The 71071-nt window shown below is 42.7% G+C and overlaps 4 protein-coding genes and 1 pseudogene across 7 annotated transcripts in view; 2 read left to right on the forward strand and 3 right to left on the reverse strand.

The window, feature by feature from the left end:
• Nucleotides 1-762: 762 nt before the first annotated feature.
• RXFP3 (relaxin family peptide receptor 3) lies at nt 763-2589 on the forward strand. The gene has a single exon (XM_059416480.1). The coding sequence runs from the start codon at nt 1160-1162 to the stop codon at nt 2537-2539; it is 1380 nt and encodes a 459-aa protein (XP_059272463.1). The 5' UTR covers nt 763-1159; the 3' UTR covers nt 2540-2589.
• A 2647-nt stretch (nt 2590-5236) lies between these two features.
• On the reverse strand, nt 5237-34156 carry SLC45A2 (solute carrier family 45 member 2). Of its 2 annotated transcripts, XM_059416970.1 has the most exons (8): nt 33712-34156; nt 31589-31765; nt 18076-18401; nt 12912-13055; nt 12122-12245; nt 6667-6881; nt 6465-6563; nt 5237-6247 (listed from the first exon to the last, which is right to left on the reverse strand). In XM_059416970.1, exons 1-8 carry the CDS (start codon nt 34094-34096, stop codon nt 6026-6028), a joined length of 1692 nt encoding a protein of 563 aa, XP_059272953.1. In that variant the 5' UTR covers nt 34097-34156; the 3' UTR covers nt 5237-6025. The 2 variants fall into 2 exon arrangements, with proteins under 2 accessions (XP_059272953.1, XP_059272954.1); XM_059416971.1 differs by lacking the exon at nt 6465-6563 and having other exon boundaries at nt 33712-34154.
• A 3675-nt stretch (nt 34157-37831) lies between these two features.
• On the reverse strand, nt 37832-57757 carry AMACR (alpha-methylacyl-CoA racemase). 2 transcript variants are annotated; one of them, XM_059416972.1, is made up of 5 exons: nt 57403-57754; nt 56257-56400; nt 54971-55131; nt 52553-52739; nt 37832-41311 (listed from the first exon to the last, which is right to left on the reverse strand). In XM_059416972.1, exons 1-5 carry the CDS (start codon nt 57647-57649, stop codon nt 40902-40904), a joined length of 1149 nt encoding a protein of 382 aa, XP_059272955.1. In that variant the 5' UTR covers nt 57650-57754; the 3' UTR covers nt 37832-40901. The 2 variants fall into 2 exon arrangements, with proteins under 2 accessions (XP_059272955.1, XP_059272956.1); XM_059416973.1 differs by lacking the exons at nt 37832-41311; nt 54971-55131 and having other exon boundaries at nt 52549-52739; nt 57403-57757.
• On the forward strand, nt 48158-49318 carry LOC132028112 (protein SET-like; annotated as a pseudogene).
• Nucleotides 57758-60713: 2956 nt separating the features above from the next.
• The window catches only part of C1QTNF3 (C1q and TNF related 3), a 23019-nt gene continuing 12661 nt past the window's right edge, over nt 60714-71071 (reverse strand). For both annotated transcript variants that reach the window (XM_059416976.1, XM_059416974.1), the window contains exons 4-6: nt 70958-71071; nt 65903-66002; nt 60714-62593 (exon numbers count right to left, since the gene is read on the reverse strand). The exon at nt 70958-71071 is cut by the window's right edge and continues 16 nt beyond it. In XM_059416976.1, coding sequence (XP_059272959.1) covers nt 62434-62593; nt 65903-66002; nt 70958-71071 — 374 coding nt within the window. In that variant the 3' untranslated portion in view covers nt 60714-62433. The remainder of the gene's footprint in view (nt 62594-65902; nt 66003-70957) is intronic.

Here is a 71071-nt window from a genome sequence, read left to right on the forward strand (position 1 = left end):
ATGCTTTGAAAATCCTGACAGCCACAGGCACCAAGTAGAAGGAGAAGTGGAGCTTGTGTTTTTGTGTATCCGGTTAAAGCCCATCATCGATCGGACTTAAGGTTTGGGCTTGAAAAGAGGTTACTCATTGCTTTCAAAAATAGAAATGGGCAACAGCGTGAAGTTTTAGAAACGCCTTTCATCGAATGGGATCATTTCAAAGATAAAGTGGGAGTAAGGAAGAAAGAAAAAAAAATCTAATACCTGTTTACGTTTGGAATAAAAAAGAAAAAGGGATCGCAAATCAAAGCCGACTTTCTCCAGCAACATGGGAAAATAAAGGGTTACAACATCTCCTGAAACTTTGAAGTGGAAAGGGGAAATCAGCTGGTGGGCTCTGCCAGCTACCCACCTCTTCCCCTTCCCCGCGGAGGGCGTGGCGAAGTTCAGCACCTCGGAAAGCGCCCCCTCTTGTCCGCGCGCGGGTTACGCATGCTCCATGGGAGCCCGCAGCCCGGGCTTTGCGGGTGCGAATATAACTCGGGTGGCCGCCGCTGACAACTCACTGGGAGCTGACAACAGTGGAGAGATGAATGCGCGAGGCAGCGAGGTCGACATTGAAAGACCTCCAGGGGGTCAGAGCAAGGTAGTCGGAACTCTCCTATCTCTCTCTTTCCTTTCAAGGGACAGAAACCTCGTCCAAGCTGCAGAGAAACCGACAAAGGTTTGAAAGAGAAGGAGGGAGCCCCCTGTAGCGGTCCTGAGCGGCAGGGTGGGTATGGGTATAAGCTAGTGCCCAAAAAAAGGCAGTGGGGGGAACGTCTGGATCGTACAGCAAGGACCAGAGACTCCCACCTTGGCCAGAGAATCCTTGGATGCCCACCGCTCGCCTCAGGAGCTGCGCTGCTCAGTGCTAGATCTCCCCTCCAGAACAAACGCCGAGCACAACTCCGGCCCCCAAGGCTGTGTACCCCGCGCGGGGAGAGCCTTTGGCACCCAGTTCCCGGGGGCTATCTACAGATGCGGCTTTGAAAGGGCCCACGCACGCCCTGCGCCCTCGCCGGGACGGAACCCCCACAGTTCGACTCGCTTTGGTCTTCACTTCTGCCCTCCGCCCTCCCCGAACATGACCTAGAGGCACCTGCGCTTGGAGGCAGTCGCCGCAGCCAGGACAGTCACCATGAATAAGGAGGCTGGCGGAGACGAGCTCGCAGAACTCTTTGGTCTGATCCCGTACCTTCTGCAGGCGGCCAACACCAGCGGCAACGCGTCGTCGCCGCAGCTCCAGGACTTGTGGTGGGAGCTGGGGCTGGAGTTGCCTGACGGCGCGGCGCCGGGGCATCCCCCGGGCACGGGCGGGGCAGAAAGTGCGGACACCGAGTCCCGGGTGCGGATCCTCATCAGCGCGGTGTACTGGGTGGTTTGCGCGTTGGGGCTGACTGGCAACCTGCTGGTGCTCTACCTGATGAAGAGTAAGCAGGGATGGCGCAAGTCCTCCATCAACCTCTTTGTCACCAACCTGGCGCTGACAGACTTTCAGTTCGTACTCACCCTGCCCTTCTGGGCGGTGGAAAATGCGCTCGACTTTAAATGGCCCTTCGGCAAGGCCATGTGTAAGATCGTATCCATAGTGACGTCCATGAACATGTACGCCAGCGTCTTCTTCCTCACCTCCATGAGTGTGGCGCGCTACCACTCGGTGGCGTCCGCTCTTAAGAGCCACCGGACCCGAGGGCATGGCCTGGGCGAATGCTGCGGCCAAAGCCTGGGGGACAGCTGCTGCTTCTCAGTCAAAGCACTGTGCGTATTGATCTGGGCCTCCGCCGCGCTGGCCTCGATGCCCAACGCAATCTTCTCCACCACCATCAAGGTGATGGGCGAGGAGCTTTGCCTGGTGCGCTTCCCAGACAAGTTGCTGGGAGGAGACAGACAGTTCTGGCTGGGCCTCTACCACTTGCAGAAGGTGCTACTAGGCTTCGTGCTTCCGTTGTGCATCACCAGCCTGTGCTATCTTCTGCTGGTGCGTTTCATCTCCTACCGCCGTGTGGCTGGGACCGAAGGAGGAGCCTCAGCGGCCGAGGGCGGCCTGGCCGCAGCCAGCGCCCGGAGACGGTCGAAGGTCACCAAATCTGTGACCATCGTGGTCCTTTCCTTCTTCCTGTGTTGGTTGCCCAACCAGGCTCTCACCACCTGGAGCATCCTCATCAAGTTCAACGCCGTGCCCTTCAGCCAAGAGTATTTCCTGTGCCAGGTATATGTGTTCCCAGTGAGCGTATGCCTGGCTCACTCCAACAGCTGTCTCAACCCCATCCTCTACTGCCTGGTGCGCCGGGAGTTCCGCAAAGCGCTCAAGAGTCTATTGTGGCGCATCGCGTCCCCCTCTCTGACCAGCATGCGCCCTTTCACGGCCACTACGAAGCCAGAGCCCGAGGAGCAGGGGCTGCAGGCCCTGGCACCTCTCCACCGGACCGCGGAGCCTGACCTGGTCTACTACCCGCCTGGCGTGGTGGTCTACAGCGGGGGGCGCTACGACCCGCTGCCCAGCAGCTCCGCCTACTGACTGGGGGCAGGGGACGCAGTCACTGCCAGCTGGCCTTCCCCGGATGGGGAAAGAGGAAAGCGGATTAGGCGATGCTGGGGGCCCATCGGATGAGAGGTAGGAGGGACCAGGATGGGAGAAGCCTAAAGGAACAGCCTGTGAAATGGCGGGGCAGGGGAGGCCGTCTGCGGTGAGGGAAGGCTTCAAACCAGGTGGAGAGAGGACGCTGGCAAAGGGGCCGAGGTCAGACTCACAGGAACACGCCGCCAGCCTGCGTCCCCTTCTCCCTACATAGACTTCTTCCTCTCCTTAAGCTCTCAACACTGGGCAGGGTGAGAACGCCCAGAAGCGGAGAAAGGAATCAGGAATGTAGAGAAATTGGGGCACAAGGAAGTGGAGCTCAGCCAGAGATGCGTTGACAACTGAGCGCATTTACTCCAGCGACTTTCATGGAGCTCTTGAAGGGGTCTTCAAAGTGCATCCAACCCGGCGAGCCGCCCACAAAACCTTTCCTTTGCGCCTCGAGCGCGAGACCGCCACAGCGCGCCATCTGACTTGCAGCGTGGTTGCGCAGGGGACCTAGTTTGGGAATAAGAAACTTTTTCGGAGTCGCCAGAAAGTACTGACAATCCCGATCCGCCCTCCAGAGAAAGGCACCGCGGGAGGGGTACCTCCCATGGAGCCATTGTATCTTTCATCATCCCGGACAGAGCCGGTGGGTGCGCGAGAACCGGACAGCGACTCTGTGCTTAGGTGTCACGGAGGCAATATACTTGTCTCCAACACGCGCTAGAGATTCGCGGGGGAGTGGCGGCCCTGCGGGAGGAAGCCAGTGCCGAGAGGTGAGAGGGGCTGAATCACGGGGCCGGTCAAGGCCTCAATAGGAAAAGGGGAGCTGACGTGCTCACTTGGTGAACGAGGAGAAAGTGAGTGCGCCAGGCGCTGGCAGCGGGGATGTCCCGGTTCCCGGAGGACGGAGCGGGTCCCCTGGAAACACTGTGTGCTCCAGTTTGCGCGGTGCAGGCGAGCTGTGCCCTGGAGCAACTTGACAAGTTCAGAGTAGACAGGCCTGCGGGTGGGGACTTTTCTGCAGCACTCCCCTCCCCGCCCCCACTCTTCGCAAATCCGGACGCCCATTTGATAGAGGCTCCGGACCAACCAGTGGAGGGATGGCTCCGACAAGGTTTTTGAAGGCTTAGACAGAAAACTAAGGTTATGACTTCCATCTACCACAAAGACAAAAATAAATAAATAAACTAGGAAATGGCCACATTTATTTTATGTTTTTGAGTGCCAGTGTGTGCCAAGCCCTGTACTGGCTGCTGAGATGACATATACAAGCTAGAAACATTAATGATTTTGACATCTAAAAGGAGACACAAGTCATGTCCACAAGGCAACTAAGTCACTGAAAGAAGAGCTGAATGTCCTAACAATGGCTACAAGAAAGTGCGTCCATGGGGATGGAAAGCTTAGCTCTGCTGGGGGTTCAGAGACTTCCTCACCAAAACAGTACTTGAGATGGACCTAGAAATATGGGTACAATTTAGACGGGCAGGAATGGCGATTTAGATGGGAAGCAGGGACATAGAGAGGACATTTGCAGCTGAAGAAAAGCAATGATTAAAGGTTGGAGATTGACCTGTCAGCTGCATGGGGGGAGGGAGCAGGAAATAAAGCAGTTTGGCTTCCTTTTCTTCTACAGAATTTCCTGGGATTTCTGTTCAGAATTAAATGTCCCTGTATTTGTTTTGTTTGTCTGAGAATGGAACATTTTTTGTTCCAGACAGAACATGTCGTTGGTATTCTCAGAACAAATACTTGAGTTCCCAAAGGTGGTTAAAGACTTTTAAAATTTACTTCTATCCTCTCATTCAAACCTCCTTGGAGTTGAGTTAAAAGAGCAGAGTGTTTATCTGAATATTTGAATGAGTGTGCATGCATGTGTAAAAGGGGGATGGGGTGGGTAGATGCCCCAGGGTGGGTACTCTGGCTCCTTTCTTCATGCCAGCAGCCCATCCAATGCTCTAGCTGAAAAGAGCTTCAGTCATAATAAAGATCATACCCTGTGGTAGGCCAGAGATGACAACTCTTAACTTCTTAGGGTCCGGGTAAGAGGGTCCTCTGCTGCAGGTCACCCTCCTAGCTCACCCATTCATTGATTTCAAAATATTCAATCACCAGAACAGTCTTTGGAGAAATGATCAGGAAATAAACATTGAAGTCTGCAAATAATTCCATTTTGAAACCTTAGAGAGGTCAAAGACAGCTGGGTAAAGCAAGAGGGGTAGCTTGGTGCTGTCTCTTTTAATAAATGTAGGGTACCAAGTCACGTGGGGTCCTCTGGGCATTTGCTCATCATCATCCCACATTTACGGGGAAGGGAGCAGGGATTGATTGTCCCTGATCATTCCTCTAACTCAGTCATGACCTTGCAGCTCTAGGATAGTTAATGTGAAGGAGACAGAGGAGGGAAGACTGGAAGACAGACTGGTTTTGAGGGTTGATTATCTCGTGTAATTTATTGAATACTGTATTGAAAGTGAAAAAAACCAACATAGCTCTATGGGGACAGAATGGTTGTCAATGTACCAGATGTTCACCTTTGTGATTGTGAGGCTGACGGGGAGCTATGGCTGCCACTGCCTGGCATCAAGAGAGAGGGTCATACGGCATATCACCTGGGAAAGATCAAAATTCCAAAATTCGAAGTATGGGTTTCTACTGAATGCGCATTGCTGTCCAACTATCATAAAGTAAAAAAAAAAAAAAAAATTTTTTTGTTAAGTCCAGCTATTGTGAAGTCAGGGACTATCTGTCTGTATGAGCGAATTAAATATGAATAAATTAATATCATAAAATAAATCGTCAGCAATATTTTGAGTATTGGTGAATTAATGAAAAATACGACCCTCTGACAAAATATGGACCTCTAATTAGAAAAAACACAACACATGATAGAATAAAGCCAATTGTCGTGTGTAGAACTAGTCTGCTTCTCAAGTTTGGTCAAGGCCAGAAATACCCTGAGATGGAGGCGCTCTCTCCCACACTCAGCTTTTGCCCCAGTGAATGGAGGCCAATCCCAGTCTTTTCTTTTTTTCTTTCTTTCTTTTTTTTTTTTTATCTATTTGACACACAGAGATTACAAGTAGGCAGAGAGGCAGGCAGAGAGGCAGGAGGAAGCAGGCTCCCTGCTGAGCAGAGAGCCCGATGTGGGGCTCGATCCCAGAACCCTGGGATCATGACCGGAGCCGAAGGCAGAGGCTCAACCCACTGAGCCACCCAGGTGCCCCGATCCCAGTCTTTTCTAAGATGAATAATGCCTGAAATCTGGAAACTTGTGCAGAGAGCTGGCAGAAAGTGAGATGTGGGCAGACCACTGACGCTAAAGTCATTACACAGGGCGTCCAACGGGCAGACCCCAAAACTGTAGAGCCAAAGAAAGAGATTGATTTCCTGCCATGGACTTCCCAGTGTCTGAGGGTAGGGACAATGTTTATTGACCTAGTCCACGTATCTAACAAAGAGAGCCACAAAACAGCAGCCGATCAGCGACACTGCAGAGGCCGTGATCACCACAATGACGCTCCCAGCCTTGTTGACCAGGAAGCCCAGGCCACCTCCGACCAGGATCTGAGCCAGCTGCACCATGCAGGTGAGGACAGCGCAATCCAGGCCCTGCCCTCTCCCATCGCTGTCCAGGCTCCATCCTGGGGCCTGCTGTCTCTGCAAGGGAAATGCAGGAACACACTTACTCTACATGAACCGTCCTTCAGGGCAGCCATTGGGATGGGGGGCCCAGAAATATTGCAGCTGCAGGGGACATTGGGGCAACTGTCAGAATCCCCAGGTTCCCCTTGCCTCTTCTCTGTGTGATGGTGGGGTGGTTTCTCAGCATTCCTGAGCCCCCTTTTCCTAATCAGATAACAGAGGGTAATGGTACCTGTTCTGCTGCTCTCCGGGGGCACAGGAATTCCACGTCAGGAGTAGGGTGCGGGCTGGGAAGTTGGTCATCCTTTGGCCAGACCATCATTACATTTGGCTGGGCATTTTAGAGTTGCTGTTTCAAGACCTTTATTCTCTGGCTCAGCCTTCCCCTTTCCTCCCACATCCCCCCGGCCTGCCGGTGAGGTTCAATGACATACCTTCTCATCCTGCTCCTCACGATGGTACTTGGCAATGAGACTGAAGGGCACAGTGTACAGAGTGCTGGACATCACACCAAACAAGGTACACATAGTCAGGGTGGAATAGACGTTCGGGAAAAGTCCAATCAATCCTGTCCCCAGGCCAAATAGAAAATACCCCAGGAAGTAAAGACCCTTTAACCCTAAGTAGGATCCTAAAGGTCTCTGAAGGTCTGTGGGGAGAAGAAAGAAAGAAATTACGGTGAGCAGTTCCTCATATTATTTTGTAATTTCAGACAATCTTTTCTTTTCAAATACACTTTTTTTCTAAGGAGTTTTCCTTTGATACTGAATATGGAACAAAAGAACCTCCTTATCTGCGCTTCAAGACAGCTGGCTTTTGGAATCAGTTTTAAATCCTGTGCACACAGAGGGCTGGAAATTGCCTCCGGAGGTTGATTTTCTTTTTCCACAAGTAAGGACCAGGCAGCCGAATAGCGCCAGGATGCAAAGAGGTGGTGGGAAAGGACACCTTGGCTATAGGACTGTGGGCATGACGGGGGTGCAAGGTGTGGGAGGAGCGGAGCGTGGGTCCTTCTGATTCAGAGTCTGGCCTAACAGGACACAAACAACAATCCAGGCCCATCTTGGCCACATGGCCCAAAGTCAGGTTGGAGGAAACTGAAACCACCAGATTTTAAGAATGATGCAAGTAATCTCTCCCCAACCCCACCGCCCTCCCGCATTTGAATGTCATCTGCATGCCTAAGAAGGAAGCCAAAGAATGTTCTCGGTCTATGGACAGGCAGGTTGTCTGACTTGCCAACACTTCTCCATTGGGGAGGGGTCCTTTACTATACCCGGTGCCACCCTATTGTAGGCTCCCTCCCCATCAGTCCATTCCCTTCACTTGTCAAAACCCTTCACTTGCTCATCCAAAAGAAACATAAAAAGACAAACAAACAAACAAGCGGGACTAGTAAAACCCCTCTTTGTGGTTGTTGTCAGGATCAAGTGAGATCCAAAGCCTGCACCCAGCACACAGAGACCATCCGGTTAATGATTGATGGTGGGCATTGTTATTTCAACAAATACAGGCACGAAAGATGTTTATCTCTTAAGGAGGTTCCCCTCCCAGCAAGTAAATTTGGCTTGCTCCTAAAAGTACTGTAGGAGAGTTCATTCCAAAAATTTGAAATTTTTTTGCTTTAAAATGTTTCATTCTGTGTTCCACCTTGGTAGGAAGATCCCAAAAAAACCCTCCAGCCTCTCTGTTTTAAGTGGCTGTTTCTCATCCATAGGCTCCCTGTCTTTCTCCTGGTCATCCTACTGGAACATATGAACCCAGGGGATGACTGACAAAGACCTGGAGTGTGTCTATTCAAGAATGACAGTCTCCCTATCTAACCAAATAACTGTTGGACTCGCATCACAGAGAGAGGAAACCTAATCTGTATTACACTGGATTCAATTATGAAACTAAACCCTGTTTCAGATCATCCCATGGAAGTCAGAGCTTGACAAGTAGGCACCATTGCTTCCTCTACTAAGGACATGTGAAAATGACAAGTGGGCACCATTGCTTCCTCTACTCAGTTCATATCATCCCCAGGGAGCTGTTGTCAAGGTGGAGAGAAAAAGTCATCTAGAGCTAGGTCAGCTTCTGTTTGCTTAATGATTATATTTATACAAAAAATGTAATCTAGGTGTCTCAGTACCTAAAAGACATCATCAGTGTTCACTGGAGAAATGCTCTCATCCAGTATGTCGGCCAGCCAAGAGGAGGGCAAAGAAGCATAAAGAGCTATTGGGAAATATAAGCAACTTCAGAACAAAGACTAGAAGCCAAGCAAAGAATCTTTTATCCATGAGAAGAAATCAGTCAGTTTAAGGGTAAAGCTGACTTGCCTTCCACTGGGTCTAATACCGAGTTACGGTATGTCCTCACGGTGTGTCTCTCGTTACAACTGGAGATAAATGACAGATTTAAGCATCGGCTATGAGTAGGAGTGTTGGATATGAAAACTTGGCTACATTTCAGTACTTAATACTGCTATTTTCATGGATCTAAGTATGCCCGCTATGCAAAAGGAACTTGAAAATACCATCCCTCATCCTCCACCGCAACAGCCAGATTGCCCTGCTAAACTCCATCTGGATAGAAATTCTAGATCCACATCTGATGTTATATGATGAGTCCAAGATAGCGGGTGTGTTCTGGAACTGAAGGACATGACTGATTTTGCTCAGGGTGGGCTGGAGTGCAGGGGGAGAGAACTTGGAAGATTTAACAGACAAGGTCCACTGGGCCTGAGTCTAAAAGCGCAATTAGCAGTTGTCTAGATGTGGAATTAGAGAGAGCATCTGGAGAAGGAGAAACCAAAAGCAATAGGAAATAACACAGAGCTGAGAAAGTCTGTGTAGTGAGTGAGTCCTCAGGGGCAGTGAATCTGAACGGGGAGCGAGAGGTCAAAGCATGACCGGGACCCAACCTGAGAATCTTGGAACACCAGGTTCAGGACTTCGACTTTGTCTTATGGTCACAGAGAGCCCCTGAAGATCCTCAAGGGCTGGCTGGTATTTATAAATAAAATTTAGTTCTAATTCAAGTGAAAGGGATCCCATAGATTGATACATTAATATAACTTTGGGAAACTATTCAAATAATAATTTATTGTACACAGGACTTTTAACTCAAAAGGGCCTAAAAATAACATGTATTTTAATCTTCAAATGCCACGCAATTCATAGAGGAACTAAGACTAGATTAATGGAATGTCCCTAATAGGGATTCCTTGAGAAAAAAATATTGACACAGGGGTGTCAACCCACTGGGTGGCTCAGTGGGTTAAGCCTCTGCCTTTGGCTTAGGTCATGATCTCAGGGTCCTGGGATGGAGCCCCGCATCGGGATCTCTGCTCAGCAGGGAGCCTGCTTTCCCCTCTCTGTGTCTGCCTGTTTCTGCTTACTTGTGCTCTGTCATATAATTAAATAAAATCTTAAAAAAAAAAAAAAGTATTGACACAAAACTAAAATGCGTATTACTTGTGGAAAAGTGGGCTCCTCTTACAAGAATGAGGGTGTAGTAAATAGTCTCCCCACGTATTGAAAGCACTAAAGGACTGAGAGCAATGAAGAGACCCTTTTAGTCTATTACTCTCTGATTCTATTTTAAGTACTTGAAACCCTCCTCCTGTGATTTTCTTCGTTCATGCCCCCTGGGAGTGGGAGGTAGGGAGTGGCTGTCGGAGGCGGAGGTAGAAGGAAAAGTAAATACTTCTAAACCTAAATCTCATTAACAGGGATGCTTGATAGCAGGAATGTAACATTCCACCAGGAGACTCCCAATTGTGTTCAAACTATCAATCAATAAGCTCAGCCCTACCCAAAACTTGTTTGTATCTGTCTATAAAAACCCTGCACCAACCCAGCTCTGGACCTCTCCGCAACGAGCGGCACAGAGGTCCAGGTTCGAACCTGCAATAAACGACCCTTGCTGATTGGCTTTGACTCACATCTCTGGTGGTCTTTTAAGGTGGGGGTAATATTCAATTGGCATTTCATGGGGAGGGGAAATATAAGTTTTAAGCCACTCTTATTTGGTTATCATAAATTTTAAAATAATAAAGCTTACTCTTTCATGATTACTGGGCTCATGAATTCCTTACATGTTTTTCCCAATTGCACTTTTCCCAATTGTGCTATATTTTGAGGAGAATTTCTGACCCTGAAGCAGGTTTCCTGCTGTGCTGTGGCTAGTTGGAAGTCAGACAAGGGGACACTATAAGCATTCCCTCTCTTGCCCCCACTCAAGAAGCACACTTCAATGGCAGACTGAGTGCCCCTGAGAATGGTAACAGGGATCACCCTCCAATACTTCCCCCTCTCCCACAACGGGCCATAACCCTGCTGTCCCTTGGGCCTGCCCAAAGCTTAGAGCTCGAGTTGGGGGCCAGCTATCTCCCCACAATCTAGGAGGCGCTTCCATTATTAGTAGTAGCCCAATTTCCATCCCAAAGGGGGGGCCTGATTACATTTTATAGGCTAGATTATTTCACTTAATTCAATGCATACAGATCTTGGAGATGTCCATGTACATTGGCAGGCACCAAATGAGACTAAGGTTATAGTACATTAATTTGGGATTGTTTAAAACCAATCACAGGGGGGGCCTGGGTGGCTCAGTGGGTTAAAGCCTCTGCCTTCGGTTCAGGTCATGATCTCAGGGTTCTGGAATTGAGCCCTGCATAGGGCTCTCTGCTCCACGGGGAGCCTGCTTCCTCCTCTCTCTCTCTGCCTGCCTCTCTGCCTACTTGTGATCTTTGTCAAATAATTAAATAAAACTATTTTTAAAAATAATAAACCAATCACAGGGGTGCCTGGGTGGCTCAGTCTGTTGAACGATAGACTCTTGATTTCAGCTCTGGTCATCTGAGGGGTCTTGGAGTTGAGCCCTGCATCAGGCTCTGTGTTCAGCTTGGAGTCTGCTTATCTCTCTTCCTCTGCTCCTTCCCCAGTGCTCTCTCTCTCTCAAATAAATTAGATAAATAAAATCTTTAAAGAAAAAACACAATAAATAAATAAATAAATAAATAAATAAATAAATAAAACCAATCACAGGAATCTCTTTGTGTGCAGTGTCTTTACAAATGAAATGTGGCTAAGTGGGGGTTAATGGACTCGGTCCCCATGGAAAGCTGGTACCTGGGAAAGACAGTTGTCATCCTCCATCCTGCAACAGTGCTCCTGTAACATACCTTCCTCCCCACCTGAGCTAAGTTCATTTTGCATGTTAGTTCTGTCACCTAGCATATTAACCATCCCTCCTATGTTCTGTCATCTACAGATCTAATAAGCTGTATTTGCGTATATGTGAAGCTCCACCAGAGACCTAACTCCAACAGAACACAGACCTGATGCTAATCAGTACTCAGTGCTGGGACTCTAGCCCTTGTGCATCTCACAGTTCACCATCTGGTTTCCAAGGTTTCCTTTTATTTTCCGGGGAACTTTGATCAAGAAACCATGAACTCCAAGGAAAAAATAATCAATGAGGAAAGTAACATAGACTTCAGTATGGAAAGAGAATACATCTTGTGGTCCTTTCTAAGGGAAGAGATTTTCTGATCTCCATATAATTATCAAGAATCTGGTATTTTATTTTATTATTTTATTTTATTTCATAGATTTATGTATTTGAAAGAGAGAGAGCAAGCATGAGTGTGAGGGGCAGAGGGAGAAGGAGAGAAAATCCCAGGCAGACCCCACACTGAAGAAGGAGCCTGACATGGGGTTCGATCTCACGACCCTAAGATTACGACCTATGCCAAACCAAGAGTCAGATGCCTAACTGCCTATGCCACCCAGGGAACCCAAGGATCTGGTATTTTAAAAAGCAGAAAATAAATATAAAATCCAAAATTCTGCTAGACCAGAGGCCTCTAGAAGATACTTTCAGGAGGAAGAGACTTACAAGAATAAAGTGAGGAAAACATGGCATTGATGCACAAGCCCCAACATCCAACCTCAACCCCTCTTTCGTAGATGAGAAACTCTGTGGAGTTGTGTGCACTGTAGGGATCCCCGTGGTACACAATCTGAAAGAGAGATTTGGGAACGTTGAGATACAAATGCACTGTGGTAGGGACTCCCTTTTAAGTGCTCTGCTTCTCCATCCCTTTACAGCTTCCCAGGACACAGAGCTCACTCTCCCATGAGCATATCATCCCTCTCTTCCTCTTACACTTCTACTCAAGGACCTTCAGGAAGTCCTAATGCCATCAAGTCTAAGCAGCATTTCCCCGGATCATTAATACCCTTCCTTCTGCCTAACCCCTGGATCCTGCCTGACTTAGGCAACCCTGCCACCCTTCTTCGGGTAAACCAGCAGGCTTCTGACTCATCACCACATGTGCCATTCCTCTTCCTGCTTAGAATGTTTTCTCCCTCTTCTCTGTCTAGCTCCTATTCACCTTTCGAGGCCTGGATCATACTAAACCTCCTTTGTTGAGCCTGCCACGACAGCTGTAGCTCACACTGATTCTTCCCTGTCTGCTGTATTTGATCAAGTGCTGGTCCCATAGAGATGCCTTGGGTGCAGTAAATTGTCTCCAGCTCCTGTCTGTAAGACAGCTCTTTGAAGGTACTCTTTCTTATACTCTCACTGTGCCCATCCTAGGGGTGAGCCGAGAAGAAACTCGACAGGTGCTGAACAAGGGAGTGATATGCAAGTCAATGAGTCTTTGCACAGACATGTTTATTACCTGGCCCATGAAATCTGTGAAGAAGAGCATGTTAGACAGGAAGGCGGTCCATCCAATGAAGTGGCTGATGCAAAGGCAGCGGTAGTGGGGAGGCATGTTCACCAACGTCCTCAGCAGTGACTTCATGGTCATCACTTTCCTAGACTGGAATAAAACATGGAACCGGTGTAAACTTCAGGGCAGACATGCAGCCAGCTGTGTAAGCCAGAGCACACAGCTGTGTTTCACATTTGTCTGTCGATTATCCCCACAGAATCACACTTTCTGGGCACAGCACCAAGGTTTCCATGGAGAGGTCTTATAGGAGGTGTTCTGTTAAGTCTGTGTGGATACTGAGCACTTTCAGGCCCTGAATAAAGCTTTGGAGACTTAAGGGCAAAGGGACTGCAAATGGAACTTGCTTTGGGCCAAGATGGAACAAATATCTAACATCCTGTCTTTGAATGACAAAGCCACTACATCAGGACAGAGCTCACAGATCTAAGCTTGCCCTTGGATGATTATAATTCTTAGATTTCTTGAGTCTGAAAGTGTGTTAGACTGAATTCTAAGATGGCCCCATGAACTCTGTCCCCTGGTGTTACCCCATAATTATGTTATATTACATGGAAGAGGGATTTTGCAGATATAATTGAGGTTACTAATTTCTTGACTTTGAGTTAATCAAAAGGGAGATTATCTGGGTACTCTAACCAGATCACATGAGTCCTTTAAAAAGCAGAGAATTTTCTGTAGGTGGGAGCAGAAGAGGAAGTTAGAGAATTTCAAAGCACAAGGGTTACTGGCTTTAAAGGTGGAAGAGAATCATTGGAAGGGACCTTAGAGTAAACTCCAGGAGAAGAGAGTGACTCCTGGCCATCAGCCAGCAAAAAAAAGGAGCACCTCAGTCCTACAACCACAAAGAGCTGGGTTCTACTTAAATGAGCTCGGAAGCTGATTCTTCCCCAGTTGAGCCTCCAGATGAGAATGCACTTCCATCAACAACTTGATTTCAGCCTTGTGACACCCTAAGCAGAGAATCTGGTTGAGCCCACCCAGAACTCTGACCTACAGGACTGTGACATAATAAATATGATTTTAAGCTCCTTGAGGTAATTTTCTAGGTAGCAACAGAAAACTAATACAGAGAGCCAAGCAGCTCCCTGCTATTGCTCAGGTCCCTCTTTCCAGTTTATTTTTTTCTGGATCCTGCCATGAGCCAGCACATGCAAATGATCCCTATATGGAGTCAGAGGTGAAGACAATATAGAATACACACACACACACATATACACACACAATGAATACACATATCCACATTCTTTAATTTAGACTTAAATTGTGTTGAAACCAAAGGCTACACTGTTTTTGTTTTTGTATCAGAAACCTTGAGAAAATGAGAAATGTTGAACTATTGACACAACTGTTTTGAAATACAAAGAATAAAAGCGCTTTTGGCGTCTTGTTTTATAACAGAAGAAAGAAATGTTGGGAATATTAAGACACTGAGACTATAAACATCAATCATGGTGGGGAATTAGGTCTTTCTTGTCAGATTTTTATTTGTTCTGAGTCTTGACATAATGAAATTGAGTCCTGGCTAGTTTATTTATAAGGTGGTCTCCTGGGAATTTCTATTTTAACTATAACAACATATTGTTTTATAACTCTTAACTTCATATAACAATGCCTTTCCCTTCAATATTTATTGTGGAAAAATACATTTACTTATTGTAGATTTGTTATGTAAATTGATTTTTTAATTTGTCAATTTTTTAGTATTTAACCTACTTGGCATAGTCTGCCTATAGGTTAAATAAATAAATGATCTTACACAGTCATTCCCACTCATATCCATGGGGAATACCTTCCAAGACCCCCATTGGATGCCTGAAAGAGCCTATAGTATCAAACCCTAGATAGACTATGTTTTTTCATATGTACACATACTAATGATAAGGTTTAATTTATAAATTAGACACTGTTGGAGATTAACAACAATAACTAATAGCAAAATAGAACAATTACAACAATATACTATAATAAAAGTTGTGAGTGTGATCTCTCCCTCCTAAAATACATCATTGTATTGTACCAACTGTTCTTCTTCATCTTCTTCCTGTGATGACATGAGATGATAGAAGGCTTTTATGGAATGAGATGAAATGAGGTGGATGACATACATTAGGCTATTATTATTGACCTTTTTTTAAAGATTTTATTTATTTGACAGAGGGAGAGAGAGAGAGATCAACAGTAAGGCTGAGCAGCAGGCAGAGAGAGGGGGGAAGCAAGCTCCCCGCTGAGCAGAGAGCCTGATGCGGGGCTCGATCCCATGACCCTGAGATCATGACCTGAGCCAAAGGCAGAGGCTTAACCCACTGAGCCACCCAGGCGTCCCCACTATTGACCTTCTGATGATAAATCAAAAGGGTCGTCTGCTTCCAGATGGCGGTTGACCACAGGCAACTGAAATTTGGAAAGTGAAACTTCAGATAACTCGGGACAACCATACCTAGTCAGTATTTAAAAAGCATAGACATTCCTTTGGAATTAGGAAAAATAACTTTTTGCATGTAAAATATAGTAACTGTCAAAATAAATGCTGACTGAAAAAGAAACTCAATGCAGGATTGTTACTTTTTATTTGACCATAGGAAGAAGCTAAGGGTAGAGAACCAAAAACAGGGGTTCCTGGCTGGTGCAGTTGGTAAAGCACACAACTCTTGTTCTCAGGGTTGTAGGTTTAAGCCTCGTGCTGAGTGTAAAGAAATAAAATCTTTAAACAGCAATAGCCTAAGTTTCATGCCTTTCCTTCTTTTCATTCCAAAAATGCAAAATTCTAAAAAGTGAATGTGGCCGGCAAGTATTCATCCTCTTTCCAAATACTAAGTTATGCTTCTGACTTAGATGTAATTTTCATCCTACTTTCATTGTTAATCTAACTTTTCCTTTCATCGAAAAACAAATAAGAGCTTTCAAATTGTGTCTAGTGTTTCTGCAAAAGCTGGGATTGTAAATATTCAAACACTTTGGGTATTTCCACTTAGAAGGAACATTCAGAAGGCATCTTATTCTAGGACTCATCAGTTCCCTTGGAGAAGCCCTCTCCATGGCACAGGACCCTTGGGAGTTGCACTACTGCATGTATCCTGCACCTTTGTTAACTGGAGGTTGAATGGTGGTGGATTTACACGTGAAAAATGCACAGAGCCAGGAGTGGGAAGGAGAACTTCATGAGCGCGCACTCAAAAGGAGACCACTGAAAGGCTGAAGTAAGCAATGATAGCACGGGGGAACTGCAGATGAATTTTATGAAGGATCCAGTTTGAACCCTGAAATAATTCAGGCCTCCTCTTGCCATTGAAAAAAAATTAGTCCCAGTTCTCCAACTGTATCACCACCCTCATTTTGGGAAGTGTTATATTCCACCTTGGAATGTAAGTAATGGTATAAATGGCTTATTATGCCCCCTGTTAGGACTGTAAGTCTTTGAGCATAGGGAGCAGATTAGTCAATTTCATGATCCCTAAATACCTAGTAATGCCCTGTACATACTTGGTACCCAAAGTAGTGTGCTGACTAAATAATGACTATAATGTTTTTATAGTCATATAAAGCTTAAAAAGCACCTTTACATGCTTTATCTTAGTTGAACAACCCAATAATCCTGGAAAATAGGCCAACCCATCAAAAGAAGTTGAACTCACAGAGACTCACTGAGCTCGTATGAAAGTTCTGTTGGAGCACAGATTAAGTCTATTCCCTGTTGGTGTGTGAGGGGCTCAACATTCTGCTTGGCTCATAATAGGCACTTGTAGCTAACATCTTACTATGTGGTAGGAACCAATCTAAGTAAGTTTTGCATGGCTTATGTCATAGAATCAGCACAAAACACTTGTAGGTAAATAGAATGACTTTCTCATTTTACAGAAATGTAAACGCTCAAGGTCATGTGTTCTAGAAGCGGTAGAGGCAGGATTTGAACACCTATGCTCTTAATTTTTTAATTTTAATTTTTTTTTTTAGAGAGTGCCTGCAAGCATGGGGGTAGGGGGCAGAGGGAGAGGGAGAGAGAGACTCTTAAGCAGGCGCCATGCTCAGAGCAGAGCCTGATGCCAATGAGGGGCTTGTTCTTACCCACCTGAGATCATGACCTAAGCCCAAACCAAGAATTGGACACCTAACTGACTGGGCCACCGAGGTGACCCATACTCTCTTAATCTTTGGACTCTTTACAGCAAGTGCCTGGTAGTTGTTGAATGAATAACACAGGCCAGTCAGCTAGAGGAATCAAGATTTAAACCTAGGTCTTCTACAACCTCTTCGCCAGTGAGGGCATCCTTTGTGCTTATATAGCTGATGTAGTGCCATTAAACTTAGCTTGAAGGAGGAAGCAGCTGTCCATCATTGTTGTCCAACAGAACTGTCTACAGTGATAGAAATGTTCTATATCTGCACTGTCCTGGACTGTAGTTCCTAGCCCCAAGGGGTTCTTAAGCATTTGAAATGTGGCTAACACAACTAAGGACCTGACATTTTAATTTATTCCATTTTAATTAATTTAAACTTAAATAGCTGTGTGGGTCAAGAAGCCAATGTATTGGTCAGCATAGTTCTAGCCTCTTCTCTCTGACAATTTCCCCTTAATCTAGTTCCATTTCTCTGTAATTTAGCAGAGTTTTTTTTTTTAATTTTTAAACTAATTAATTCACTGACCAGTTCACCAAAAATGGCCTAAAAGAAATATTTAATCAACTCATGAAATACAAATTCAACATGCCCAACCCAGTTACCAACCCAGGGATGCATTCGTTTGGAGGGACAAATTTATAGTCCCAATCTAAGAAGTCAAGCTATTTCCTGAGGCCTAAAGATGGTTCCAGGCTTCTCTCATGGTCTAACATTTTGGAACTGGCTTCATCATCTTCCCTACTTTGATGCACTGAAAAGAGTCAGAGGAAGATCAGAGGAAAAAGCACACATTCTTAAAGTTTTAATTCAAAGGGATAAGAGCTATAGGGGATTGGAGGATTCAGTTAGACTTCACATCAAACTTTTCACATCAAATAAGCAAACAAAACAAAGAATGGTTAAAAAAGAAGAAGAAGGGGGGGGGAGGAGGAGGAGGAGGAAGGCCAAGGATATTTTTCCTGAGTGAGGAAAAAAAGAATTTGCCTCTTACCTGTCCAGTAGAATTTTTGTGTTTTTCTCCCTGCAATGCCAGTTCTGGGTTTACAGAACCAAATTTGACTTTCTCAATAGACCCATACTGGTACATTTTGTCTGATGACAATGCAAAGTCCTGGGGGGCTTGCTGTGGGGATATGTCCTTTGTGACATCTCTAAGTGGGGCTTCAGGGATACTGCAGAGATGAATAATAAAACACAGAGTGAGCACCAAGGCGGAGAATAAGAACATGACCTGGAATTCTGTGCCCAGTGCTCTTCCTGTCTCCAGATGAGCCCAGTCGATGCCACCCAAAAGGTAACCCAGGGCACCTCCAAAACCTAGAAAGCAAGAAAAATCTGTGTTAGCATAGTTAGCAAACCATCTTCTCTTTCCATGGTTTCTGGCGACACCCACCCTCCCGTGGGAAAGCTCCCTGAGCACAGCAGAGGTACCTGGTTATGATAGAGTTAACACAGCAGGAGGCCAAGACATCTGCAACCACAAAACGTGGGTTTAAGCTTAGTTCTGGCATGTGCTTGCTGTGCCCTTGGCCTTCCTCACTCATAACATGGGGGTAATGATAGAAGAGCCACACTTGGCTGTGATTCACAGGGCTGTTCTGGGACTCGTGGTCCCGCAGGATCTTTATCAGACAATGACTCTCTTTATCTCATCATGGAGATGCCCAGAGTGTCAGAGGTCGTTGGCTGAGCTGCAGCAATCAACCAATAAAGATGTACTAAATTCCCAGCACTACTTGAGGGTCTATCTAAATCAGGACTGATTGGAAAATGGACTAGTGCCAGACACAAGCATTGCCACCATCAGAAACCCTGTGGCCTTTCTAAACTGCACACTCTAAACTGCTTCGGAACTAAAAGTCCTGCCCTTAAAGAGCCCTAGGGAAAACCAACCTCTGACTGCAGTAAAATTATTTGTATTGGCATTTATCTGTTAATATGCTTCCTAGTGTGGTGCAGGTTTGCCAAGATCAAACATCTTTGGACTCTGCCTTCTTTCCTCTATTTGAAAATAAAGGAATTTTTTCTAGTGAATAACAAAAGGTGAAATATGAATTTTAAAAATCTTACTGTCTTCTCACAGGATGGGATTTTGGCTTGAAGTTTTTCCTTTGCTCATTTTACCTGCTTTTGCTAAAGACAGTGTGATTTAAGGAACAGTGAGGAAGGACTTCCCCAAATCAATCCTGCCCTCTAATGGTCTAATATTTGAAATCCTATTAGTAGTGATTCATTCTTTCTGGATTTTGAAACACAAGAGCCCCTGACCTGGGCAAGACAAAGTAGTTAAGTGCTCTTTGGATGGTGGCAGGTGTCAGTGGTTCTAAAAAACGCGAGGTGGGGGGCACTTCTGGGCGTGGGAGGGTGCCAGGGGAAGTAAGGAGAGGGATGCCAGACACACCGCCCACCTGTGTCACAAATTTATGTAGGGCCAATCACCCTGTCAACCTTTCCACGTCAACTGCCCATCATGCCTTCCCAAACACAGAGAGCCACCTGGACAGAAAAGCTTTGTTTTTGTCTTTATTTTTCTTGGGCCACTGAAGTCTCCATCTTATTTCCCAGATAAAGACAGTACCCTCACAAGCCAGGGAATCAAGGAAGAAAAGGGAATTTAAGGGATTCTCTAAGTCTAACCCTAAATACCCAACATAAACCCTGACCCCAGGAACCCAAGTGTCAATGTCAAATACCATGACTCCTAATTTATCTCGAATGGTGGAAGAATGGGCGATTCTGGTCACGCTACATTCTGGTTAGTTGCAATTTACAACAGAAGATATTTACAGGCGACCAACTATTTAACGGTTAACCAGTGGATTTCAAAAATAAAGAATCGTTGTCCTGCCCTGAGTGCCAAGGCATTATAAGACAGAACTATGGGAGACAGTGGCAGACTGGGTGCAATGAGGTCAAAAGTTCATGTCTTCTGCCAACAGGAATACATGGTCCAGCTGTGGATGACGGTCATATCCATAAACAGATAAGACACGTGTGGGGACCTGACCTGGATGGTGGGTCCCAGGCTGTGAGAGGAAGGAGGGGCCACTGAGCCAGCCACACCCGGCTGTGATTTGGAGGGCCTCTCTGGGACTCATGGTGACTCAGAATCATTATCAGACAATGACTCTCTTTCTCTCGTGGTGGAGACGCCCAGGGTATCAGAGGTCCTGGGCGGAGCCAAGCAATCAACCAATTAAGATGTACTAAATTCCCAGCACTACTTGAGGGTCTATCTAAATCAGGATTTCCCAATTTCAGCACCCAGGACCTTGGGGGCTGAAGGATTCTTGGTTGTGAAGAGCTGTTCTGTCCCTACAGGGTGGTCTGCAGCATCTGGTCTCTCCCCACCAGATGCCAGTAACAACTCCTCCACCAGCCTGATAACCAAAAATGCATCCAGACATTGCCTAATGTCCCATGGGGGGCAAAATGACGCCTGGTTGAGAACCTCTGACCTAAAGTAATCCTATGAAAAACTTACACGTTCTTTTTTTGAAACTGTTCATCATTCGTTACCAGATCAACAGTTGTCATATTGTCATTTAGTTCTCCTGTCATTTATGCCTCTTCCCTTGTCAGCTACCATTCCACCGAGCAAGGGAAATGTAGAGTAAAAGACCCCTGCCCATTTAGAAGTATTAGAAGTATTTATATGTGCAATAGAATGGTGGGTCTATTTTATGGATGTAAATATACGGGCATAAATCTAATGATGAATTCTTGTTCAGCATTGCCTAGAAGGATCGAGTCCTACAACTGGAAGGTTTCCTAGTCTATTTTGATGTCTGCTGGCTTAGCGTACTTCAATAAATATTGTTGAGCACTAAATAACTAAATAGATGCCCGAACTTCTGGGCATGCAGATGTAAAGGAAACACAGCTCCCCTTCCATTCCTCCCCAGAAGGCAGTTCAAAATGGAAGAAGCAGGTGAGTAAACAGCTACTTTATTTATTTTTTTAAAGATTTTATTTATTTATTTGACAGAGAGAGATCACAAGTAGACAGAGAGACAGGCAGAGAGAGTGGGGAAAACAGGCTCCCCGCTGAGCAGAAAGAACCCGATTCGGGGCTCAATCTCAGGATCCTGAGATCATTATCTGAGCCAAGGGCAGAGGCTTAACCCACTGAGCCACCCAAAGGCCCCTAAACAGCTACTTTAAAAAAAAAAAAAAAAAAACTGGGGGCCTGGGTGGCTCAGTGGGTTAAGCCTCTGTCTGTTCCCCCCCTTCTTTCTGTCTGCCCCTCTGTCTACTTGTGATCTTTCTCTCTGTCAAATAAATAAATAAAATCTTTAAAGAAAAAAAACTGTAATAAATTATGCTAGAGGGGCACCTGGGTGGCTCAGTTGGTTACATGTCTGCCTTTGGCTCAGGTCATGATCTCAGGATCCTGAGATCGAGCCCCACATTGGGCTCCATGCTCAGTGGAGAGCCTGCTTCTCCCTCTCCCTCTGCGCCTCTCCCTGCTCCTGTTCTCTCTCTCTCTCTCTCTCTCAAATAAAGAAAATCTTAAAAAAAAAAAATAAATAAAAGAAAATGATGCTAAAACTGTGACCTGGGTACTCAGAGTATAGAGGAGTTCTGTAGAGTTTAGTTGTTTCTGGCACCTAGTTAATAGTACCAAGATGATGTTGATTATTAATAATTATTATAGGATTCCACTTGATTAGCAATGAAGTTCATAAGAGTTCAGTATATCAAAGATATTAGAGGTAGAAGGCTGTTCCAAACTCGTCTGGGTGAATTCGATCTGAAAGCCAGTGGTTTCCAGTGGTTAAGTGACAGGGGACAGAACGGAAAGAAGGAATGTGGAATTTTCCCGGATTTCAATCCCTGCCCGCCCCCCTGCCCCCGCACCGTGTGCTTTCTGGGGGTGGTGAAACTCCCTCGCTTGAGTTTTGTGACTGCTAACATGACAACACACGGCAGCACCAGGACCCAAACCGAGGGCCCTCTAGACTTGTTCCAGAAACCCTGACTCCAAAGCCTTCCCCAGAAGTGGGAGAGAGAGGACTATTGCATCAGGGGGACAATCTGCCCAGTGACTAGAATCCAGGGATCTTTCTGGGGGATGAGCTGGGCCTACCACTGACCGAGCAGGGCAAGTGGGAAGTATAGTGGAAGGAAAATGGATCCCAAACCTGGAAAGTGCCTGATTTAACAATGGTAAGTGCCCGATTACCTGTGATCTCTGTCAAATAAATTAAATTAAATTAAAAAAAAATCAGTCTAGAGCAGTGCTTCTTAAACCTTAATCTGCACGTGGATCATATGGACATCTTGTTAAAATGCAGAGTGCCTTGGTCTGTTTGGGTTTATGTAACAAGAATGCCAGAAGCCGGGTGGCTTCTAAACAACAAAGAGTTATTTCTCCCAGTTGTGTTGGCTGTGTGGGTAGTGGCGACTGTGGCGTCAGCAGATGGGGTATCTGGTGAGACGCGCTAATCCCACTCAGGAGGCCTCGTGACCTAACCACCTGCTACAGGCGCCACCTCCTGACCCTATCACATGGCGGCTTAGGGGGCTCACATATACATTTTGAGGGCAAACACTGAATTTATAGCACAGGTTCTGGTTTTAAAGATTCAGGGTATGGTCTTTCCAAGCTCCCCAGGGATGCCAGTGTGGCCAGTCTAAACATCACTCTGCATAGGCAGGTAGGAGAGCAGTTTCTTTCTTCTTCTTTTTTTTTTTTTTTTAGTTTTTATTTATTTATTTGTCAGAGCGAGGGAGAGAGAGAGAAAGAGAGCACAAAGCAGGGGAAGCAGCAGGAAGAAAAAGAAGCAGGCTCCCTGCTGAGCAGAGAGCCCAGTGCGGGGCTTGATCCCAGGACCCTGAGACCATGATCTAAGCTGAAGGCAGAGGCTTAACGACTGAGCCAGCCAGGCACCCCCAGGGAGCAGGTTCTAACCAACTCTGCTCCACCCTTACCTGATGTTCTCAGGGAACGGGATTTTGTCGTCAGAGGATATTTGACCAACAGTGCAAAACTGACCAAGTACAATGATGGACAGTTGTGTAAAATTGAGATTAATTTGCAGACATTATTAGGGTTCTACAATTTGATTATGTTTTTGTAGCCTGATAGAGGAATTACCCCAAAAAACATGACAGGGGAGTTATAGTTTTACTGCCCTGTAGAAAGTTAACCAGATTTATATCTAACCTAACACTTTTTCTTTTGCTAATCACACACACACACACACACACACACACACCCCGCAGGAATGTGGGGAAACCATTCTTTATATCTTCCCTGTCAGTTCCCTCGATAATTTGTTGAGCAAAATTCAGACACCTGCTTCCAGTAATTTAGAGAATTTTGGATCCTCTCTTTTCTTAGGGAGGGAGAAAAAAATAAATCAGGCAAAACTGTTTCATTTGTTCCAAAGCTATTATAGGATGTAGTTAAATGTTACAACAAAATGTATCCTGAAGGAAGAGTGGGCCTTTGGGGTAATTACTCCGTCGGCACCGCATTAAAACTCTGGATAGAAACACCCTCAGATATGACAAAGGCCAGCAGAGGGCTGTAAGGATTCACTGAAAGCTTTCCTTTCTGCTGCCTCTGCTTAAGCTAAGGATTTTATCTTCAAAGACAGTCTCCAAGACAAAGCCAAGTCAGCTGCAACAAAGGCCAATACTGACTCCCACATCAGCATCCAGACAACATTTCTTTCTCTGCCAGCGTTAGTCTCATTCAGGCCTCTGGGATTAATCACCAGGTTATTGGCCAAACCCAAACCGTAAGCTGGAACATCAGCCAATGTCCGATGAGGATCCTTTACAGTGGTCCAGCTGGCTCCTTTGCAGAACCAGGCCTCGCTGTCACACGCACAGACCACAGCCAGCCTCAGAAGAATGAACGGCTTGACGGGCAGATGTTACATTTCCTAATTAACGATACGACTTGAACAAGGCTCATCCTGGAAGAAGTCCAAGCATATGGAAACAGGGTTCTTTCTCTTTAGCTCACAACTATACTAGGTAAAATGGGCAACTGGGGAGTTTCCAGGTCAAGGAATCTAAAAAGTCTGTGTTGATCTCTGCATCTACAATGTACCTGGAATTTCCCCTCTGCTTCAGACGTGTGGCTTAACGATCCAGATCGGACGGCAAAATAGCTCGAGTCAAGAGAGCTAACGGTGTTCTGCCCGCTACTTCACCTCAACAAGAGATCAGACTAAAAATCCCCAAATTCCCATGGAGTTCATGAGAGAGTGATTCTGACTCTATCCTACATGCTAAGAAAATAACAACGGAAGTATTCAATTAGGTATATCGTTCCTAGATTCCCTCAACATATACACCCCCATCCTGGAGAGTTAACAAATAGGTATTAGCTACTGTGTGTGTGTGTGTGTGTGTGTGTGTCCTTGGGCCCAGTTATCAATAGAAATTGATGGAGCATCCACTCTCCCAGAGCTGTGGAAGGCCCTGGGGACACAGCGATGAGTAAGACAGACAACCTGTCCTCTTGGAGCTGAGAGTAAAGGAAAATCAACCAAGAAGACATGTGTACTCTGGTCAAAGACAGGAAACATGAGTAGTTGGACATTTCTTCAGATTTACAAGGCAACTTTTCTCCCAAAACATAGGGAGATAATATATTTAAAGTGTTGGCCATTGTTTTCATCACCCCCACCCTTCCCTGTGGTTTCGTGGTATTTCCTGATGTCTTTGTCCCTCTGGGTTCTTCCTTCACATTCAAGCTGAGCCAAGATTCATCATTGTTATAGGGGAAGGACATGAAAGGAGAAAGCAGAGAAACAAGAATGTGTCTTCTTGCTTTGGAGTTTCAAAAGCCCTTAGGATCCAAAAGCACAGAAGGAAGATTTGGTAGAAAATGTGTCAAATAAATAAATAAAATCTTTTAAAAAAAAATGTGATCCAAGAACAAGGCACATGTACTGGTGAACCCCTTAGGCAGTGGTGGTTCTGCCTCCTGCTCTTAGGGCCTAGCTGGTACTGGGGGAGGGGAGAGGGGGCCAGAACCACACCCAAGCAGCTTGGGGGGAATCCCCAAATAGAAGGGACCAATGCCTCATTTCCTGGACAGACCCCAAGGAGATAATAAGACCTCGAGGAAGAAATGGTTTGGTGTGGTTAAGGATAGATGGTGTGTGTGAGGCTCTGTTCTAAGTGCCTGACATCTATTGACTCACACAATCCTCACAACAGCACTTTGAGGAGGGTACTGCAAGAAGCACAGAGCCATTTGCTGCTCACGGAGTTCCGCTCACCTTGGTGTGGGGAGGGAAGAGCAGAACGGCAGGGAGGAAGCCCAGAAGCCTGCGGTTCTACAGGGGCCTCACAGAGGAGAATAAGACATAACTAACTCATTTGTGACCCTTTCACCTTGAGCGCGGAAACGCAGTGGGACAGTAGGGATCTCAGTAAATGCCCGCTCGAGCAGAAGACCCCAAAACCCAGGAACTCACTACCCCAAACCCTTGCACTTTAAATTCCCAGAACTTAGAAGCCACCTTGGAGAAAGCGATGGGAGAACATACTTTTTTTTATTTTTTAAAGATTTTATTATTTTATTTATTTATTTGAGAGAGAGGGAGAGGGAGAAGGAGAGGGAGAAGCAGACTTCCCACTGAGCAGGGAGCCTGACTTGGGACTCGATCCCAGGACCCTGTGATTATGACCTGAACTGAAGGCAGACACTAAACTGACTGAGCCGTCCAGGCACCCTGGGAGAACATTATAAACCGAGACTAAATTTTCACCATCCTGGGACAATGGGGCTCAACACAGGAGTGATTAAGTTAATTTAACTTGGGGGGGGGGTCTGGGATTCACACCCATTTCAGACATAAAGATTTACCCAATGCTTTGCATTACTGAGCATTAGCTATGCTATAGGCAAAAAAAAAAAAAAAAAAAAAGAAAAGAAAAGAAAAAAGAAAGTGCAGTAAGGCAATGTTGAAATCTTATTGTTCTCCATCAGTAATATCATTAAAGACATAAATTCAGAGAACTGGAATAGGCTATTTGCCAGAGGTCAAATGTACTGAATTTGCAATTTGCGTTCCTGTCAAAAGTTGCTAACATGTGCTAGTATGTCTAATGCAATAATGGTTCCCATAAAAGTATTCACCTTCATCATCCCCCAAAGGCAATTTTCTTGATGTGAACATAGGCATTAACTATTGCTACCCTAGTTCAGATAAGATTCCTGAAACTTCTTATCCCCTGACATGGCACATAAAACCTGACTCTTGTTTCTTTTCTTAGGGATTAGAAATGACTGCAAGGTCAGATAATTAGTTGGCCTGGTTCTGGAGCCATTTGTGATTACCTTGAGTTTTCTTTAACTCTGCAGAATTAACATTTTAGCTCTGGGTTACAACAGCTCAGTTCACTGTAAGGTTAATCGCTGAGCACTTTGCAAAATGCTTTAAGTCTTCTAGTGGTGACTAAGTAGCATGAAGCACCTAGGCTAAGAGAGAAAAGGCTCAGGACTGGAAGTCACATACTGGCTAGGACAGCCCTTGTGTGATTCAGCAGGTCCCCTCAGCACCCCAGCCCCTCCTCCAACAGCTGCTGCAGGGACCAGTTGTAAGCCACTTTGGCCACCTTGGCTCAGGTGCATCTGGACAGCGCCTTGCCTGAGGGAACCCACACTCAGGCGGGGGTCAGCACTCGCACAAGTGAGGTTAACACCCATGGGACCACCCTTGGCCAGTGGACATGGGAGCCAATGGATTCATCCCCCTTCTTGGTCCCTCAAGTAGAAAGTTCTGAGACGAACTTCATTAGGCTCCCCAGTGGGTCCTGGAGAGAATGGAGGATGGTCACCTAGAGCAAAGGCCAACTCTGCAGTGCTTCATGGTTGGTCTGCTCTGCTCCACCCTTCCCTCACCCCCACACTCCGAAATCCTTTCCCGAATAAACTATGCATACAGTCTTTTTCTGGAGCTCAGGTTTTAGGGGAATCTGGACAAAAGTTTGAACCATGCCTTTGGTTGGCTGGCTGTCTGGTTGGCTAGTTGGTTGTAGGTTGGTGGGGTTTTGCCCCTAGTCCAGCCTACTGCTACCCAGCTGTGTGACCTTGGGCTCATCACTTTACCTCTCAGTAACAACAGCTTCCTCAGAGGTACAGTGGGGATGCTAAAATAGAATATTTGTCCCATCAATACTTGTTGAGCACATTCCAGGACTATTCGAAGTCCCGGTGCTAAAGCAACAAATAGGAAAGATAATGTTCCTGCCCTCAGGAAGCTTATATGTTGCTTAGAGAGTCAGAAAATAAGCAACATACAAATAAATAAAATAGTCAGATAATGATTTTAAATACCTCACAGAGGAGGGGCTATGTGACCCCAGAGGGTCACATAGCGAGGACCCGAACCAGGGTGATTTGGTATCTGTGGGAAGAGCTTTCAAGCCGGGGACGAAGCCAAGGAGACATCCTCTAACCCACCTTGGAAATCCTTGGAGAGGTGCGCTGCTTGCACTTGAACAGAATTTGGAGACAAAGCAAGCTGGAGATATGAATTGCTTTGCTCTAAGTCACCCATGTTGCCCACAAAACTGTCATTCCTGTGTCCTTGCCTTGTGCTCTGGCCACATCCTTTCTGAGCTAAGTGACTGAGGAGATGTGAAAGTTCACCAGGGATGGAAACTTCAAAGGGAACCCAGCTGACACAAGAAAACCACTCAGGCGCTCACACTCGAACACGAAACACAGCAGCTTTCCACCCGCGTGCAAGGTTCACTCACAGGATCCCCTGCCTGAACTTCATTTTTAAGACTCTTTCCTTAGCTTTTAATTAACTCTAATCAGATCATTTGTAACCTGAGCATTTGTATGCATACTTTGGGATATTAAGAAAAACAGAAAAGTTGAAAGAGGTTGTACTCCACAAGTTCCTTGGACATGGGGCAAGTTCCTCTCGGAGTTACCACAAATAAAACTTTGATGGGTTTTATAAGCCCAGTGGGAACAGAGGAAATGAACTAAATATAGACATTTGGTGTTTGAGCCTTTTAAACAATCTCTCGCTCTGGGCATTTGGCAGCATATTAATTAACATGTAGGGACGCCTGAGTGGCTTAGTTGGTTAAGCTTCTGCCTTCGGCTGAGGTCATGATCTCGGGATCCTGGGATTGGGCTCTCTGCTCAGCGGGGAGTCTTGTTTCCTCCTTCTTCCTCTGCCCCTCCCCCTGCTTGTCCTCTCTTGCTCTATCAAATAAATTCTTAAAACAAAACAAATCAAAACAAAACATTGTGCAAACATCCCTGTGAGGAAACAAGAGTTCAGAAATACTTTAGTTAAGAAGAGGGGCCGGGATTTGAATCAGGACAACTTTTCCCATCTTGTTTCATGCCAGCCACCCACTGCAGGATGGAGCCAACTGCTAAAGATAGTAAGGTGGCGGGTTCGGCTTAGCAGATACATGCTCAGTTCGAAGCATTCTGACACAATAAGGAATTCTCTACTAATGAACCTGGGTACCACAGATCCATGTGCCCCTAGAGGTGGAGGCAGGACAAGGGTGGATTCACCAAACCCACCACACATGTCAGCGATGGTGGGAGGCTCGAGTTAGTTACCTTTAAAGGTAAGAGACAGAAGCCAGGGAACAAAAATGTCCCCGGGGAACACTGGAGTCTCTTTAAAAAAAAAAAAAAAAAAAAAGAAAGAAAGAAAAGTGAGAAATATGCTGGGAAATATTTTGGCAACAAAGCCTTTGACACTTAAGTGCAAAGCATTTGGAATTGTTAGGCCTGGACTATAATAGAATAAATAGCTCTGAAATAAATAAGAAGAATTTCAATTTACTCAGATGACTGGATTCCTTGGGTGACCAAGGTCTTGTTGATGATGAAAATCAAAACAGGCTTGATGAGGGAGCAGAAGGCTAGCAAAGGACAAAGCACAAGCTGACACCCTGGAACAGCCCCCCCCCCCCCCCCCCCCCCCCAGCCCCACCGTGGGATTTGTGTGCTATTCCTCCAGGAACCTCCCAACTCTCTTCATGTTAATGCCTTACTAGAGGGGAAAAGGACCTGAACTTGATGATGGCAAAGGCCTCAGGTATCCTGTGGGTCCTCTTTAGCATATGAAAGTTCTTTTGGAAACCTCTCTTTTTCCCTAGCCCCAGCTCCCAAGTATATAACCAACCACCCCTCACATCCCAGGTACAGCAGCTCTTTCTGTCCACGGGTTCTGTCCTCCTCTCCTGCCTGACTAAAAACCACCATTTTGTATCAAATACGTCTCGAGAATTCTTTCCTGGTTGTCAACTCTGGACCTCACCCCTCCAAAACACATCTACATTCCGAAACTACAACAGGCTCTGACCCTGAATGTGCCTTTATCATAAATGCTTGAGTTACACAGAATGCTATAGACATCTCTTGTCAAGTTCATGTAAATGAACTGAGGTCTGGCCTATAATATGCAAAGACAGAGCAGTATGATAATGCATTGCTGGTTATTTTTCACTCCATTTTTCAGTGTGGTCTTCCATTCAGAGCAAGGACACTTTGGCGGGGTCACACATGTTTAACTGGATAGAGCTCAACTATTAACACTTTGAGCAGAAGGGGGGACAGAGAGAGAGAGAGAGAGAGAGAGTAACATTTTAAATAATACAGGTGACCCTATCTTCTGTCCCATTCATTGAGCCCATGTTCAGCAGTAAACATTAAAGAGGAGATGTTTTTGCAGATATTTTTATATCTACCCATCACCATGCAGGTCTGTGCCCACAAAACAAGGCACACTGTATTTTATGTGTGATCTAAGAGATATTTATGAATAATATAGACTCTATGCTTATCAATAATCCTGCCCAAGTGATAAGCTTTAGAATCTAAGCTTTAAACAAGGTGAGAATTCACTGTACTATTTTTTTTTAAAGATTTTATTTATTTATTTATTTGACACAGAGAGATCTCAAGTAGGCAGAGAGGCAGGCAGAGAGAGAGAGGAGGAAGCAGGCTCCCTGCTGAGCAGAGAGCCCGATGCGGGACTTGATCCCAGGACCCCGAGATCATGACCTGAGCCGAAGGCAGCGGCTTAACCCACTGAGCCACCCAGGCGCCCCACTGTACTATTTTAGAAGGGGAAGATGTTTTATTTTTTTCCTAATAGGAGGAAAAAAAAGAAAAAGAAAAACTTGCTTTGAACTATCCAAACACCCTCAGGGATCCCCCCTATAACCAGAGACAGTTGGCTGGGATTCAGAGTTCAGTGTTAGTCAGAGACCAAATAAGGTACTAAATGAGCATACCTGATTGATCCAATTTGCCATCAACTTGATGGAAAACTGCAGGAAATATAAGCTGGGGTATGAAACCAAGAGTCTCCTTTTATGCAACTAACATTTCTAAGTACCTGCTGTCAACAAGGCAATGGGTTAGATGCTGTGCAGAAGTAAACTCTCATGTTTTTATAAATAATGTAGTTTACAAAATCTTGTAAAAGAGAAAGATAAATACACACTGAATTAGAATATACGGGAGGTTGTGAACAGTCCTAAAATAAATTTGATCAGGTAACATTGTGAACTGGAGTATCATTTTAAAATACAATTACCTCTGTAATTGTATTTCAAAGACTGGGCTTTGACAGAACATATCAAAACATAAAATAAATATATTGGCTGGGCCATAAAGACATCAAATAAGAGGGACTGATAGAGCACCCCCTCAACTGGATATGAAAACCCTCCCAGGCCAGGATCATGCTGTAATCTAATGTAAACCCCCTCCCCAGGGTCCTAGCATAGTCCCGACTGGTGCTCTATAAATGCATATTGAACATTGCTAACCTTGTTCTAAACAAATGACCCAACAGTAACCAAAGGAGGCTGACAACAGCCCCAAGAACTAAAGAGAGCCCCTCACTGTCCTGCTGGCATGGCCTTTCTCAGACCAGGAGGTTGAGGAAATGCCAACTCTTTATATAACTAAGAAATCTCTAGAACATGTGGGTTTCTTTTCTTCTTCTTCTTTTTTTAAATTTGTTTGGTTTGTTTCTATTTTTATTTTTAAATTGTGGTTCTTAGCACACTTGCCGCAGAATCATCCAGGATAGTCATTTAAAATGCAGACCTTTGAACCCCATCTCAAACCCACTGAATCAAAATAACTGGAGGAGAGGCCAGGAAGCTGCATTTTTAACAAGCCCCCAAGTAATGCTGCTGCTACATTACTGATTAAAAAAGAAAGAAAGAAAGAAAGAAAAAGAAAAAGAAAAAGTAAAGTGCACAAGGGCCCCTTTTCATTGCAGTTGAAAATGTCTCCACAAATTGTTCTTCAGAAAACTCTTCTGTAAACTTCCTTTGCAAAACCTCCAGAGCCCAGTCACAAGCTGATTTGTTCAGAGAAACGTACTGAAAGACAGAGCCCGCGTGATAGGAACATTCCATCAACAGATCCATTCATTCAAAAACTGATGTGTAGAGACACAAAATGGCTTCCGTGGAAGTGCCTCCCTGTCTGGGGAGCTTAAGGAGAGACTTTCTGGAATATTCCCTACCTGTGAAGAGGGCATGGTAGTAGAGGCCCCTCTCCTTATCCTCCTGGGAGCAGACATCAAATAAGTAGGCTTTAATGGGCCCATCAATGAAGTCAGCAGCAAAATCAAAGACAACTACACCTATCATGGTGATGGTTATGGCCCAAATCCGCTTCCTTCTTGGATCAGCAATCAAAGCTAAAAAGGAAATAAATATACATCACCTAAATTCTGCTTTGGAATGATTTGCATTTTTATTTCCACCAAAATGTCCTGTCATTAAATTTTCTCCCTTTGCTTTCATTTTGCTTTGCTTTTCTAAATAAAAATGGCTTTGTTATTTTTTTCAGGTTATAAAATTATACACGTGAATGCCGGAAAAGGTAATCTGAGGGTTTAGAAGGGGTGGGGGTGGGAGGTCGGAGTACCAGGTGGTGGGTATTATAGAGGGCACGGATTGCATGGAGCACTGGGTGTGGTGCAAAAATAATGATACCGTTATGCTGAAAATAAATAAAAAATAAATTTAAAAAAAAAGGTAGATCTATAGAGACAGGAAGTAGATTGAAGAGTTATTTAGGCCTGGTGGGGAGGAGGGAATGGGGAGTGGTGGCTGCTAATGGCTACTAGTTTTCTTTTTGGGGTCATAAGATACAGTGGAATTAGATAGTGGTGATGATTAGACCACCTTGGGATATACTAAAAGGCACCAAGTTGTATGAATTTTATAACATATCTCATTTTTAAAAGTTGTTTAAAAAATTGTACATGCTTATTATAAACCATTCCAATAATGTAGAGAAGCTGGGGGAAATGGTTCATCCCAGCTCCCACCGATGGTCATCCTTCAGATCTCCCTTTATGTACTTACACACATACAGAAAAAGGTATATTCCTATGCCCTAAGGCAGTGCCTCTCAAACCACATCCTTAATCATCACTTGGACAGCTTGGACAGATTATTGGGCTCCGTTTCCCGTGATTCTCCATGATTCTCCCTGAGTCTCTAGTAGAACTGAATTGGGGCTGGGCATCTGCATCTCTACACCCCCCGGGGACGCTGATGCCCTAGGTCTGAGGACCATCTTGGAGGAGCACTGACTAATGGGATCAGGCTGGACACGCTCATCTATAACCAACTCTCCTCATACCTTTGCATTTCAGTTAATGGAGAACAGCTGCGCAGTTTTGAACAGCTGAATGATACTCTCTCTGTGGACATGCCAGAATTCTCTCCCCCGATCTCCTATTGCCTTCAGTGTCACTTAGGAATAATGTGTAATATATGCACACTTTTTAAGATTACAGTATAACAATAAGTAAAAAAATAAGCCTATACTCCACTTTTTACTTCCAAAATCCTCCAGTAGTCCCCTCTAGAAGCAACTATTCTTACCAGGGGTTTTTGTGAATATTTTGCAGAAACAACCTACATTCATGTGCTGATGCCCTCTTTTAAAATATGTATACACGATAGCTGATTATCCACCTCATTACCAGATCCATTCTGCTAGCCTGAGAGTTAATGGTCCTGAAATGTGTGCTATTTTTAAGTTCAACAATTCTTTTTTCAATGCGACTTTTTTATGTACTATCCCCAGTTACTGATTAATTGGTGGCTGATTAATGTCAAGAAAAAGTGTTCACCATCAGGTTTGTTTTTGCCCAGAATTTGCAGTGCAAAAATGTCTTCTGGAGCTGATGAGCTGATGCTCTGCCCCATTGAAAGACTCTCCATAAAGCTATGAACAGAATTAGCTCTTACTTAGACATATAGGTAATTTATTATAAGTATTCATAGAGTCATTTAGCAGATGATTAATTTCACAAAATACTAACTAAAGCACAACCTCAAAGCACACTGCAATTAATAAACATGTAAAAATATTTCATTTGAGAAAAGAGATAAAAAATGATTCCTATTTTTAAATCCTCGCAACAAGTAAACAACAGCAATGCATCCTGATGTCTTTAAAAGTAAGATCTCCCCAAGCCATGGAATTTGGGCGGTTCCAAGGTGGAATTTCCTTGTAACCTAGGAGAGAATCAGTTCTAATCAATTTCTAAGGAAGCGTTCCATAAAGAAATCGGACTTCTCCTCCCCTTGAGTTGCCCCTGCCTGCCCACCGGTGCGGTGCACTAACCTGTCACCACGGCGTCCCCGTTGAGGTACAGAGCCATGCCCAAGAGCATCATGACGCCCAGGGTGAGGATGTAAGGTCTCCGACGGCCCCAGCTGGCCTGGCAGTGGTCGCTGGCTAATCCCACCACGGGCTGCAGCAGGAAGCCCAGGACGGGGCTGAGCAGCCACACCATACTGTACAAACTCTTGGGCAGCCCCACGCTGAGCAGGACTGGGGTCACGTAGGCCGCCTCCACCGCATAGCAGAACTCCCGGCCCAGCATGGCCATGCTGTGCATGATGAGGTTGCTTGTGGGTCTCTTGGGTGGCTCTACGGGGTCAAAGGGTTTATCCTTGGCCAGGGACTCATAGGTCTGAATGCCAAGCTGCCCCATGTTGCCACCCATGGCCACAGGGTGAGGAACCTGCCTACAAGCCCAGCACCTTCTGTGTGGCCCTCTGGTTTCTGGCCCAGACTGGGTTTGACATGGAGCCCGGCCGAGTGGCCGACAAAGATGGTTGAGCTGGGGGAGGGGCTCAAATTCTTTCATGCCTCTAAGATCACAAGTTATGATGAGAGGGAAGGGGGTGGGGTCAGGCAAGCATGAAGGAGATTAGCTGCTGTGAGCCCGCTGGCTCCTTAGAATGCTTGTCTAAAGGAATCTTTCTTTGTGCTCTTCTCTTTCTCCCTCTCTGTCTCTGTCACACACACACACACACACACACACACACACACACACACACATATACATACCTTCTATTACACACAATCACATACACAGCTTTGAGATGATGGAGCTCTATGATGCAGGCGTCAAGTCAAAATAGGAATGCATCACTATCTCCTTCTAGACTTTTTCTAGATACAAATATTCTGTTTCCCTGAACACAAGTTTCTACACATGCACCTCAAGGTTAATTAGACTTAAAACCGTGGGAGCTCGTGTCCTTTCTCCAGTCTCTAGCTGTCTTACAGCACTGTGACCTTTCCCTTCATTGCACTTAACACACTTTATAATTAGTTCTCTGTTTATTCTATTTCTCCTGTGTTCGTCTATGATCCCTTTAAGAGCAGTGATCAGGTTTATTTTGGTCATTATGGTATCCCCAGCATCTCGCATGATCTCTGATACCTGCTAGGTCCTCAGTAAGTATTTGCTAAGCAAATATTGAGTGAACAAAGTGTATACACTACATTTTGTAGTATCAGTCAACTGCCTGCTTGCTCAGGTCCATTCTGAGCTCCTCCTCACATTCTCTATATCATTAGAGACCACATTTCCCAGGCTCCCTTGCTCTCTGGCTTCTAGGTAGATTAGGCCAATGGAAGGCATTGGTGGGAAGACTGGGAGCAGAAGGAAATCATGTTATTTTCCTCCTTCTCTTTCTTCTTCCTGAATTCTCCATGGCAGTGGGTGCATCTCCACAGTGGGTCCAGCTTCCCAAAGGCAACCTTATCTCCTTAGTCCTGGTCACACTACCTTTCCCATCAAACCCTGCAGACATAGGAGTGGCCCTACCTTCCCTGTTGTGGCTCACATCTGGATTGCCTGTCTGTCCCTGGCTTCTCAGCTCTTTCATCATCAGTGTAATTCTCTATACTACATCTTCTGACTGACTGACTGACTGATTGATATTTCACCTGCCCCCTTCTGGCAACCACCAATTTGTTCTCTGTATTTAAGGGTCTGTTTTTTGGTCTTCTTTTTTCTTTGCTTTGTTTCTTAAATTCCATATATGAGTGAAATCATGACAGAGAGACAATCTCTGATTTTTTCACTTAATCTTATACCCTTTAGGTCCATCCACGTGGTTACATATGGTAAGAGTTCATCTTTTTTTTATGAGTAATAGTCCATTGTATATATATATATATACCACATCTTCTTATCCATTCCTTATCAGTGGACAGTTGGATTGCTTCCTTATCTTGGCTATTATAAATGTTGCTACAAGAATCACAGGGATGCCTGTATCATTTCAAATTAGTGATTTTGTTTTCTTTAGGCAAATACCCAGCAGTGGAATTAACTGGATCATAAGGTAATTTTATTTTTCATTTTTTGAGGAAACTCCATACTGTTTTCCCCAGTGGCTACATCAGCTTGCATTCCCAGCAAAAGTGCAAGAAGATTCCTTTTTCTTCACATACTTGCCAATACTTGTTTTTTCTTCTGTTTTTGATTTTGGTCATTCTGACAGCCATAAGGTGATTATCTCATTGTGGTTTTGATTTGTATTTCCCTGAAGATTAGTGATGTTAAGGATTTTTCATGTGTCTGTTGGCCATCTGTATGTCTTCTTTGGAAAAACGTTTATTCAGATCCTCTGCCCATTTTGAATTGAATTATTATTATTATTATTATTATTTGGTGTTTAATTGTATAAATTCTTTACTTATTTTGGGAATTAATCCCTTATCAGATATGTCATTTGCAAATATCTTCTTCCATTCAATTGGTTGTCCTTTTGTTCTGTTGGTGGTTTCCTTTGTCGTTGAAAAGCTTTTTATTTTGTTGTAGTTCCAATAGTTTAATTTTGCTTTTGTTCTCCTTGCCAGAGGATACATATCTAGAAAATGTTTCTACAGCCGATGCCAAAGAAATTACTACCTATGTTTTCTCCTAGGAATTTTATGGTTTTAGCTTTCACACGTAGGTCTTTAATCCATTTTGAGTTTATTTTTGTTTATGGTGTAAGAATAAATTTCTTCTGTTTTAAAGACTCTGAGTGGGTCATATTTTCTCTGCTGGACCATGAGTTCAAGTGAAAAGTCTCTGGGGCAAGAGGAACACAATCTTAAGGGGAGGACCTTAAAATGGTTCAAGAGCAAGACTCAGAGTCAGAATATTAAAATTTAAATTCTGGTTCTGCCTCTTCTTAGCAGTATCTTCTTGGGCAAACCACTTAAACTGGCAGTTCCCAATCTACGTGCCAAGATGCCTCAGGACACCAACTGAACTCAAAGGCGTGCCTCAGAATATTTAAAATCTTGAAGATAGTAAACAGAGTGCAACTCAACATCTGTCAGACACCCCTTGAACTATTAGTGAAATAGTTCACACTTTCAACATAAGATTGCACTCTAATCCTTTCAAAGAAGCCAACAGTATATGAAGACAAATGTGGAACAGAAAATGGGGGTAGTAGTGTCCAGTCTGATTTTGAGGCATGAGAAGCTGTACAAAGTCCAACACATATATGAGCCATAAGTGTGTTAAAAATGAAATAAAATTAAAAATGCTTTTTCTCAATTTATTTTTCTCTCAATTTATCTCAATAATATAATTTTATTATTTATTTTTACAAACAGCAAATTAGCTGTTAGGGCATAAATACTGAAGTTGTTGGGACCTAATTGTTTATAAATTGAATGGTTAGATATTTCTTTTGACCTAGGGGAACCATGAAATAATTATTCAGGCCCAAAGGAAGACGGGGACAAAGAAGGTTTAAGACCATCTGAGCCTTGCGTTCTCATCTGTACAATGAAGAAATCTGCCTCCAGCTACCCCTGTGATTGTTGAACAGAGACTGGGATACTATATATAATGAATGTTTTGGCCTGTCTACCCAACATCCTTTCTCCACTCTTTTCATCCTGATGGGACCTGGATTAGATTTCAGAATCTACCCCTTCCTCATACACCCACGTGCTTCCAGCTAGCTGAGTCCAGGGGAGGTCCAAGAGCAGGCTGGTTTTATCTAAGGACAACCCTACCTTCTCTGATAAAGACTGGAGTAGGACTGACCATCAAAAGAGACACAAGACAAGATTTGCTGATGGTTTCTGAGACCATCTCTTCTTCTGGATGTCCTTGTGTATGGTATGACATCTAGAACTTGTTACCAGGCTGAGGATAAAGTGAACATAAGGAGGTTGGCAAGTTGGCAGAGCCAAAAGAATGTAGGGAAGTAGGGTCTGGGTGACCGGATTCGGGCAACTCTAAAATCCTTCTGGATTCGAGGTATGTGAGCCAAAACATTTCATATTTTGGATATTGTTACTGCCAGCTGAAGGCATCCTGATGTGACATAGGGGAGAGTATTTTGCAGGTTATAAAGTGAAATGTAATTGTAAATGAAGTCAAGAATGTGCTTGGAGGAGTGATGTGAATACAAAGAAGCCTGGATGCAGCCAGTCATCTTGTTCCATGGTATTTATTTATCACCAGACAGTTTGTATCACTTCCTACATTGTAGGATCAAGAGAAAAGTGCAAATCAGTGTATATCAAACTATACATTCAAGAATAAAATTTCTATGTATTCAAGAATATAATCTGCCCTTCATTAGAATTTGCCATCTTCAATTTCCTGCTTCCCCTCCATTCTTCTTATAGCCTCCTACGTTCTTCTCGCCTGCCCCCTTGCCTATTCCCAAGTCTATACTTTGTCAAAAGATCAACAAAAGAGAAAGTGTAGCATTTTCTGCACAAGGTCTTAGACTCTTCAGAAGCAAAGTATGGGTCACTAACAAAAGCTGTTATTGGGTGCCTGGGTGGCTCAGTTGGCTAAGCAGCTACCTTCAGCTCAGGTCATGATTCTGGAGTCCTGCTTCAGGCTCCCTGCTCAGCGGGGAGTCTGCTTCTCTCTCTGATCCTCCCCCCTCTCATACTATCTCTCATTCTCTCTCTCTCTCAAATAAATAAAATCTTTAAAAAAAACGATTATTAACTTTATTTATATACGTGTATTTTTTAAAAGTTTATACTCTACAGAAAACAATTTTTCAAACATTTGATATGAAGTCAATTAACTACAGAAATCAATATTTTGAGCTAACACATCTATTTATTTACAGATTTTTGCCAACTAGCTTTTATTCTTCCCCTCATCAGCCCTTCAGCAGATATTTTTTGAGCACCTATTATGATAGTAACAAAGGGAAAAAGACTTGGTTCATATCCATTAGGACAGTGCCACTCAAAGTGTGGGCTTTGAACCAGCAGTATGATAATCAGCTTGAAGCTTGGCAAAATTGCAGATTCATGGGTCTAGCCCTAGACATAGTGCATGAGAATCTCTAGGGGTGGGCCTAGAAATCCACATTTTAACAGTATCTCCAGATGATTATTCTGTGTGCTAAAGCAACTACTCTAGGAGCTTATGACTCATGAAGAGATATGTAAACTACATTATAAGCAATGACTACCTTTGGATAAATGTATTAAGCGCAACGAAAACATAGAAAGGGCCCCTAAGAATAGAACTAAAAATTACTGAGCACCTAGGATGTTCCAGGCACATAGTGGGCCTTGTCTTAGACACCAGAGTGATTGAGTGATATTTGAACCCAAGACTTTTCTGACTCCAAATTTCACAACCACTGTATGAAACTGCCCTAGGGCTGAGACACACAGGAAGTTTCACAAAGAAGGCTGTGTTTCAGCCAGGTCTCAGTTTGCTAAATCAGGAACATGGAGCAAAAGGGACTAGGAGTATTGTTAGTGCTGCTTTAACACTTTAGAATTTGGAAAGGAATGGAAGCAAGAGAGAGCGCCACATAATTATGAACTTAAGGCAGTGCCTTGTAAAGTTCTGGGGAGCAGGGAGTGCGGGTAGGACTAGACAGCTAGGGAGAAGTCTTGTTATAAATAAAGAATTGATATGCTATATAAATGGATTTACATTTTGTTATACAAGAAAAAGAGAGGACCATTGAGGAATTTTACAGGACTGAAAGACCAGTTTGGTAGGATAAAGATTACCAGTAAACATGATACCAAAAAAATGAAGGCAGTCATACTGGAGGTCAGAAGTCAGGAAGGCAAGCTGAGCAGGCCAAGGCAGAGATAACAGGAACCTGAATGAAGGCACAAAGGGTTTTGGGCAGAAAGGACTGTTCCAGAGCTATGAAGATGGAACTGACAGCACTTGACTATTGAGATGTACTTCTTTATTAAAGCTTTACGAAGTTTTCACTATGGGCTAGTTGCTGTTCTTGGGACTGGGTATTCAGCAGTGACCAAAACCCACAAAGTCCTTCATAAAGCTTTCATTCTAGGGTGCCTTGGTTAAGAGGCAGTTGGTTAAGAGGGCTGGGGCTATTCAGTATAATGTCATTAATGATATATGACATGAAGGAAAACAAAATGGGTGAGGAGAGAGTGAATGATGAAGTGGCTGCCATTCTAGGGAGGGGTCAGGTAAGGGTGCTCCTTAAGGTGACAGTTGGGCAGGGGGCCTGAAGGTGAACTGAGGGATAAGTCATGGGTCTACTGGGGCAGAGGCAGACATAATGGGAATGGAGGCTGGAGACTGGTAAGAGGAGGAAGAGTCTAGGACTTCCAAATGGATGATAATTTACTGAGAAAGAGACATGGGTGGGTGATGCTAAGAGGCAGCCACACAGAGGAGCCAGACTCTCAGTATGGTGGTCTAGATGAAGAGTGGGGATTATAAGAAAGAAATCTCAAGAACATTTTCTAAAATTCCAATTCAAAGAGACTGGTTGAATGATTTTCTTATCACATAAAGAGGATTAGACTTTTCTATCTAAGGACTTCATTTTGGTAAATAGTAGAGACAAAGTTATTTCAATGAGCCACAAAATGGTTTTTAAGGGCTATTTAAAGGACTTTCTTAAAAGCTTTTCACAAACTTAAAAGCATAATTAAACTTTAGGAGAGAAAAGGCTTTATTTAATAAAAAGCATTATATTTATTCATTTAAGGTACATTGTTAACATTTTAATTTTTTTAAAAGATTTTATTTGAGAAAAAGCAAGAGAGAATGAGCTGAGGGAGAGAGCACACACATGCGCGTGGGTGTGCATGTGTAGGCATGTGTGCCCACAGAGAGAGGAAGAAGCAGACTCCCTGCTGAGCAGAGAGCCTGATGTGGGCGGGGCTTGACCCCAGGACCTTGAGATCATGACCTGAGCCAAATGCAGATGCTTGACCGAGCCACTCAGGTACCCAATTAACATTTCAATATTAAAAACATAATCTATCAAATTGAAAGGCAGAAAAACTGTTACCATTTAATAGCGGTAAAATGAAAACATTCCTAAATCAAAAGCTATGATGTTAACCATTTTCAAAATTCAATCAGTAATCAGTCTTGTTTCTTGATTAGAACAATTGATCCACTGTTCCTTCATGTTTCCATACTTAGAATTTTATGTATTATTCTATATTGAACATGTAATATTCAAATTCAAATTCATTCAAATTGAATACTCAAATTCAATTCACAGGAGGCCTGAAACTTAGAGATTAGCTCTTGGCTTATTACTTTCAATAATTTTATCTAAGGTAAGCTGATTGATCTCTTCCTGGCTGAACCCAAATTCTCGAAGTATCTCTTCAGTATGTTCTCCTACAAAAGGATCCCTTCTGGATGAAGGGACAGCTGGGGTGTCTGACAGCAGCGGTGCAGGGCGGGGACTCACACCCTGCTCCTCATCAGTGAGAAACGAGCCCCGTTCTTTGTTATGATGGTGGTGGGCAACCTCTTCAAACGTCAGAACTGGGGTCACACATGCATCTGTGCCGTCGAAGATCTGACACCACTCTGCCTTTGTCTTCTTTGCAAATATATCTGCAAATCTCTTCTTCATTTCTGGCCAATCACTCATGCTCATCTGATGAGGAAGGTCATCAGACTTTAGCCCAAGTCCTGAGATAAAAACACAATTTCTTACATTATTAAGCTTTGGGTGGAGTTATTATAATCAGTGAAAAATGCATTTTGACTTTACCATACTGTCCCTAACAGGATGTTCTGTAAGTTTCTCAGCTGGGTCAAGGGAAGAAATTCAAACTCAGATTGAAGCTAGAGACAATGTCTAGAGGTAAGTAGCTAGCAGGACTCCAAAGAGACTTCCCACAGACAAGATTTTATTATTTATATTTCATCAGAAGTAGTCTATTTGTAAAGGTCTAGTTTCCAGAAGTTGGTTTTTTTCCCTAAGTTTTTAATAAGAAATTTCCTCATGATGTTATTATCTGTCATACTGAATTCAAATAACCCCATATTTTATATAGTATACCCAAACCCTATGAAAGGTAAAATTTAAACAACTTTACACATGATAATCCCATTTTTTAAGAAACCTAAAGATAAATGATTAAATTCAAAATTGCAATTTTATATGTAATATTCACCTCTATTTTGGTCCAATAAAAAAGCTTGTAGTAGGACAGTGATGTTTGACTCATTAACCTTTTAGAACACTGCTGTGAGCTAGAAACAAAGGATTTGTAAGGTAACCAAAGACACATGCAACAAACTGTTCCTACAGAACAGACAGAAAGTGATCACCCAGCCAGTTCATGAGTGGGGCACATAGACTTGTGTGTCAGGCACGAAGGAGACCTTGAAGGGCCCATCAAGACATGGTACAGAGAAGATGAAAACATCCAGCTCGGGATTTAACAGAAAGGATGGCTTCTGGGCCCATGACCTGATCTGTGCCTCCTCTATAGACTAAAGCACCAGCCCCCCAGATGCACCTGAACTCCAAGGCTGATCAAATTATACCCAAGGCCTCTTTACTAGGATTTGGTGTGAATGTCATTTTTACTCCCTCATGCAAGAGGGTTTGTAAATGTAGATGGTGAGAGTGGAATAATAATGAAAGGCCCTCCTTCTTATGCATGTTATTTTGTATAAGTTTAGTCAAGTTAATCTAATACTTGTCACTTTCATCATCCTTCCCTTCCCTAGCATGTAGAAGAACAATGACTAATTGTAAACTGCTCTGAATACGAAAATCCTTCAAGAGGTAAGAAGACATGGATACTGCAGGCAATTCTTAAGGTTCTGAGGTATAAAAGGAAAAAAGGAGAACTCATATAGTTCTGGACAGTTGTAAAAGTCACCTGTGGGATATACAAATAAATTTTTCTCTGTAGTCACTTGTCCCACTCAAATACCAGCATAAATATGGAACCCAAACTGCAGGTTTACCACTGTAATCTACCAAAAAAAAAAAAAAAAGTTTCTAAGGATGTCTTTTACTTAGCTTTCTTTTTCCTGACTGCCCCAAAACGCTGAGATTAAAAAACAAATGAAATGACCAGTTAATCAAAAATAGTGATATAGATCATAGCTATTGCTAGAAACATATCTGCATGCTTTTTAAATGTTTGTTTAATCAGAATGTGATCAGAATCCAAACACTAAATAAAATCGGATCCAATATGTTCTCTTTGTAACAGACATTATATTTGAGAATAATGGTCTCAAAGGTCTGTACACTAGAAAAACACTAGAAATCAAAAGACCTCGGCTCCTCCCCCCAACTCTGACACCCCAGCTCTTCCACTGTCTTCTCATTTTTTCTCAGCCCCCAGTTTCCCATCCTGCCCATGACCCTGATCAAGGCCCCAGGATTAGCCACCAATGGTTGAGGATAGGTTGTTTGCTGTGCTCTTGATATTCCTGTACAGAATTCTAAAACCATTCTACCACATAAGTACAACTGTAGATTATGGCTAGTTTTTATAGCATAACCCACATTAAATTACTCATATTTTAAGATGTTTCAAGGACTGGTCTGTAGAATCAGACACTATTTAAAACTTGGGACAACTGTTTTAATTTCCAAAAGGCTACCTTACATATGTGTGTACACATATACATAACCACAGGCAATTAAACAAAATACTTACTATTTTAAGTATGTGTCATAAACTTTACTGCTCTATGACATAATATTTGGCAAATATTAAGCAGTCAAAAATCCATGTTGTGATTGTGCAATGTTTTATGTACAAAGATTAATGTTTATTAACAAAAAACAAAAAAAATGTGTTACAATACAAAACTGCAGAATAATGTAAATAAACTTGAATTAAGAAGTGGTTACATTTTAGTACAGGCACACCATAGACTATCATAGGGCTGCTACATAGAGCATGAGGCAAATTTTTTGTATTGACAAGAAAGGACATCTTTAATATATTGTTGAATAAAACAAGATAGCTACTAACTAAAAATTTACATAATTATATACTGTATATAAATATAATTTATAAATAAATAAACCAATTGTGTTGATATTCACATAGAAAAAGTTCATGAAAGCCTCATCCCAAACTTTCCCAAAGTGAAAGGACAAGGGAGAATCTTTACTTCTTAATTGACCAATTCTGTACCACACTTTTTTCTAAAACACGCATTATTTTGAATTATTTTTCATTTTTAAAAATTTTCATAGCATAAAATTTGTAGTAATTCTGCTTTAGATTTCTGAGGAAGTGCCATACAGCTTTCCATAGCAGCTGCACAATTTTCCATTCCCACCACTAAGGCACATGCCTTCAGTTTCTCCCACAACTTTGACAAAACTTCTTGTTGTCTGCTTTCCTTTTAATAATATTTTGAGATTTTAAAATTTTTAAAAATTCTCTATTGCTTACTGATTATACTACAAGAGTCTTGTTATCCCAAAATATCATAAAATTCGGAGTTGTCAGATTTCTTTGCCCCAGAAAGACAGGGTCCTACTACAATAGAATTTGTACCTTCCCAAAACCTTGTGTATTTATGTTCAGATATTGAGGAGTTCAACTGAAGTCTTGAAGATCTCAAATAGAAGGTAAAATAAATGATGTATATAATTAATACTACCTAAAAAAAATCATTATAGATGTGGCCATTTGTCCAGTTAGACCTGAGAGAGAAGTAATATATATGTGATTAGTAAAAGTACTATTTTTGTAAATAAATACTGTAAAAGAAAGAAAATGCTGAGGCATTTTTACATGGCCTGTGTAGATTAGCCAAAGCTGATTTAACATGCTAAGTCAGCCTGAACCAGAAACCTACCTATCAACTAAGGATCCCTAGTGAACTCTGCAGGGAGAGAGCAGGTTAAGGATACCATAAAAGGCTGTGGATGCAAAGAGAAGAGGCTATAAAAAAAATCAGGGTGGTTATAGAATTTAGACTTAGAAAATCTAGAACGTGGTCAGAAGATGAAGGGCTGGAACAATTAACCTGCTAGAAAAACATCTCATTTCATTTTCAGTATTTCCAGAAAAACTTACTCATTGTGGTGGAGTGTGCATGTTAGAAATGATCATACCAAACACATACGTTTTAAGATAACAACAAGATACACTAAGGAGAGAAGCTAACTTCTGGAATGGCAGTCAGAACCTTCAAAACCCTGTTCTTGCATAAAAGCAGCAAGAACCTTGGCCCAAATGGTCAGAATGAGCCTTTTCATAACTCTGGAAATTAAAAGTTTACAATAATCCAAAGAGCATTTATTCAAGAAAAACAACTGCATCTCAGTAAGATCAGTGAGACTTGCAGTGTTGTAACTTGCACAAATTTCATCCCTCTCTCCCCAGCTCAGGGGCAGCCACCAAAACCAAAAGGCTTTTAGCCATAGTGCTGTATTCACTAACAGTCATGGTGAGAAGAAACTGAGTTGAGAGCTTCCCCCAAAACCCATCCCCAGAGAACTGCCGTTTGTCTAGCAGCTCCCTGAAAGGCTCCCTTCTCAGGGCTTGTCTTCAATTGATCTGACTTAGAGCTCACAATGCCCTATTCCCAGAACATTTTTGACCCATGTCAAAAAAATCAGACGCAGCTGTTTAGTATCAGCTATCTGAGGTGTCCCCTGTTGGGACTAAAAAGCAGCTGACAAACAAAAGTGGGGAATAGGATATACATGAGGGGCTTTGAGATGTTCCAACACATTCCTCAGAATTTAGAAAGCACATGTGTAGGGCTGTGAGCATGCCCAGGAAAGATCTGAGAAGGTCCTAGTGTTTCACTTCTGGCGACCCTGAGTCCCCATATAAGTAAAACGCGAAGGCACAGAGCACCTCAGAAAAAGATGGGAAATTAACTGGTTCAAAGCATTTAAGGATATCCCTATACAATCATTACCTGATCACCAAGCTAACTGAACAGGCTTCAGTAGCTTCACGTACCAAAGAATACAGATTTAGTCCAGGAAAGTCATTAAATAAACAAATAGTGGAAACAAACCCAGGACTGGGGAGAGAGGAAGGGAAGGTGAGACCTAATGTCCACAGCTGCCACATTACGTTACTTAAAATACCAAGTTACAACGAAATTTGTGAAGCATCCAAAGAAGAAAGAAAATATGACACATATGCAAGACAAAAAGCAGTGAACAGAAACTGTTCACTGGACTTACTGGAAAAGACTTTCAATCAGCCAGCTTGACAGTTCACTACACCATGCTGTCTTGGTGGCCACAGCTTTGTAGTAAAGCTTGAAGTCAGGTAACACGATGCCGCAAGCTTTGTTTTTCTTTTTCAACATTTCCTTAGTGATTGGGAGTCTCTTCTGGTTCCATACAAATTTTAGGATTGTGTGTTCCGGCTCATTGAAAAATGCTGGTGGAATTTTGATCAGGATGGCATGGAAAGTATAGACTGCTCTGAAAAGTATAGACATTTTAACAATATTTACACTTCCAATCCAGGAGCATGGAATGCTTTTCCATCTTTTTGTGTCTTCTTCAATTTCTTTCATGAGTGTTCTGTAGTTCCTTGAGTATAGATCCTTTACTTCTTTGGTTAGGTTTATTCCAAGGTATCTTATGGTTCTTGGTGCTAAGGTAAATAGAATCTGTTCTCTAATTTCCCTTTCTATATTTTCACTGTTAGTGTATAAGAAAGCAACTGATTTCTGTACATTGATTTTGTATCCTGTCACATTACTGAATTGCTGTATGAGTTCTAGTAGTTTGGGGGTGGAGTCTTTTGGGTTTTCCATGTAAAGTATCATGTCATCTGTGAAGAGAGAGAGTTGACTTCTTCTTTGCCAATCTGAAAACCTTTTAATTCTTTTGGTTGTCCGATTGTTGTTGGTAGGACTTTTAGTACTATGTTGAACAACAGTGGTGAGAGTGGGCATCCTTGTCATGTTCCTGATCTCAATGGGAAGGCTGTCAGTTTTTCCCCATTGAGAATGATACTTGTTGTGGTGTTTTTAATTTTTGATTTTTCATTAACATATATGTATTATTAGCCCCAGGGGTACAGGTCCATGAATCGCCGGGTTTACACACTTCACAGCACTCAGCATAGCACATACCCTCTGCAATGTCCATAACCCCACCACCCTCTCCCTACCCCCTCATTGTGGGTTTTGCATAGATAGATTTTATGAAGTTGAGGAATGTTCCCTCTATCCCTATACTCTGAAGAGTTTTATACAGGAAAGGATGCTGTATTTTGTCAAGTGCTTTTTCTGCATCAATTGAGAGGGCCATGTGGTTCTTCTCTCTTCTCTTATTGATTTGTTCTATCACATTGACTGATTTGTGAATGTTGAACCATCCTTGTAACCCAGGGATGAATCCCACCTGGTCATGGTGGATAATCTATTTAATGTGCTGTTGCATCCTATTAGCTAGGATCTTGTTGAGAATCTTGGCATCCATATTCAGCAGGGATTTTGGTCTGAAATTCTCCTTTTTGATAGGATCTTTGCCTAGTTTGGGGATCAAGGTAGTGCTGGCTTCACAGAAAGAGTCTGGAAGTTTTCCTTCTGTTTCTATTTTCTGAAACAGCTTCAGGAGAAGAGGTATTATTCTACTGTGTATTTATTCCAAAGATACAGATATAGTGAAAATAAGGGCCATCTGTATCCCAATATTCATAGCAGCAATGGCCACAATCACCAAACTGTGGAAAGAGCCAAGATGCCCTTCAACAGACGACTGGATAAAGAAGATATGGTCCATATATACAGTGGAATATTATGCAGCCATCAGAAAGGATGAATACCCAACTTTAGGAGAAGGAAAGGAAGAGTGAATTCGGGTAAATCAGAAAGGGGGACAAAGCATGAGAGACTGTGGACTCTGAGAAACAAGCTGAGGGTTTTGGAGGGGAGGAGTGGGGGGGGGTTGGGTGAGCCTGGTGGTGGGTATTAAGGAGGGCACGTACTGCATGGAGCACTGGGTGTGGCACCCAAAAAATGAATCTTGGAACTGAAAAAAATAATATAATAAATAAATAAATAAATAAAATATGTTCAAATCACTGAAGGAAACCATGTCTGAAAAATTAAAAGAAAGTTTGAGAATGATGTCTAATCAAAGAGAATATCAATAAAGAGGCAGAAATTACTGAAAAATCAACCAAATAGAAATTGGTTAAGCATCTGCCTTCAGCTCAGGTCATGATCCCAGGGTCCAGGGATCGAGTCCCATATCGGGCTCACTACTAGCGGGGGAGCCTGCTTCTCCCTCTACCCCTCCCCACTGCTCGTGATCTTTCTATCTCTCTCTGACAAATAAATAGATAAAATCTTGAAAAAAACAAAGAAATTGTGGAATTGAAGAGTTCAATAAAATGCGAACTTCATGAGAGGGACTCAACAACAGACATGAACTAGCAGGAGAGAGAATCAGTGAGCTCAAAGAGACATGAACCACTTAGCCAGTCCGAGGAGCAGAAAGAAAAAAGAAAAGAAAAACAAACAGAACTTCAGAGACCTGTAGGACACAATCAGGAAGAGCAGCACATGGAGAAACTGGAGCTTCTTCCACACATGCCTCTGCCCTTATTTCCTGGACTTTCCTCACAGTCTGGCCCCGAACACCAGTGTTCACTCCTGCCTCAAACAAAGAAACCAAGATGGCCTCCCGCCCTCAAGCCAGAGGGAGATGATGACAACTCAGCACTTGCTGAAGGGAGAGAAACAAGAGCAAGCACTCAAACATGGTGATGAAATACAAGATAAAACACACTTAATGAACAAGGCAGAGAGGAGATTTTGAAAGCAGAACAGGACCGTAACAAACCCTGCCAAAGAAGTCAGAACCGACTGCCCAAATCCCAAATTTAGGGGTGAGAACATTTGTCAACCATCTACAAGGGTCTGCACTGCTCGGGGAGGAGGTGTCATGTTATCTGACAAGAGTTGAAGTGGCAGAATTTGAAGATACTAAATCAGGTTACAGAATAGAATAGTATTTTGATGAAAATCCTTACTTTGAAAATAAAGTTCTCTTAAAACAATTTCACACGAATGAGAGTAGTGCTCCACTGTCGAAGTCCACTGAAATCAAATGGAAATCTGGAAAGGATTTGGTGAAATGTTGAAGTCAAACGTAGACTAAAGCCAGCAGGAAGGGACAGCCTGAGGAACCAGAGGCCTAGCTTCTTCAGCTGGCTACGGACCATTCTGACGCAGATGAGTTAGGAGACGTCCTCAGAGATGGTGTTTTGCCAAATCCACGACAGGACTACTTGGTTCCTGATACAGATGATGAAGAAAGGAAAGGAGAAGATGATGATGTCGACGAAGAAGGTATGGAAGATACTGATGAAAAGGAGATGAAGATGAAGATGAAGGAGATGAAGGAGAGTGAGGGAGAGGAAGGAGAGGTGATGAAACAGAAGATGACTAATGGAATACTGATGGGGGAGACAAGAAGCAGGAGAAGGCCCCGTTCCAATCTGAACCCTAAAGTGAGCTGATTACCTACCAAAGAACTCCGATCACCCATGAAATCAGCCTGAGATCAGAATTATACACGTCTGGATCTCTACAGGGGCAGAAGATGCCAGTGGGCAGGTAAAGCGGAGTGGGAACGTCTGACAGATACTGGAAGATAAACAAAAGGGGAGCCACCTCTGGGAGCCACCAGAGGCGACCCATTGGAAAGTAATACCCCTAACACGAGAGTGCCCTGCATCTGGGAACCAGCATTAACTTGGAGACTGGTTGAAAGCATTCAAAAAGAGCAAAGGATCGTGGCGGGGGGGGGGGGGGGGGGAATTGTGGGTATCCGGGTGGCTAGAAAGAGGGGCTTAATCCCCGAACCCAGGACAGCCTTTCCTGGCACTGAGTCAGAGAAACCAGGTCTTGATCCCTGAGCCACCAGCGCACCCGAGAACGCATGGGGTCTGGCTCCTGTGAGGGGCTGGGAGCCTCGCCAGATGGCAGAATGCTGAGCCGAGTTAACAGCTCAGATGCGCACGCCCCTCACCCTCCCCTGAGAGAGGTCCGCGAAGGCCCAGCCTGGCGCCCTTAGACCCGCGCCATTCTACCAGAGCCTGAGACGCCTGTGCGCCCCACACCCTCCCCTGAGAGAGGTGCGCGCAAGCCCGTCGCTCTTAGACCCAGAAAGACCCAGAAAGACCAGGCACTCCCGGGCCAGCGGGAAAATCTCAGTGTGTGATCACTGCTTGGAATCTCTCTGGCGGTCTGGAGTTACCCAGACAGCCACCGCTGCTGTGGTTTTGGGTACAAGCAGAAGATCCTATGTCCCCAGGGACCGCGACTCGGAACCTGCTCTGCTAGAGGCCAAGGGGGAATTTATATGGGCTCTGCAGCACCCACAGGAGACCAGACTGAGGCTTCTCTCTGAGAGGGAGGTCAGGGTGCAGTTTGCTTTCCTCTAAACCTACAAAAACCATCAAAAGCGGTCAAGGTGAGAGAAAAAAAAGTGAACAAACATAAAAAACCTCCAGAGAACAAAAGCCTGAAAAAACCGGTTTCCTCAGAGCCCACCCTCTTGAGGGGGACAGGAGGACTTAACTCAGGGAACATCATTGACTGAAAACCCACGTGGCAGTCCCCTCCCCCAGAAAACCAACCAGGAAAGGGAAAAAAAAATGCTACAAGAGAACAACCACCACTACTTCATAGGACAACTTTTATTTTTAACTCGTTCTCACTATTCTGGTTCTTTTTTTATATATAGGTAATTTTTTAACCTATTTACCATCACAGTGAGATGTCCAGTACATCAAATTCCATAATAACCTTCTACCCTGAACTTTTTGATAAAAACACCTGTGTTTTCCTTTTGCATTTCTATTTAAAAAAAATTTTTTTTTAAATTTTAGTTTAGGAATACTGATGGATTCTAACCTTCCTTTTTTAATTCTCTCCAGTCTCTGGAAGCAATTTACAGTCTTTTTCCCGTCCCCTACTCTTATGCTCATTTGTCCTGTTTTTTTGAAGTCTCTTTTCTTTCCTTTTATACCATGGTTCTCAACTTATTTTGGGGAGAAATATCTGGAGCAGAATACTTTGGGAAAAGAATGTCTATCCCTTTCTGTTCCAAATTTATTTTTATCCCTTTCTGTCTCAACAAAATCTTGATGGAATCAACACCACTGTGATCTGTGGGAAAAAATAAAAACCTGCTCCCTTAGCTCTATTCGAAGTTGGAGGGTGCTAGGCCTTTGTGTGGTAGTGCACAGAATTCTAGCTTTTTTTTTCCCCTCCTTTCTCTGTATATTGGGACCCTGAATAGCCAAAACAATCTTGAAAAAGAATAAAACTGGAAAACTCACACTTTCTAATTTCAAACTTACTACAAAGCTATAGTGATCAACACAGTGTGGTGCTAACATAAGGAGAGACATGCACATCAATGAAACAGAATTGAGAGTCCAAAATAAACCCTTACACTTGTGGTCAACTGATTTTCAACAAGGATGCCAAAACCATTCAATGGAGAAAGAACAGTCCTTTTGACAAATAGTGCTGGGAAAACTGGATAGCTATATGCAAAACAATGAAGCTGGACCCTTAGCTCGAAAATTAACTCATCATGTAACAGAGACCTAAATGTGAATGCGGAAACTATAAAAATTTTACAAGAGAACATCGGAGTGAGACTACAAAATTGGGAGTTCTCTGAGTAACTCCTATGTAATATTTACTAAAGGATAAGTAATACAAATGTGCTAACAAGCTTACATGTTATTAGAACTCAACAATATCTGTAGCAATTGATTAGAACTCAAAATCTTTTTCAATGAATATACTTTATCATGTCATTTAGAATTGCCTGTGAATGATGATAACAAAAAGCTGAATGAAGTTTAGTCATTTTCAGTATTATATTTAAATTCTCTACAGACAGTGCATGAACACACAAGGTTTACATCAGGTACAGACGCCACTGTGCTCTGTCCCTGCTGCTTCCAAGGCCCTGCACCATGGAGGTGGCACTATCTTTCCCACCATTCAGCCCCTCCTGTAGCATTGTTCTGACCTGAATTCTGAATTAAGATCTTCCATTCTTAGTTTAATTTCTGAACAGAAAGGCTTTTATTATCTAGAGAAACCATTCTGTTCTTCATTTCTCCAACTATATTTAAGTCAGTGAAGTTAATATGGTTGATCAGAAAATGTTTTCCGATGCTTGCAAAAGACAATTTCAGCTATATGCAAATAATTGTAGGTAGTATTCCATCCAAAAAGCTACCAAACGTAACAACACAACTCCACACTTGAAGTTGAAAAGACAGATGCGCCATGACCAGCTTGTCACACTACTACATTATATGCTCTAAAACTGCTTAGATACTCAGGTATCTGTAAAGAAAACTTTAAATTCAAACATGTTACAAGAACAAAATAACATCAATCCAATTATTTAATTAGGGAAGAAGAAATCTCAAATATTTCCTGTTAACTTGTGGCCACGTGCAAAAAAGACAAGAATCTGCAAGAAAGGTATACTGCAGAAGCATCAAGTGATAATAACATATTCCGATAAAATCTTATTCACCAAAGTCACCTTGTACTCTGGTGACCCCTGACACTGGGAAAAACTAGAGGTGACATCTGTCAAGGAGTAAGAACTGGTAGAACCAGCAGGTCAATTCTAAGGAAGAATAAGATGTGGGCACACAAGGGCAGTATAAATACCCAATACTACTGATCATGAAATGTGATAAAAAATTGAACTTCCACAAAATGAACTGTTTTTTAAAACTCTGAGCTGTTTTATAGACTTGCCAAATTACCTATAAAACACAAGGGAAATGCCCCATAATATAATGATGGTTACAATGAGGTAAATTGTAAGGTAGCTACATAATAAAGACATAATGAACTTCAAAGGGCTCCAAAATAGAGGGGTGATGGGGGAGGCACATGATAGTTACTTACCTTTGATCAGCAGCTTGTAGAACTGGGGCTCTAATGCTCCAACAGCCATGAACCCCCCATCTGCTGTCTTGTAAGTTGTGTAGAAAGGTGCTCCACCATCTAGTAAGTTCTGTCCTTGAGGCTGTTCCCACAGTCCTGTTTTTTGAGATTTCCACAGAAAAGAACTCAGGTATGCGCTTCCTTCCACCTTTGAAGAAGAAACAGGATACAATATGAATCCAATACTTAAACTATAAAAGCATGATTAATTCCCACTTAGATTTTTTTAAACATTGGTATAAAAATGTTTCTTAGTAATTAACAAAACTCTTCGATATTTCATTAAAGTATGTTAGAACAAGTTTATGTTACAGGGTTTCTCCACTATTCGGGTCAGAAGATATTTTTCAGAAAAGACTTAGAAGGAACTACTTTTGTTCTCTCCTTCAAATAAAACTGCCAAATGTTGACAATTTTTGATTTCAAGGGAGGGCACATGGAAGCTCCTTATATATTCTCCCTTTAATTATATATGTTTAAAACTATTAGGATAAAAAGTTAAAAATAAAGCAAAGAGGTTTTTAAAAAATCTATTTTTGATCTCAATACCTATAAACACATATATGTCAATATATGAAGAATATCACATTATAAAGGTAAATCATATTACAATTAAATTTAGCTTATTTTAGTTTGACTCCAAGCCCAACAAAACTGTATTTGAGCACTTAATATATTTTAATTTTAACAATTACTAGAAAGTTACAAAATAAACACAACAATATGAGTGGCAGATATATGGGTCTTTTGAGTCCAGACAACTAGTTGAGGATTGCCCATTTCCCGCTGAGTCCTGAAGTAACAGTAACAGAGTCATATTCTCAGGTGTAATGGTGACAGGCTAGATGCATGGGGCGATCCAAAGAAAACTACTTCCCTATACTTTTGACTTTGTGATCCTAATGATTCTAGGCCCCCAGTGAGAAGGCCATCAAAGCATCCTTGTCTTAAAGAGTTGGAATGGAGTGGGCCTATGGAATTCCTCAGTTACTGGCTGTGAAACAAATGCAAAATATATCTCTGGATATATCCCCTTTTCCTTTTTAACTTTAAATCTCATGCACACCTCAATTTATGGCTCTGACATCTGACATACCAAATAGTGTATTTTGTATAGGTGGCCTAAGGTGCTTCTTTTGAAACATGGTTACATAGATTTTAGAGAGTCCCCATATCTATATATACACATGTACATGTACATATACAGACACACACATAGAATGAAACACCATATATAATGACACATACGCATACACACATGAATATACATCTATGTAAAACCTCACCCGGTCACCCATGCCAGAAACAGGGGAGTCAGGACACCTACAGGGCTCAGTTGGTTAAGTGGCCAACTCCTGATTTCAGCTTGGGTCGTGATCTCAGGATTCCATTCCTGGAATGGAACCCTCAGGATTCCTGCTCAGTGGGGAGCCTGCTTGAGGATTCTCTCTCCCTCTCCCTCTGCCCCTCCTCTCACTCAAATGCACACACATACATGCTCTTTAAATAAATAAATCTCAAAAAGAAAAAAAGAAATAGGGGAGTCAGTCTTGACTCCTCCCTCTCCCCTCACTGCTAATGCATCATCAAATCCTGGCAATTTTACATCTCAGAGATAAATAGCCCTTAAACCCAGACCCATTCTATCACCAACGACTTTAGTGCTCCCACATCTCTCTCAGCAACTACCCAGGAACTGTTTCTCTGCCCCCAGTCTTGTCTTCCTCATCCATCTCCATTCTCCCTCCAAAGACCTGCCCCAATGCAAAACTGTACGGGTGCTGGACTGGGCTCCTTCCAAGGTGCTGTGATAACTTGGGCAAGTTTCCATGCTTCGGTTTCCTCCTCTTTAAAATAATGTATTCCAAGCGAAACTGCTGATTTGAGGATGAGGAGAAACTGCAGGGGGGAAGTGCTCTGTGTAACACAAGGCCTGTGCTCAAGGCGGGGCAGTGAAAAAATGCAAAGCCTCATAATATCGGAGTCTCCCCAAAAAACATAGAAGGAAGATCTAGACTGGCCCATTTTACTTTAGCGCCCGTAAGAATCTTCTCTATATATCTGCTAAGGGAGCCTTCTGGAGCCTAGTTTCAAATGAAGATTGCTTGAAAATGGGGAAAATTGCTGAAGCCAACATAGGAATCAGACGAGCCATGGAAAGTTCAGAGAATTGATTCCACAAACAGATAATCATTGATGACATTCTGACACATGTAAAGGATACGAAGCTATTTTCAAGAAAAGGATGTTCTTGGTAATATGGGTTCCAATTTTGAATCCCACCTCTCTCTTGTCCTATCCAGAAAAGAATCTGAGGCAGCTGCCCATCAGACTTGGGAACAACAGGGAGGTTCATCATTTCCCCTAATTAACACTTACCATGCTTACGTCAATAACCTGACCTTTGCCAGAGCGCGTGCGTTCAAATAGAGCCAAGAGGATGCCCAGCGTGCACATGAGGCCACCACCGCCAAAGTCAGCCAGTAGATTCAGTGGGGGAAATGGATTCTCACCACTTCGGCCAATTTTTGAAAGGACACCTACATTATTAAAAAAAAAAAAAAATCAGGGAACAGTACCTATAATTTTAATGTCTCTTTTAAATAAATACATGAACACCTTAAGACTAATAACCAGTCTCTCTAGCTGCTGACATAGTGAATACTAGTACATAATGCTTTTCCAAATCTAAATTTATTCAGCATATCTATAAACAGGCTTTCCTCCCCAACAAGGCTCCTTGTTTTGTTTTTCACCTTTTTTTTTCTTCTCTAAAACTTTATTCCAACGAATGCTTTCAGAATTTCATTACTCAGTTTTTACTCACTGAGTTTCAGGGAAAAAATTATTATCATTAATTACTGTTACCAATTTAGTTCATCAATTATACAACAGGGTAATCCACTGCCATTCTTATTAGAAAGAGACACAAGAAAATAAACACAAGAAAAATAAAAGTGACTACATTTTAAAATAGCTAGAAAAAACAATTCTATCCTCACTCTTTTCCTCAACCTTTCAATTTGTTCTCATACGATATTTGAGACTCAAATCTCAAAAACACACACTTTCTTAGAATCCAAGGGTTGGGTCATTCTAAGACTCAATATCATAGGTAAAAATTCTAATAAAGTGATAATACGACCTGAAAACTACAGGTATTCAGTAAAGTCTAAAATAGTGACTCAGGCAATAATTCTCAATGAAGTTGGAAGGAAAGGGGAATCGGGATTAAACAATATTAGCATTTTCAAACTATAGGACCATCAGGTCTCTTTACTTCCTAGTAGGGGCTTGACTGAGAATTGATTATACAAATGCGGTAAGTAAATGTTACTAGCAAGGGTTTATTATTCCTCAAATGTGTGAAGACAAGGAGAAAGGGGTTGAGAATAACTGTTCCAGGACAAACCAACCCCTCCTTTTTTATTTTAACTAGGTTCCATGGGCAAAGTGCGGCTTAAACTCACAACCCTGAGATCAAGAGTTGCATGTTCCACTGACAGAGCCAGCCAAACCCACCCTTTTTGAGCGACCACGGTTCCCTTATTGATTTTCATTAATATTCAAATCTGCACCTTTGAAAATTCTTTGTAATTAGTCTAACTGTCCCTCTTGACTGGGACCAAAATAAAAAGCACAGAGAAATTATTTTCTGGATGTACCTGACAAAGCCAAATAGTTGATGTCATGGCCTGCCACTCTAGAGAATCTTCCAGACTGGCCAAATCCACTCAATCTGGCATAGATAAGCTTTGGATTCTCCTTCCGCAGAATCTCTGGGCCTAGCTGGAGTTTCTCCATGACACCTTAAGAGGAAAGTAACAGTGATTGTTTTTTAAAAGAGGATGAAACTGAGCATATAATCCCATCACTGTGGCAAACAAGAAACAGCACTCTTCCAAGTCATACTAATAACGTTTGTTGTGGGTTTTAGCATGTTTCCAATAATTAGGGACATAAAGAGTGAGGCCACTATTTCTGGAATGAATGACGTCTGCCCCAGAATACTTTGTTCCTCCAGCCCTTCCTTCTTTCCCTTCAGGCATATCCAAGTTCCTTCAGTCCCCATAGTATGCCTTTCATTCCTTGGGTCAGTGCCTTTATAGCTCCCCAAATCCTCTCCTTAGTCATTTATTAGAAATGGTCTGTTCCCTAGGAACAGTTACCCTGGAGCTTTATTTGGTCAAAAATACACTTTCAAAAATGGCTATTCCTTTCAGGATCTTTTCTTTTTCTGTACCTTTGTCATTGCCCACCACCTTCTACCTCATGCTGTGCTTATGTGTGTAGATATTCCATCACCTTTGGTATCAGCTTAGAATCCTCTGGTAAGATTCATGCCTGATCTGTTTCCTCGGGCCTCTACATACAGTACCTAGCATGGGTACCTTCACAAAAGGCTCAGCAAATATCCATGGAAAGATTGCTAAAAGAGCATCTAAGAGTTCTTTCCCAGGTGGGGAATCTCTGGCTTTCGTTGGATTCTCATTGGATTCGCTCAAGTAATAAAGAAAGGCGAATGCAAAGAGGCGATTAGAAAAATCAGGAATTTGGGAAGGAGCCGGGAATGGGTATAAGGAGAGCAGCGCAACTGCGGTATCTAGGATTCCAAGTACGGGCGAATGGTCAACAATAGCAAACGCGACAGAAAGATCTAGAAAGACGCTGACAGGGACGGGTCCGTGTGGGAACAGGAAAGGAGTGTAGCGGGCGCACCCTGTCTAACGGCCCCGCCCGGCTCCTCCCTTCGGCGGGGACCCTCCCGCGTGTGGTCCCCCAGCGGCGCTGCGGGGGCGCCCGGGGCTCACCGTGGCGGAAGGGCTCCAGCACCACATCTGTCCGGGCGCACAGGCGCCGCAGCACAGCCGCCCCCTGCGGCCGCTTCAGGTCCACTGCCAGGGAGCGCTTGCCCCGGGACAAGAAGCTCAAGTCCCTGCGGGCACCCAGCCGGTCCACACGCACCACCTGCGCCCCGAAGTCCGCCAGGACCATACCGCAGTACGGGCCCGGGGCCAGGCCGGCCAGCTCTAGCACCGAGATGCCGTGCAGCGCCATGGCTCCCGCGTCTCCAAGTGCAGATGTGACCGAACCCACATCTAGCCCTGACCGCCGGACGGGCTTGTCCTCCCGGGAGTCCCTCCCTCTTGCGCTTGCGCGGGGCCCTGGCCTGGAGTCTGCGCATTGGGCGGATTCCGCCCCCCCGCTCCTGGCCCAGTTCAATGGGCGCTTTCCGTTCGCCTTGGCTCCTTGCCTTTGAGGCGTTGCTTGCCACCTGACTGAGACAGGATGGTTTCTTGCTTCCCTCTACGCTTAGACTCTGTTAAATTGAGGGTTGTTTTAAAAAAAAAAAAAAAAAAAAAAGAACAAAAAAAAAAAGTTTTTTTTTTTTTTTTTTGAACAAAATATCTGTACTAATTAACCAGCACCAAAAAAGCCAAAAAGGAAGTGGTTAGGAGCATTCTACCAACAGGACCTGGAGAGAGGCTTTTATAGAGAAAAGCAAGTAAATGATTGGTTAGCAATAGATTAAAGTCTGCTTGGCTGTTTGTGATGGGTTGTCCTTAGGTTCCAATTTTATAACTTTGAAGCCTTTACAGGATTAGATTTTGGTTTGTTTAGTCGGCTGCCAGCGCACTGGAACCACAGCAGTCTAACGGCCTTCTTGTTTTATTAATCTAGCACCTCTTTGTCCCTCTTTAGCCCGTGTTCCTACCTCTGTTTAGACATAAGCTTCCTTACCCCCTTCTTTGTTTTATTTTTAGTTTAAAAAACTTAAAGGGCTCCTGGGTGGCTCAGTTGGTTAGACAACTGCCTTCGGCTCAGGTCACAATCCTGGAGTCCCCAAGATCGAGTCCCGCATCAGGCTCCCAGCTCTATGGGGAGTCTGCTTCTCTCTCTGACCTTCTCGCCTCTCATGTTCTCTCTCACTGTCTCTCTCTCAAATAAATAAATAAAATCTAAAAAAAAAAAAAAAAAAAAAAAAACTTAAAGAGAAAATTGCAAAGAATGATAATGAAGACGTTCCAGAATGACACAATATTTTTTCATTATTTGCTTCCAGACTACTGTTCCTAAAAAATAAACAGTATACATATAGCTTAGGCTAACAACCAGGATCAGATTGACATGAGTCAGAGATATTACCCAGCATCAAGTTTTACTAATAGGTTCGAAGATACAGGCCATGGAAAGGCTCAGTCAAATCAGAGGTCTGGAAAATCTTACATGGCCCTTCTTTCCTACATTGGACACATACCCCCTGTTACAGACTGAAATATGTCCCTTCAAAATTCATATATTGAAGTCCTACCTTTCAGTATCTCAGAATGTGACTAGGGCTTATGAAGAGGTAACTAAAGTTAAATGAAGTTCTATGGGTTGGCCCTAATTAATACGGCTGGTGTCTTTATGAGAAAAGATTAGGATACAGAAAGCAAGGACAGAGGGATGGCCATGTGAGGACACAGAAGAAGGTGGCTATCCTCCAGTTAAGGAAAAAAGCTTCATATGAAACCAAACTTTCAGATACCTTGATTTTGTACCTTTAGCCTCTAGAACTGAGAGAAAATGGCTTTCTGTTGTTTAAGCTGTCCGGCCTGTAGTACCTTATTATGGAAGCCTGAGCAGACTAATACAACTATTAAGAGAGTTGGGGATGGGGGCAGTCAGGATGTTTTGTTATAGCCCTAGCAAAATAATATACCGTCTGACCCATGACTATAGTTTAGGTCTCTAATGAGTTTCTCAGGTACCTAACAGACTTCATTTTACATCCCAGGCAGTTACTTAGCTCTGGAACCATGCTTCTTAGCTTTGGGGTTTAATTAGCATAAGTAAAGGGCTATCTGTTAAATGCATCAAATAGATGAGTCCTCTTCCTTCTAGCAGATATTATTCATCTATTTACCCAAGGTAAATAGGTACAAAAGGTACAACTAACAAGGAGAGTCACCTGCCTTTTTCTTTATTCCTCAAGTCATCCATGCACTAAAGGGAGTATATAGATCACAGGCCAGCTGCTTTTTAACATCTTCCATAGCTAAAGTCTCCTTTACCCTTCCCTCCTACCCAAATTTACATTTCTTTGCTGGTGCTCACTCCACCAACACACCCACGCACTCCCATGATTTTTATATATGGTCCACAGTCTATTATATCTATTGATGCTGTAACTATACTATTTGTATACTGTATTTTGTATACATATATCATATTCTGTAGTTTAAATTTACATAAATGATGTTACATTGCAATCACTCTTCTGAACTTGCTTTTGTACTCCGTCTTATCCTAACTCGTCTCCCCGTTTCTACCCTTTTCTCTTAGATCAGTCAGATTCTTGGCTTTAATCAAATAGCTTACATAATTGCCTGATGCTGCTGAATTCAGGCCACTGGAGTCCCACCAGAGGTCAAAGCATGAAAGTCTGGTTGGGACATCGATCTCCACAGTTTCCACTTGCCTCTGTCCTGCTGAGAGATTTATACCAGCCTGATTCTGGGTCAAAAGTATAGAGGTACTTACTTGTAGGGTCTCCCACTGATGATTAAGATGGGGCCCAATTATAATAATGACTCTGGTGGATTGAAACATATTAAATATATGAAAAATCACAAGTTAATAATGCTTTTTAAGAGATCTTATTAATCACTTTGAAGATTTATAGAACACTAACTCATTATTATAAAAATTGATAAATAAAAGTTAAAAAAAGATTAAGCATCTATCTTGTCTTCCATATAAACAGTATTTCAGAATAACCAAAGAGCTAGTGAAATGCTAGTAAAATGTCACTATTTTCACACAGTGAAGGAAACCATCAACAAACCAAAAAGGCAGCCTGAAGGGGAAGAGATGTTTGAAAATGATATATCCAATAAGGGGTTAATATCCAAAACATATGAAGAACTTACACAACTGAACACCAAAAATAACCAAATAATCCAACTAAAAATGGGCAGAGAGGGAAACCTGGGTGACTCAATTGGTTGAACATCCGACTCTTTGTTTGGGCTCAGGTCATGATCCCATGAGTCTTGGGATCAAGCCCCATGTCAAGCCTTGAGTTGAGCCCAGGGCTCAGTGTGGAATCCGGATGAAACTCACTGTGGTGACTTATAACGTATGACTATTCAACTTTATTAAGAACATTATAAAACAATACATTTAACAAAAGTATGTTTATTTCCATACGATGCTTTTACATTTTTCTCATCTCAGTTTTATCTAAAGCTAAGCCAATGTCTTCTTCTAAGGTACTCTTATTAATAATGTGTGTTCTTTAAACATAGAATCCCTTTGGGCAACATGCAACATTCAATTGTCTACTGGCAATACAAGGTATTTATGATGTTTGGAAATAGTAAACCTCAACACCCATGACCACACAGCCCAGAAGCAACTGGAGACGTATACAAAATCACAAAAACATTACCAACCAGTCAAGCACATTTTGGCTAATATCCATTCACTTTAAAATAGAATTGTTTGTGTTGGTCAGGAAGAGTTTAAAAATATTTATAGATCAAAAGAATGGGTCAAAGACAGAACTGAACATGGAGCACACTAAGTTAGCTAATAGGGTAGCCCTAATTAATTTCTTCTGCTTCTAGCTATAGGGGGTAATCAATACAATTAAATCCATAGTTTAAAAGCCTTTGTGGAAATTGAAATTGTAACTGAAAATAAAATAATGGATAATTGCTTTCTAAGGTAATTCATTAAATGATATGTTTCAGATAGGTATCTCTCTAGTGCATTTTAAATATGATTCAACATCAGGATAAACACATACTCCAATGATGATTTCCTCGCTTAAAATAAACAAATTTGGGGTACTATCTCCTGAACTTGTCCCTTTTTGGGGAAGGACAGGCAAAAGTAAAGGAGCACAGCTCCATTGTAAGTATTGCCTAAATATGGTGATCAAAAAAAGCATATCAATTTTTATCTTTAAAAACGTTAAGAGATTTTATTTTATGTCTTCTAAATGGAATGCCCTTATATTTTTTATCCATTAGTTTGTATATAACTGAGTTTACAGCTCCTCAAATGACATGTCAGTGAAGTTTATTGGGGTAACTTCTAAACTGAGAGAGAATAAGAGAATAAGGACATTGTGTATACTGTGTATATGGACATAAGCTCACCTCAGCTGGTTCTCCAGGCCAGGGTCAACAAAGATCTATTGTAACACAAGAAACCCAATGGGAAAAAGCCAATATGATAAATCATATCTGATAAACCCAATTTTGTATCATGAGAAAATTCCATATCCAAAAACATAAGACATTACAAGTCAAGATTTAATTACAGCAGGAGTACATTATTTATGGGCATTGTGAATACTTTCTTTATCTAAAAGCTATCTGGAATTACTAAAATTATCTATATTTATTCATAAATATTGACCCACTGGATCAAAGTGTTACTTCCCAGTCTAGGCTTCACAAATGTTTCTGGTAACCTGGTCCTCGCAAGTGCCTTTTTTCTGCCCTGCCCGGCCCCACCCTAGTCACTGCACCCTTGTCTCTGAAATGTTATAAAGAATGATGAGCCCCAAACCTCAGGAATTCCTGGAAGTTGCTATTAAATTAAAAACAGAGCAGCCAAATTCTTTGCAAAGGACTTCTTTGATGGAACAATTATTTCTAGCCTGTATCAAGAAGGAATTCTTCTTTAGGTGCCTGGGGAAGAGTAAACATGCCAAGTATATTAGTCAAGGTCACTTGAGAAGACTGTTTTGTGGATTCTTCTTCTGAGCTCCCGAGTAGAACCCTTAACCCTAATATCCCTCAGCCATAAGTCTTCCCAAAAGTAGAGCTGGTCTAGTCATATATTCACTTGGTTTCAAAGAGGAGGAAGCCTGCAAAGGTAGAGAAGCGCTGGTGGTCCCCATGAAGAGCGCCATTGCCCATTCTCAGCCAAACCTCATCCCCTTTAGCCAGCTTCAGTACTGCATGGTTGCTGGATGTATCTGACTTCCCCTTTGTTTCATAGCTGTAAAGAAAAAAAGGCACCAACTACTTAGCCTTTGCAATGGAAAATCACCTCTTTACCAAAATATGTCCTCCCCTTCTTCTCCAGGCTCTCATGCACTTAGAGTTCTAGGATTAAGTTCTCCAAATGGCATGTGAACAGACATGTACCATTTCTAGAATTGGACAACACAACTCTCCCAAACCCCTCTTTTTGCTTCTTCCTCATTATGACCATGTGGAATGGTAATGACGATGACCAGAATGACCTGGAAGCCAAGTGTTGTAGCCTGAGTTCTTGAAAACTGTGTAGTGGGAAGATCTCTCTCACTTGTCCCAACCTGGAACAACCACTCTGGACTGTCCCATGAGAAGAAAAGGGATTTCCATTACATTTAAGCCATTAGGCTAATGGTATAGCAGTTTAGTTTACCCTAACTTCTTTGGGATTTCATAACGCAAACTAAAACATGTTGCATTGGCTCAGGATTAGGCAGAAAGTACTGAGGAGACAAAGATTGTGGGCTTGAAAGCTGGAGATCCATGTTGTGCTGTGGCAAAACATTAAGGAAAACATCTGATAACAGAAAGCAGACCTTATGTCCACCAAGCCTATAACCTAAGCAAGGAAGTGACTGGAAAAGCCAAAATACTGCTTTTAGTAATATGTTTCTGCAAAAGATGAGTTCAGACAAAAATTGGTATGTCTGAAGGACAGGAAGAAGAAAGGGAGGGTCTAGAAAGTTGAGGTCTAACAGGGTTGGAAAAGCCAACCAGAGACATCAGATATAAAGTTGATGTTGTCTTATTAAGACTTCTCATCTGATCTAATAGACATGGCCTATGACATAACCTGACAGATTACAAATATTGCCTTTCTACTTAAATCTGTTGTTTTAGAAGATCTTGTGGTAACCACCACTAGTTAAGACAGAAGGGGATGAAGACAAGAAATCAAGGAAAAACAGGCTGAAAAACGAGATGTCAAGAAAAGAATGGTGGATGTGGTTTGCTAACACATGTCACTGACTGGCAGCAAATGGAACAAAAGCCTGATAAGTTTCTGAGGAAATGGTATTACCCAGAAATCCAAACCTGGTTCATGAGGGACTTGAGGTCTTTGACTAAATACTCTTAGTCTTCTAATTTGCACCAGCAAGAAGTGGGCAGTGCAAGACCCCAGGGAACACCTACTCGCCTTTTGGATGGAGACAAACAAGGAAGGTCCTCCCAGAGGACAGGATCAGGGGCCAAAGAGAAAAACAGCTGAAAGGTTGACTTGATAAAAAGGATTGCTCATTCCTAAGACTTGGGGCTTTGAGCTGGATGCATGAACTGCAGTTTAGGCGGTCTTCCATGGGGGTGGAGATGGGGAGATTTATCTTCTAAATGTAGGAAGAAGAATTCAACAGATACTTGGTAGCCAGAGGAGCAGAGAAGCCTGGCTGTTTACCAGACTCCATCTCCCTTCTTCCAGAGGAGCAGCTCTACATTCCTAGCTGCCCCTGCATAGGCTGAGGGGAGTTAGGGCTGGACAACAACGTAACTGTGTTCTCTGAATAGAATGTGAGATGACACATAAACATGTTCACAAACCTGTTTCTCTTTTTGCCTTCTGACTATGGCAATCACAATGACCAGGGAGAATTTGCAAGTCATTTTTACAGGTGGCAGAACTGCTTTCACCAGTCTGCATCTCTCAAAACCCATATGGAGCACCTCCCTCCCAACAGCACATCCCCCCAGTCCCTCCTCTACCCTCTCGTCCCCATCCTTCCCCATCCTGGAGCTGGTCAAGCAACATAGAGCTCTGCAGTGTTTGAGCTGCCATATTGAGTCTTTTTTTTTTATTATTTTTTAAGGATTTTATTTATTGATTTATGAGAGAGCACAAGCAGTGGGGAGAGGCAGAGGGAGAGGGAGAAGCAGACTCCCCAGCAAGCGGAAAGCCCAATGCAGAGCTCCATCCCAAGACCCTAGGATCATGATCTGAGCCAAAGGCAGCCGCCGCTTAATCCAGTGAGCCATTCAGGCGTCCCTTGAGTCTCTTTTTTGCAGCAATTCCACCTACTTATCCTTTTCTCTTTTGGTTTTTCCAAATACATCCCCCCAGTGGAGACCAGACTCCAGAAGAAATGGCAATCCTCCCAAGTCATCAAAAGATAAGATAGCAGCCACAGAATTGTTCATAAATATCAAACCACCCATTTAGTTATGGGAAAGATGTTGGCTCTCTGCCTCTTTCCCACATCTTAAGCTTACATCAAAACAAGTTGTAATATTTCTTTTTAAGATAATTTTTTAAAGATATTTATTTATTTATTTACTTACTTACTTACTTATTTGGAGGGGGCACACACCTGTGCACACATGAGAGCAGGTTGGGGGAGGGGCTGAGAGAATCCTCTAAGCAGACTCCCCGAGAGTAGGGAGCCCCATGCAGGGCTCCATCTCACCACCCATGAGATCATGACCTGAGCCGAAACCAAGAGTTGGTCACTCAACCAACTGAGCCATTCAAGGACCCTAAAGTAATTTTTTTTTTTTTTTTTAGAAGAAGCTCTAGGGACAGGTTGATAGGATAAATATCAGAGCAGCAGAAAAGCCTAAAGACCAAGGCCCATTCCCAATTCTCTACCTGCCAGCTGAGGAAGATAGTAGAGAAGATCCTCAATCGGGGTAAACTCTGGCAAAGGGGGTGGGAAAGTAAGAAAATAGAAGAAAAGCCTGAGAAAGAAGAAAAGAATTTATAAGTTAGGAAAAGAACACAAATAGAGGCGCCTGGGTGGCTCACTGGTGGCTCACTAGGTTAAGCATCTGCCTTCAACTCAGGTCATAATCTCAGGATCCTGGGATCGAACCCTGCATTGGGTTCTCTGCTCAGCGGGGAACCTACAGCCTGATGCTCCCCCTGCTTGTTTTCTCTCTTGCTCTCTGTCAAATAAATAAATAAAATCTTTATGAAAGGAAAGACTGTCCTTTCCTTTCCCTCTGCCCTTCCCCTCCTGCCCTCACAAGCACATGTGCGCTCACACTCTCTCTCTCTCCAACAAATAAGTAAGATGTTTTAAAAATATATAAATGATTAATTATGGGGAGTATTGGTAGTAATCAATCAGCTCAAGGCCTCTCATCAACCTGCTTATTCTCAAGTTCATCAGATTTATTTCTTCCCAAATAGTAATTATAATCTGGCCACATATTGGTATATGGGAGCTCTCAGTGATGACAAGTCAGGGGCTCCTGATTCTTCTACACTCTGTGGTGTTTGCCATCCTTTGAGCAAGCAATGGCGGCATGGCTGACCCTTGTGATAGAGAAGACCACCCACCTGTACATGCTGAACACTGTATTGCCATTGTGCATGAGGTACACATACACTTCTTCAACATCCTCGTGCTTCATCATGCTGAAGGTGAAGAAATACACACCTGAAAAAGGCAGGTATTTATCTGCATTTATATTAACATATTGTACATTGAGGACTGGGAGATACACTGTATGACTTCACATTTTTTTTGTTTATATCCTACGGATTTGTTTATATGCATATGCTATATCCTATATGGCATGTAGGCTCTTCCTGGCCTTTATTTGCAGGACTGTTCCTTTATCTGCTCTCAGCTCCTACTTTAAATTAAATAAATTTCTCAGTGTGTGTACCGTGTATCCCTAATAAGCACTTATGATGAGGTACACACTATTCCTAGGTATCAGTTAACTACCACTAGGACTCTTTGGACAAGGTACAGAGCCTGCATGGATGAACTCATGGCCTCTTCGGCCTAACAAAACAAGCCACGTGAATAGCATTACAGTGGGTGGGTACACTCAGCCCAGAGATGTTAGCCAGAGCTAAGAAGTAATTTTAGCAGAAAAATGTTGATCAGTTCTGAACAAATAGTTTTAGAAACTTATCATGTTATTCATTGTAAGTAGAAGAAATTATGTACCATAAAGAAAAAGACTCCATGATGACTCAGCAGCATGATCTTGCTACTAAAAATAAGGATCCTTCTCATTTGTAAAGGATCAATGTATTTTAAAAGATGTGTTTTCTTGTAAGACTCTAGGCCACCCAACAGAAAGGAACTTAATAGGAACTGATACACTGTAAAAGGTTAGAATGAATCAAAAGCACAGAGATGAGCAAAAGGGAAAATCTTCCCAACTCCAAACGAGGTGGGAGTTGAGAGTGCATTTTGGAAAGATGAATGAATATATATCATCAAGCTCTTATGGATTTTCCAAACTACATTTTCAAATTAGTGACCTTGTCTTTGTGCATTTAAGTTTACAGCAAGGTCTTTCTTGCAGTTCTAGAGGCTGGAAGTCCAAGAGCAGGGTGTCAACACAGTCTGGTGAAAGGTTTCCTCCAGGTCACAGACTTCTGATTGTATCCCCATGTGGCAGAAGGGATTAGGGGACTCAGTGGGGCCTCTTTCATGAGAGGACCAATCCCATTCATTAGAATTCTGCCATCATGAGGTTATCACCCCTCAAAGGCCATACCTCTTAATACCATTAACTTGGGCCTTAGGTTTTCAATGTATGAATTTTAGAGGGACTCATTCAGACCATAGCAGCAGGCCTTGTAAGGGGAAAACCCAGAAATGTCTTTTAAAAAAAAGATAGCATGACACAGTTCTATGTTCTTTTTCAAAGGTGCAATCAAGTAAGATAGAAGCTGTGAGGGTACCATGTTGACACCTGCTTCTGAGTCAAGTTGAACCAAGTGAAAAAGTGTGATCATGCCTCATTTAGGGCCAGGCTTGCATGTTCAATATCCTGGGAATAAAGGAACTGGTGTAAAAAATCAGTCATACCCATTCATAAGGCTGGAGATTAGTTCACAGATGCAAAGTAAAGGCAGATCGAAATTACAGGACTCTACGAAAATAGTTTACGTGTGTTTAGATTTTTCCATTTTACAAAGTGTATTAGACACACACATACATAGACATGGGTGACAATCTTCAATGCCTCAGGAAGATAAAGCTGGAATGAAACGACAGGAAAAGATGTTATTTTTCTTGAAACAATGATGGCTACTATACAAAGTAGATTGCAGAAGCCTGTTAGAACTGACTAAGAGACCAGATGGGGAAAAAACGAAAATGTCTACATGTGGAAATACAAAAGTGAGTATGTATCTTACCCACCTATGGCTTTCTTCTAGGGAAGCTACTGAAAGCAGAGGTAACCCACTTCTGCTCTAGTTTTTAGGTCTTTGTGTTGCTGTAATTGCAGTAATTCTATGTCTCATCCCTCCCAAAGCTGAAAAGCAGAAAATGCTCAATTTGTTATCTGTTGTTAAAGGGGGAGACAAATGATGGTTGTTACCAAGTGATGATTCAAGAGAGTTCTAAACAACTACTAAATCTTTGAGCTTCTTGAAAGCCCTTGAAAACAATGGAAGCCCTTGAAAATAAATAAATAAATAATAATATAATAATATATTATTAATAATATTATATATTTTATTATTATTATATATTATATAATATATAATAATATATAAAATAATAATAAATAAATAGAAAATAAATAAAGCCCTTGAAAACAATGGAACCGTTGGGCTTCTCTAGATGCTTACGTAAACTGCAGCCCAGAGGTGTGTAACAAAATAATTATAGGAAAATTGTCAACCTCCAGAGCAGAAAGTCACATAAAAAGGTTTGAAGCTGTTTAAAGTATGATGAAAGATCACTTGGGTCATTTCATATACCCGTTGACTTCTGAGTTTAGCTGGGTGGAAACCTCAATCAAGGCGTTAAAAACACTTGTGTCAAATTTAACATGGCGACTGCATCCATCAGAATTTTCCTCCTCTCCTTCTGGATACCACATAGGGAAATAAGGAGCATTGAACACAAACACCAGATGGAATCTATTTTTCAGAAGATTAGGAGACATAAAAGTCAATAAACTTAAAATACTTGTCTGTCAGATGCAACAGACAGCAGACAGAGAGTCTCAGGGAAGCAACATGGAGGCTGGGCAGGGAGTTTTGAGGAGGCCACGCTGTGGCTGATCTCACAGTACTGGAAAAAAGACACTCCCTGATGGAGAAAGGCCACATGCTGAAAAGAAGCTCTTATGAGTGGGGCTGAGATGAAGTCCAAGTGATATTTTGGGGGAAGGTTGCTAGATAAAGTACAAAAAGTGAGGTGAGTGGTCCTAAAATGGCAGATTTCCAAAACTATCACCAAAAACAGGGCAAGAGAAGTTTAAGTGCCAGGCTTGTCTCAGAAGTCTTCCCAGACCCAGGGCAGTCTGCAGAGGGACAGAGAAAACACACAGAAGGGCCACACTTGAGAAGGACCAGAGTGAGTCTCCTGGTAGCTGGAGAGGGAGCCATGGAGGTAGAAGCCAGAAGTATGCTGAAGTCCCCCCTGTCATCCCTCCTCCCCCCAAGAAACTACTATCTGTGGCTGGCCTAAGGAAACCCACCTCTTTCAACCGCCAGTCAGTTTTAGAAAGTAGAAAAGAAGAGCGAGCAGAAACTACCCATAGAGGAAGAATACTCACCAAGAAGCAATGTTGTCAGGTAGTAGATGAAAACTATAACTAAATCTGAATGTAGACATCCTGAGTTTAAGATAATGTTAATAAAGCAAATCCTTCTATGAAAGAATATTATTAAACAAAAAGCAGGAACTCCTAGCAGAAATGTTCAGATAAGAGAAGGAACTAAAAACTGGGACTAATAAGTAAGGTAAGGCATGGGAAAAGTAAAGAAACAACACAGAAATAAGACAGAAGAAATTGGAAGAAGCAAAAAGGAAAATTCATCCTCAGCATAGGTAATTAAGGACATGCAGCATGTAAGGACCTATTTAGCCAGAGCGACTCCACTTTGGGATGGAGAAAGCAAACAATGTGAAATGGAAATTAAAATTAAAAAAACAGCAAGAGATTAGAGAAAATAATAGCTACAGAAGACAAAGAAAACTTAAACACAAACCCAACAAAACATTTTTGGAGCCCTTCCCATGTTACCATCTGCAATTTTGAGAGGCTGTCGACATTCCCTCTCCATCAGCCCTGTCATGCCAGTCTCTATTTCAATGGTCACATCACTTCCTGGCAGATTCTGACCTCCTTGGCTCTCAAAGACAGTGTGATTACCTTGGGCCCACCTACATAATCCAAAATAAGCTCCCCATCTCAAGATCCTGAATTTAATCAGTCTTATGAAATCCCTTATTTTGCCATATAAGGTACCATTCGCAGCTCCTGGGCATTTTAGGTCTTGGGCCAATTTGGGAGTCATCATTCAATGCCTACAGCTTCCTTACTTTCAGCCACCACAAGCTGATCATTCTGGGTAGACTTTTCCTGCTGTCCTTTGACTAGGTGGCTGTAAGCCTTCTTTTTGCCCCGAAAAGTTTTTTTAATTATATATATATATTTTTTATTTTCTTAAAGATTTTATTTATTTATTTGACAGAGATCACAAGTAGGCAGAGAGGCAGGCAGAGAGAGAGGAGGAAGCAGGCTCCCCACTGAGCAGAGAGCCAGATGTGGGGCTTGATCCCAGGACCCTGAGATCATGACCTGAGCTGAAGGCAGAGGCTTAACCCACTGAGCCACCCAGACACTCTTTAATTATATTTTTAAATACAAATTTAAACATGGTTTTTCCTTCTTCTTGCTGTACTAAGGTGGGGTGGCACTGAGAACAGTGTGACTTGTGTTAGGAAATCAGGCAATAAGCCAGCACATTGTTTATGGGATATTTTTGAACTATATTAAGACCAGTGAAAAGGTCACTAGGTTTTTATTGTCATCATAGTGCAGCAATTCGAAACCCTGTCCATGATAAAACACTCCTCTCCTCTGGGGTTGACCACTCACAAGCACCCTCCGCCCCCTCCCCTGCACCTTAGGACACCACTGGTTAACTTGGGCGCCTGGGTGGCTCAGTCAGTTAAGTGTCTGCCTTGGGCTCAGGTCATGATCCCAGGGTCCTGGGATTGAGCCCGGGGCAGGCTCCCTGCTCAGCAGGGAATCTGCTTCTCCCTCTCCTCCCCGCTCTTGAGCGCTCTCTCTCTCTCTCTCTGTCTCTCATATAAATAAATAAAATATTTTTAAAAAGATAAAAGTGTATTCACCTTTTTGAATTCTAATTCATTTACTTTGAAATCCAACAGAAATCTGTAAGAATTTCTGTACTAGATAAAGTACAAAAAGTGAGGTGATCACTTTTAACCGGAATCAGAAAGAATTCTCAACTCTCGTAGTGTCTTCCTTTCTTTGTGTCCTCTTCCTTCATCATTTACCTTCCTCCCTCACGCTCTCACCTTTTGCCTACCTTCCTTCCGTCCTTCCTTCTAGATTGCGAGCTGATTAATTCAGTCATTCATTTGTTTTTACTTCTCACCTGATACTGGGGCCCCAAATCTACCAGTCATGACATCAAAGAAGTTTCCGATGTTGGTCTCCACGCTGCTGAAGATGATCCCGCTATTCTGGTTGCTGAAGTGGGTCGCCAGAG

This window comes from Mustela nigripes, chromosome 12 (genome assembly GCF_022355385.1).
Source record: "Mustela nigripes isolate SB6536 chromosome 12, MUSNIG.SB6536, whole genome shotgun sequence".
Classification (NCBI taxonomy): Eukaryota; Metazoa; Chordata; class Mammalia; order Carnivora; family Mustelidae; genus Mustela; species Mustela nigripes.

What these genes read in the sequence shown, in the direction of transcription:
- AMACR (XM_059416972.1), bottom strand. Translation starts at nt 57,649, where the DNA reads ATGGCGCTGCACGGCATCTCGGTGCTAGAGCTGGCCGGCCTGGCCCCG. An exon ending in GCTGGAGCCCTTCCGCCACG is followed by an intron (nt 56,401 to 57,402) that starts GTGAGCCCCGGG and finishes TTTCCTCTTAAG; the next exon opens with GTGTCATGGAGAAACTCCAG. An exon ending in CTACAAGCTGCTGATCAAAG is followed by an intron (nt 41,312 to 52,552) that starts GTAAGTAACTAT and finishes TTTTTATCTCAG; the next exon opens with GACTTGGGCTAAAGTCTGAT.
- RXFP3 (XM_059416480.1), top strand. Translation starts at nt 1,160, where the DNA reads ATGAATAAGGAGGCTGGCGGAGACGAGCTCGCAGAACTCTTTGGTCTG.
- SLC45A2 (XM_059416970.1), bottom strand. Translation starts at nt 34,096, where the DNA reads ATGGGTGGCAACATGGGGCAGCTTGGCATTCAGACCTATGAGTCCCTG. An exon ending in ACAAAAATTCTACTGGACAG is followed by an intron (nt 13,056 to 18,075) that starts GTAAGAGGCAAA and finishes GTTTTATTCCAG; the next exon opens with TCTAGGAAAGTGATGACCAT. An exon ending in TCACAGATTTCATGGGCCAG is followed by an intron (nt 12,246 to 12,911) that starts GTAATAAACATG and finishes TCTCTCTTTCAG; the next exon opens with ATTGTGTACCACGGGGATCC.